At 42.0% G+C, this 60,948-nt stretch overlaps 1 protein-coding gene across 8 annotated transcripts; it reads left to right on the forward strand.

The window, feature by feature from the left end:
• The first annotated feature begins 14,907 nt into the window (after positions 1-14,907).
• On the forward strand, positions 14,908-53,842 carry hsf2 (heat shock transcription factor 2). 8 transcript variants are annotated; one of them, XM_053444654.1, is made up of 12 exons: positions 14,908-15,094; positions 15,445-15,553; positions 16,190-16,317; positions 28,911-29,035; positions 29,597-29,672; positions 30,419-30,480; positions 31,195-31,273; positions 31,451-31,584; positions 40,307-40,588; positions 45,408-45,510; positions 48,478-48,544; positions 52,780-53,842. In XM_053444654.1, exons 1-12 carry the CDS (start codon positions 15,002-15,004, stop codon positions 53,121-53,123), a joined length of 1,602 nt encoding a protein of 533 aa, XP_053300629.1. In that variant the 5' UTR covers positions 14,908-15,001; the 3' UTR covers positions 53,124-53,842. The 8 variants fall into 8 exon arrangements, with proteins under 8 accessions (XP_053300629.1, XP_053300630.1, XP_053300631.1 ...); XM_053444655.1 differs by having other exon boundaries at positions 52,828-53,842; XM_053444656.1 differs by having other exon boundaries at positions 50,465-52,923.
• The last annotated feature ends 7,106 nt before the right edge of the window (positions 53,843-60,948 follow it).

The raw sequence follows: 60,948 nt of genomic DNA on the forward strand, positions 1-60,948 counted from the left end.
TATTATGCTTTAATTTGATCATTATATCAGTGGTATGAAATGGTTTCAAAATTATGACAATAATATATAATTCAACACACAAATTTCTGCAACAACATATCTCTAATTAAAATTTACCTTAATATTTTCAATAATGCACCATATTAGAAGTTTCCTTGCACAGTTTACACCTTTAGTTCTGAGCTTTAAAAAAAAAATTATATCCAAGAAAAATTGGTATTGTACAATGGAATACCTTACCTGAATTGATATTATATCAAATCGAATTGAGAATCTAATCGTTTTTGGAAAACAGTGGCAATACCCAGACCTAGTTGGACAGTATAATTATGTAAGAAACTGTTCCCCGTTGTCACACAAAATACTTTGCCCACAAGGCATAGTTTAAGGTTTGAATAGAGAAGTAAGCATATCAGAGGTGTAATCAGCACCAGCACTAAAATTCTGACTTTTCACAAATGGGCATTTTCATATTAAAAGTTTGAACTATTTGTGGACTCTATAAAAGACTGTTATTATAGTCAGTCATCTCTTTAATTGAAAGTATGATTATAATTGATATTATTATTATTGTACAACGGCTTGTTGAAATTTTCTATTGTGAAGCGTTCTTTAAAACTTGGAAAAACACTCAAATCTAAGTCCCCTGTATGAAAAGGTGCCTTCACCAAATTTCTAATGGCCACCACCTAATCTGAGCAGTCTAGTTCCGGTCCTGATGCCTTTTGAAATACACTTCAAATATTATTTGAAAGTGCAGTAAAGGCTTGGGAAAACTGGAAACTAAATACCTGCTTGACCAACTCCAAGAACTTATTTCTTCATTAGGCTTCAAGCTCCAATGGAAAATGTCTGTTCTTTCCAACCAGTCTGCGTTCCAGCTACACCGCACAGATCGGTATGCAGCGTGTTAAACACGAACACACTCACACACACATTCACACACACACGCACACACACACACACACACTTGACCTTGTATTATTGTACGGTGTCGGAATTGAAAATTTAACAGTACTTCCGCGCAATCCAGTTCTATCAGACCATAATTTAATAACCTTTGATTTTTCAATAACTGAATATATGCCACTAATAAAAAATTCATTTTCTAGATGTCTACCTGATAGTGCTGTAGCTAAATTTAAGGAAATAATCCCAATTACATTTAAACCCGTATTAGCAGTAGATATAAACAACAAATTCTTTAAAACCCTGAGCTCCATTGAGATCGACCACCTCGTCGATAGCTCTGCAGACTCATTACGATTAACATTAGACTCAATAGCGCCTCTAAAAAAGAAAAATGTCAAACATAGTAAATTAGCTCCGTGGTATAATTCCCAGACAAATGAGTTAAAACAATTATCAAGAAAACTAGAAAGGAAGTGGCGCTCCAGCAACCATGTTGAAAACCTAATAGACTGGAAGAATAGTGTTAAAGAATATAAAAAGGCTCTCCACAAAGCAAGAGCCGCCTACTATTCAAAACTAATAGAAGAGAATAAAAACAACCCCAGGTTTCTCTTCAGCACTGTAGCCAGGCTGACAGAGAGTCACACCTCCACCGAACCCAGTATTCCTCGATCCCTAAATAGCAATATCTTTATGACCTTTTTTAATGATAAAATTCAAACTATTAGAAATAAAATCAACCATCTCCTGCCCTCAATTGGCACTAATACCCTCCCAACAACAGAGATCTCAGAAACGGCTGAGAATCCTACCCATTACTTAGACAGCTTCTCTCTGATCACCCGTGATCAGTTTACCAAATTAATCTCAGGTTCTAAACCAACAACCTGTATCTTAGATCCCATTCCTACCAAATTACTTAATGAAATTCTGCCCCTAATTGATAGTTCGTTACTTAACATCATCAATCTGTCATTATCATCAGGTTATGTACCACAGTCTTTTAAAATAGCTGTCATCAAACCCCTACTCAAAAAACCCACCCTAGACCCAGAGGTTTTAGCCAATTACAGACCAATATCTAATCTCCCCTTCGTCTCTAAAATCTTAGAAAAAGTTGTTGCCAATCAGCTGTGTGAGTTTCTCCGGGAAAATAATATATATGAAGACTTTCAATCGGGGTTTAGAGCCAATCACAGTACAGAGACAGCCTTGGCAAAAGTCACTAATGACCTTTTAATAGCCTCAGATCAGGGACTTGTGTCTGTCCTCGTTCTGTTAGATCTCAGTGCAGCATTCGACACAATTGACCATCAAATTTTATTACAAAGACTCAAACAGTTAATTAACATTAATGGAACCGCCCTTAACTGGTTTAAATCGTATTTTTCTGATCGCTCCCAATTTGTGCAAATTAATGATGAGTCATCTGTGCGCACCAAAGTTAACCATGGTGTTCCACAGGGCTCTGTGCTCGGCCCAATTTTATTCTCATTATATATGCTTCCACTAGGAAACATTATCAGGACACACTCGGTATATGACACCCAGTTATATTTGTCAATAAAACCTGAACAAAGTAATCAATTAACTAAACTTCGAACATGTCTCAAGGACATAAAAACCTGGATGACCCGCAATTTTCTCTTATTAAACTCAGACAAAACAGAGGTTATAATACTTGGCCCCAAACACCTTAGAGATGCATTATCTAATGATATAGCTGCGCTAGACGACATTGCCCTTGCTTCCAATGAAACAGTCAGGAACTTGGGAGTGATCTTTGATCCTGATTTATCCTTTAATTCTCACTTAAAACAAATTTCTAGGACCGCTTTTTTCCACTTACGTAATATTTCCAAAATTAGACATGTCCTTTCCCAAAAAGATGCAGAAAAACTAGTCCACGCCTTTGTTACATCGAGACTGGACTATTGTAATTCATTATTATCAGGCTCCAGCAGTAAGTCGTTAAAGACTCTACAGCTTGTCCAAAATGCCGCAGCACGTGTCCTGACGAGAACAAAGAGAAGAGAGCACATTTCTCCAGTACTAGCGTCGCTACACTGGCTTCCAGTTAAATCTAGAATAGAATTTAAAATTCTCCTCCTCACCTTCAAGGCCCTTAATAATATGGCGCCTTTTTACCTTAAAGAGCTGTTAGTACCTTATAAACCCGCTAGAGCACTCCGCTCCCAGAATTCAAGCCTACTTGTCGTCCCTAAATTGTCTAAAAAAAGAGTAGGAGCCAGAGCTTTTAGCCATCAAGCCCCTCGGCTGTGGAATAATCTACCACTTTCAGTTCGGGAGGCAGATACCATCTTTTCATTTAAGAGTAGACTCAAAACCTTCCTTTTTGATAAAGCTTATAGTTAGAGCTAATTAGTGCGGCAGAACGTTACTTGTTCTATTTTATGACACATGACACACGGAGCTTCTCTTTCCAGCTTCTCCTTCCTCTTCTCCATCCCTATCCCCCTTCCCCGGAATCCCTTTGCTTTATCACCCGCAGATCCAGGGCCTCTGTGGCCGCACCATGGATTCCGGTTTGTGGATCGTACACCGGGGGTCGCGGTGGTGGATCTATTGTGGCGGATACTGGGCTGATCGTGGTGCTGGTGGCGGACCCTGTGTCGCGTTGGCATTGGGCACGGGCGGTGGACCAGGACCGCGGTGGTGGCTTGTGATGGGTCCTGGTGGGCGGCGGTGGACGGTGACTGAGGACTGGAGTGGCGTCTGGTCTGGATGGTGGATCGTGGTCTAGATGGTTGCTGAGCATGGACTGTGCTTGCAGCGGGACTGCTTGGCATGTCATGTTGGGGTTGTCCTTCGGGATGTCTACCCTCATCAAATGCTGCTAGAGACTTTGATTATTGATGATGTTTTCCTGCACGTGGCATCTATTGCACTTCTGTCCGTCCTGGGAGAGGGATCCCTCACACGTGGCTCTCTCTGAGGTTTCTACATATTTTTACCCTGTTAAAAGGGTTTTTAGTAGTTTTTCCTTACTCTTGCTGAGGGTTAAGGACAGAGGATGCCACACCCTGTTAAAGCCCTATGAGATGAATTGTAATTTGTGAATATGGGCTATACAAATAAAATTTGATTGATTGATTGACACACATACGCATACACACACAGACACACACATGCCAGGGCTGGATATTCTTCAGAAATGCTTTGGTTAAAATAATTCCATGGACGTAATTGTTTTACATATGCCATTGAATTCACAGAAAACCAGGATTAAAATCTGTGGTGGTCAGTCAGACAGTCAGTTATGAGTTTATCCACTTTAGAATAGATTTTGATTTCCCTATTCCCCTATGTTATTGTTCTGTTTTCTGGTTTGTTGAAGGAGAACATTATTGCTCAGATCCCAGTCCTTGCACATGCTGTGATATTGGTTGTGAGGGGAAACTCTTGCTCCTTGACCATTGACCTATTCCAATGGATGGGTTATTATTATTTTATTATTATTATTATTGCTGTTGATGATAATAATAATAATAAATAATAATAATAATAAGCATAACGTTTATTGTTCAAACAATGTCATGTGAAGAGGTAGAGGAGGAAAGAGAAGCTTTGTGTGTCATGTCTTACAAGACAGCAGCAATTACTTAAAGCATCACTGTGAACTAGGTCTACGTTGTAGCACTTGCGGGCCCGAGCAACCGCACATTGAAGCCTGTTGCGGTCGGTGGAGAGAGCGATCAATGACCAAGGCACGTCTCCGCGTTGCATGCATTTTGCGCACTGCAGCAAGGATAAACGCTTCACTTCCTGCGTCAGTCACGCGATGTCTATCCTTGCCTGCTAATTGCTCATTACGGTCCACGCTATCAATTGCACCTCAAACTGTGAACATTTTATGTAAATCGAGTGATATTTGTAAAACAAAACTTACTTCCTGTTGCCAGTAGGTGGCGCCATCACTACTATTACACACAGACATATAGATCTGTTAAAGTAGGCGTTTAGCGTGAGCAATTTTGTGTCAATTGGACAATGTTAACACAATTTAATTTTCTTATCAGTTGGGCAATATGCCCAAACTGGCCCCTAAATCCAAAATGGCGGGCTTCCTATTGCGTTTTTCATAATGCACTGAGAGACTTTTTTCTGCATCTGGTCATGATATACAACTGTTCTCATTTTGGTGAGGATCGGTAAATGCCAAATGAGGGGCTTTTCCGTAGGTGGCGCTGTTGAGCTATTTTGCCGCGCCCATTTCCAAATACTCCAGAATAAGTACATTTTCATACATTTCTAATTTACTGCAAACTTTAGAAACTTTTTGAGCAGGTTAAAGCCCTCAAAAAGCCAAGCTTATCAATGTCTTGAGACCCATTTTACAAAGTTTGACATGGTCGCGCAAAGTGGATGAGGAGAAATACATCAAAGTGTAAGACGTACCAAAAACAAGACATTTCCTGTTGCCACCAGGGGGCGCTGTGATTTCAAGTCACGATTTCTGTGTCGATGTCTTCAAGTCGCGACACCAAGATACAGAAGCTTGTGTTTGGATGGCGTGCGATTAAACTTTGCCGCCACGCCATGGTCACACGGTATGAGGAAAAGTTAAAATTTTTATAACTTTAGATCTCCATCTTGTTTTGAAGACACTCATCTAAATTTTTATTTGATCCGATGAAAGCTGTACGACAAGTGTGTCAAAGTAAAAATGTGTAATATGGGCAAAATGGCCACTAAATCCAAAATGGCGGGCTTCCTGTTTGTTCTAGAATATCTATCCAAGAGACTTATTTCATTGTCATGAAAAGACTTATTTCATTGTCATGAAAAGACACATGTCCCTATTGATTTTTGTAGATGTCGGCCAATCGTAGTGCCGGGGCTGCCCTTTAGGGGGCGCTAGTCAGTTATTTTGCCACGCCCCTTCCTAAAATCATCTGAATATCTTCAGGGGGGGGGGGCTGTTGATACACAATGTAGTTTGAGGGAGATGGACCCATGATCACGGAAGTTACAGCGATTTCGTGTGTAATGGCGAACTGATGAACTTTGATGCCAAGATTAATAATCCGCATGATGAAAAGTCACAGTAATCTTATGCCTACATTATCAATGTCTTGAGACCCATTTGACACAGTTTGACATGGTTTTGCATAGTGGATGAGGAGAAATACATCCAAGTGTAAGACGTACCAAAAACAAGACATTTTCTGCTGCCACCAGGGGGCGCTGTGATTTTAAGTCACGATTTTAGTATAGATGTCTTCAGGTCGTGTCTCTTGTCTTACATGTCTTGTTTGGACTCGATTGGACCAAATATGTCCAAGATACAGAAGATGGCGTTTCATCAAACTTTGACGCCACGCCACGGTCACACGGTATGACAAAAAGCGATCTTTCAACAACTTTAGATCTCCATTTTGTTGTGATGACACTCGTCTAAATTTTAAGTTGATCTGATGAAAGCTCTACGACAAGTACATCAAAGTAAAAATATGGAATATGACCAAAATGGCCACTAAATCCAAAATGGTGGGCTTCCTGTTGCGTTTTTCATAATGCTCCATGAGGCTTTTTGTGCATCTGGTCATGATACACAACTATCCTCATTTTCGTGAGGATCAGTGAATGCTAAGGGAGGGGCTTTTCCGTAGGTGGCGCTGTTGAGCCATTTTGCCATGCCCATTTCCAAATACTCCAGAATACGTGAATTTGCACCACTTTCTAATTTACCGCAAACTTTTAAAACTTTTTGAGCACGTTGAAAAACGCTCTGAATAATCCTTTCAATTTCAATAGGGCCTCCCACCGGAGGTGCTCGGGCCCTAATAAGAACAATCCATACAATTTCAATAGGGCCTCTCACCATTCGGTGCTCGGGCCCTAATAACCCTTACAATTTCAATAGGGCCTCTCACCATTTTTTGCTTGGGCCCTAAAAAGCATTAAAATATTCCAGCCCAGATTTAACATCCTGATAATACAAGGGAGAGCTCACTTCTGTCAATGAAAAAGAAAAGTGGACTTTTGAATATAAAATGAAAATATGGGAAGAAAAAGCAGGCACTAAAAATTGTAAAGATGTACTTACATTTGCTGCTCTCTATTAGCTTTCACTGCTCTTTGGATCTTACTGCTCTCTGTGAGGTTTCAATGTTTTTTCCCCTGCTAAATAATTTTTTGTTTGGTAGTTCCTCCTTACATGTGTATTTACACATGTGGACTGTTTGTACCCTTCTGTCAAAGAAAGAAACACCCACAATGGTCACTGAAATAACTTGAAACTGACAAAAGTAATAATCAATAAAAATGTACGGAAAATTAACTAATGAAAATCAGACATTGTTTTTGAATTGTGGTTCACAGAATCATTTAAAAAAACAAACTAATGAAAATGGCCTGGACAAAAGTGATGGTACCCTTAACTTAATATTTTGTTGCCCAACCTTTTGTGGCAATCACTGCAATAAAGCGATTTCTGTTACTCTCAATGAGACTTCTTCACCTGTCAACAGGTACACCAAGACATCCTGTGCCAGATGCAGCAAAGCAGCCCCAGAACATAACCGAGTTCTTAACAGAGTTAAGAATGTACTGTATTTATTTGTATTTATAATTTGTATTTGTGAATTTTATTTTGTTATTATTTTATTTTGTCGTATATATAAGTACATTGTGCTGTTTTTTTTTAGTGTTTATATGTTTTGTAAATGCTGTAAATTAACATCATTAAAACGTCCACGGAGATGTATTTTATGTTATGCAGCCGCCATTTTGTTTTCGCGCCAATTATTTTGGCAGCCTTTAATGTAAATTTATTCTATTTTGTAGACTTTTGAATGGAGCAAAAAGGTTTCTGTTGGTTTCTGCAGGTAAGTGGGTTTACTTTTTGATTTAATAACTGTTTGCCCAACAATGTGTTACTGGTGTGTGTAGTTTTTATGTAATAGATAAGGGTGTGTATGATGTATTTCATATACTAGAAGAAAAGTATGAGTGCAATTTTGTTGGTTTCTGCAGGTGTTTGCAGCTAAATAAAGAACCCAATACCAAGTCCTGAATCTCGTGTTTACATCCGTTACATAGGCATAGCGCTCTTTTCTTTGTATGCTTCATTTTTGCATCTGTGAACATAGAGCTGATTTGACTTGCCAAAAAGCTCCAGTTTTGTCTCATCTGTCCAAAGTAGGTTCTCCCAGAAGCTTTGTGGCTTGTTGTTACGGCTCCAGGATGTTAGCTTGCTACGTCTAGGGGGGGAGTAGGGGAACCATAACACATGTTACTGTTAGGCTGACTCGGAGAACAACAAAACAGGGCACAACAGCAAACTGGATAAGTAAGTGGGTTTTATTTAGCCAGCGATCCGCCAAGGGGAATAGGGAACTATAAGCGGAGCCAAAGCAAAGAAAACAAGATAAAGTGACAACTAACTAGTGCACACATACAACCTAGCTAATACATACAGAGGGTGGCCCCGCTCCTAACCTGATGTGATAACAGAGTATGGTCTACGTGATGGCAGTGTAAACCCAAGGGTGTCTTACCTATTCACCTAAACCCCGGTGGCATCTCACAAACAAAAGGCAACAGCCCCACACAGCCCACACACAGGCAGACAATGGCCTCCTTCAATGGAGACAAAACAGGTGCAAGTTATCAAGGCCTGACGACACTGATTGGCCAACAGACAGCTCCCAGATTGGACAGGGGGTTGGACGATGGTGGAGGAACAGCCAATGGTGTGAGACCTACAGAGAATGAGAGGGGAGACACAGGAAAACAACCACACACGTAACACTTGTCAATATGCATTTTGGAAATTTCCAGTCTCGTTTTTTGTAATTTGTTTTCAACAGTAGTGTCCTCCTTGGTTGTCTTCCATGAAGTCCACTTTGGCTCAAACAGCGACGGATGGTGCGATCTGACACTGACCTTGGAGTTCACCTCTAATCTCTTTGAAAGTTGTTCTGGGCTCTTTGGTTACCATTCGTATTATCCATCTCTTCATTTTGTCATCAATTTTCCTCTTGCGGCCACGTCCAGGGAGGTTGGCTACAGTAGACCTTTAACTTCTGAATAATATGAGCAACTGTAGTCACATGAACATCAAGCTGCTTGGAGATGGTCTTATAGCCTTTACCCTTAACATGCTTTTCTATGATTTTCTCTCTAATCTCCTGAGACAACTCTGTCTTTAGCTTTCTGTGGTCCATGTTCAGTGTGGTACACACCATGATACCAAACAACAGAGTGACTACTTTTCACCCTTTAAATAGGCAGACTGACTGATTACAGGTTTGAAGACACCTGCGGTGCTAATTAGAGCACACACCTTAGTTCAACATTTCCCTATGGTTAAATTATTTTCAATCTTTTCCAGGGGTACCATCATTTCTGTCCAGGCCATTTTCATTCTTTTTTTTTTTTTTTTTAAGATTCTGTTGAACCACAATTCAAAAGCAATGTCTGATTTTGATTAGTTAATTTTCAATAAAAAAAATGTTATTATTACTTTTGTCGGTTTCAAGTTATTTCAGTTGTGGGTTTTTCTTTCTTTAACGAAAGGGTACCAACAATATTGTCCACGTGTGTATCCCAGTCAAGGGGGCTGCGTGCACACGGTGTTTAAACATGTGTCTCATGAACTCAAACAAACACAAAGTAAACGTCAGTCCTGTACGTGTCCTAATAACTTGTGATCAGTGATGTTGTTTATTGTTAAAGTGTAAAGTGAGCGTAGGTCAGATGGGAAGTGAGGCAGAAACAGACTCCGACACATAAAGGACGACCAGACTTTTAATGAGCATCTGTTCTGATCCTGGAGCGCTGGTTATAATTATGCAGCGGCAGCACATCGCTAAGACAATGAATGTAGCAGAAAACATGAATCTCTTATGTTATGTCTCTGTATCGATGCATAGTCGCCCACTTCCGCGAGACAGGCGGCTGTCCTGACCGCAGACTCTTAACAACGGCTTCCCTGCTCTGTTGCGCCCCGCCCAGAGCATAATAATGAGATACTAAGTCATAATTATGAGATACAGGATTTTTATTTTCTTCATCACAGTGGCGGAAATGGGCTTCCATACAAAGCACACTCAAAGATGAACAAAAGCTAATAGAAAACTTGTAAAGACAGTAAAACGGCCTGTTGTTTGTGTTTCTTTAGTTAAAAAGTACAAAAGAAAAAAGGCCCACCCTTCAGTATACATGAAACATTTAATAAATAATAAAATACCTCTCAATAGTAAAGAGTGCAGGGTTAGGGTTAGGGAAAAGAGAAAATGGCTGTCTCTCTTTAATTAAAAAAACTGCTGAGTGATGGCCTCTCCAGTAGGATGGTACAGGGGGAATGGGATCCACAACATCAGGGGGTTGTTGGGTCACAGGAGGAATCCTCTCCTGCCATGTAAAGCTGCCCAACAGTCCAAAAGTTATTTCTATACTGACCCTGGTTTTACCAAGGTCCACAATGAAATTATTCTCCTTATCACTCCACTGAACACTCCCAAATATAAAAAGGATAATTACAATAATCAGTGTCACAAACATGCCACATGCTCCAATCCGTGGATTGCAGACTCCCTCAAGGTCCAGGAATCATGGACTGACCCAGCCCACTTTGCCTCAATGTTGGTGACCATGCAGAGTTGTTAACAAGTCATCTGCAAAAGAATTTGGGTTTTCAATATAACACAAGATAATGGAATTAAAATCAATGCAGCATCAATGTGCATTTGAAAGGACAATTAATGGATGAGTAAGAATATTTCCATTCCTATAAGAGAGATTGATCATTACTGTTGTATTCCAAGCTACTGCATTTTTTTAATAGAAATAAGAGGAGTAAGCATTTCAGATATGCCTACATAAAAATAGAAAAAGTACCTCACAAAAAAAAAAAACGTTTTGTGTGTGAAGTATAATTCAAAGATTTGAATGTAGGAAAAGATACTTGTCATGCCCACTGCCCAGCTTGCAGTCTCTTTCAGTGTGTGCGTGTGTGTATGTGTGTGTGGGGAGCGGGGACATCTAGAAAACACTCAGTCCTACCACACTCACCTTGCCAGATCATAGTGCCTGATCATTCCTTCCACTCCACTCTGGACATAGTTCTCCATCCATCACACTGCCCTTCCTGCTCTGCAGCCTTCTTCCCATCTGTTTTCCAGTTAACTGCTTTGCTCAACAAGCCACCACCATCAGAAACACTGGGCCACTCTCCACTTGCCTCCAGCCTCCACCAGCTTGGCTCAACAAGCCACTAGCTAAGTTGCACAATGCCGAGGTCACCTCTGCTCATATTCATTTAAGATCTTTATAAATAAATCGATATTGATTCCAAATCCTGTCTCCTACCTCTCCATGCCTAGCTCTTGAGTTCGCCAACATAGCTATACCATTTCTGCTATTAACGTGCAATTGGAATGTAAACTTGGCATTGCCTTTTTTTTATTGCATGATTTACCTGAACATTGAAGCTGTGAAATGACTTCCCATTGAAATGATCAGCTTTATTCTCACCTAGACGTGAGCAGCTTGAAATGTAGGTGAAACACATGGCCCAATCACTCCAGGAAACAATATTAAAGGAGCCGCAATATACAATCTACATGAATAATTCTTGACACCTTAGCATGCAGCCGATAAAATACCTTTTTGCTGAGTTTTGCTGAGGTTCTCTGTATCAGCCACAAATTACAGAAATTTCCAACACGCACAAAAATCGCAGGGCAATACCATACAGCCTTGTCCGCTCTTGTTCTGCTTTTGAGTTTCATGACAGCTTGATTATTTATTTCCTTATTTGCTCCTCTTTGAAAACACAAATGATCCCACGGTGCGAATTGCGTGTTTAGGGTGACGCAGAAAATGTGAATGCGTTTGGTGTGAATGTGGCATTACAATTGCAGCTTTAACCTGAACGTAATCAACACCTTCAAAAGACAGAAAGGGAGAAGATATGGCTGAGATAGCTTTTGAATGTTCTACTTTACTCTTGCATCAGTTAGTTGTTTTAAACATGATTATTTCAATACAAGTGAACAGGGACTTCATTCTACAAAAAGGAAAGTAGCCTTCCCTTGCCCTCTTACACTTTCTACACTGTATAGGAGTAGACTTCTTCCCCGGAGGCCCTTTGACTCATCGTCCGCAGATTCCGGGCCGCAGCTGTGGCCACATCATGGATTACGATCTGTCGATCGCGTATCGGAGATTGTGATGGTGGGTCCAGTATGGCGGATTCTGTATCGTGCTGGTTGATCGTGATAATAATGGCGGATCCTTTATCGTGTTGGCATCTGATGATGTTGGTGGACCACGATCGAGGTGGCAGCTGATGATGGACCCTAATGGCGGCAGTGGACAATGACTGTGGTCTATAGTGGCATCCGATCTTGATGGTGGATCATGATCTTGCTGGCTGCTGACCATAGACTATGATGCAGTAGGACTGCTTGAACATAGTATTTCTCCTCGGATCCCTACCCTTATCAATGCTGCTGAAACCTTTATCTTGATGATTTTCTTCTTTACATGTGACATCTATTGCACTTCTCTCTGTCCTGGGAGAGGGATCCCTCACATGTGGCTCTCTCTGAGGTTTCTACGTTCTTTTTACCCTGTTAAAAGTTTTTTTTACTAGTTTTTCCTTACTTTTGTTGAGGGTTAAGGGCAGAGGATGTCACCATGTTAAAGCCCTATGAGACAAATTGTGATTTATGAATATGGGCTATACAAATAAAATTTGATTGATTGATTGATAGCAGCCCAGCTATATTGTTTAGGTTGAAAAGAAAGCTCCTTGTATGTGTAATGTGGGTGGCTGTAATGCGCTCTGATTTCTGCTCCTCCATAATCGACCCTGTGTCTAAGTTAAAGAATGTCCCAATTACAGCCATTTTGAGTGGAGCGGGTGACGTCTTTTGATGTAATATTACCATCCGATCCAATTAGCCCAACACATGTCAACCTCACCCAGCAGTAACGGCTAATATTCTGAAAATCAGACTGATCGAACCCTCTCTGTTCAAGTTTTGTATAGACGTAAATGAGTTTTCCTGAAAAGGCTTGTGTAACTGTTTTCTTCCTAGCAATTTCTTACTGCACACAGACAAACAGTCAACAGACCTTTGCTGCGTGATTTCTTTGTCAGTGGGAAAGCAAGAGTGCTCATTACCATGAGATTACCTGAAAATACAGACTAGAGGGGGCCAGACATGTAAAGCATTTTACAGTTAGCAGACTGACTGTTTAAAATAGTAAACAGATTGAATGCATTAGTGCTGGCAGCATACAGGTTTAGTTGCCTGCAGGGAGGATTTTTTGTGAATGAAGACTACCATCTAGTGGAGAAAAGACGATATACATTTTGAGAAATGTTCTTAGATAATTAAAAACCTCGGAAAGGGACCTTCTTAAACAACATACCTTATCTGAAGGCAGAAGTAAACAAAGAGAGTGTTGTGACTGTATTTTTTGACATCGGGAAGGCAGATGACATGATGTGGAAAAAAGGCCTAATAATAAGATTACTCAGAGATCAGAGATTGATTTACATGAGAGTAGGTAAAGGTTATTAGATTATTCAGTGGAAAATGTATAATAGATCAGTTTTATTTTTCAATTATGATATATGAAATATTTAGTAAGGGACACATGAATTGGGTTTTACTATTAGTGGATGGTGGAGCTATAATAGCTAAAAGTATGCAATAAGCTGTTGATAGATGGAAATGTGGGCACAGGAATGGGGTTTTAGATTTTGAGTGAGAAAAAAAAATCAATGGTCAAATCAATCTTAAGTTGTATGGAGAAAAATTTGAAAGAGTGCAGTGTTTCAAGTATCTCTGGGTGTGGTTTGATAAGTGCTTCCATGGAACTATCATATCAGGAAAATAGAGAAATGTAAAAAGGTCCTAAGCATTATTAGGTGTCAGAGGGGCAGAGAGTTGGGAGCAAATAGGAATGCTCTGAAAATATTTATATTGCACTAGTTATATCAGCTCTTGATTATGGATTTGTCCTTTATGAATCAGCACCTAAGACCATGATAAAAAGGTTGGACACTATTCAGCACCAGCCTCTGAGGTTATGTTGTGGGGCCAAAAAGACTCCTCCAGTGTCAGCCTTACAGGTGGAAATGGGAGAAATGCCTCTTTAAATGAGAAGATCACAACTAAAATTCACTTACTGGGCAAACTTGAGGGGGCATAACAATACTCTGCCAGTTAAGATCATACTGGAACATGTCAGGAAAAGGAGAGAAGGAAGTAAAGTGCTTTGGCTGGACAATTGAGAAAAGGACGAAGGAATTAAGTCCCACTGTGCCACTTTCTGCAACCCCACTCAGACACAAGACAAGACATAATTTTAGAGATAGCTCATACTGTATTATTAATAAAGAGAATAGGGATTGAAATTAAGTTTATATGGATTCCTGCATACATCTGGGTGGATGGAAATATAAATATGCAAAAGGATCAACAACGAAAAGTGATGTAGATATGTTAGTACATTATAGCAAGGAAAAGGAAACAGAAATGGCAGGGAAAATGGGACAGAGGAAATAAGGGCAGATACTTGCATAGTTCTCAAAAGAAAGAAGGTGAACTGAGCCAAAAAGACACCAAGGAAGTTGTTATAGTATCAAGAATGAGGTTTGGTCATACAGGTCTAAACATTACCTTTAAGATAATGAACAGGCAGATGTTACAGTTTAAATCAGCTGGAAAAAGTGGAGAATATATATTTGATCTGTCTATAATACCAGAGACAGATGCTTAAAAAGTAACTCCAAAGAAAAAGTTAACAAAAAGTCTAATATTTATAGGATAAAGGATTGTATTCAGGTTTCTAAAAAACACTGGAATCTTTTATATCATTAAATACAGGCTATGACTCCAACAATGAGGTTAGGTATGGTATATATCCATTCTGGCTCACACTCCTTTCCAGACGGTGGCGGTAAATTGCAGATAAGTTGCTTGTCACACGCCATTAATCATCATCATCATCAGAAGAAGAACAACAACAACAAGAGGAAGAAGTACAGCAAGAACAACAAGAACTCTCTGCGTGGTTTCATTTCAGTTGTTTCATTTGGAAGATGAGGCACAACTCGAACGTCCCGGCATTCCTCGCCAAGCTGTGGACGCTGGTCGAGGATGCGGACACCGATGAATTAATCTGCTGGAGTCAGGTGATGCTAAAGCAGTGCCGTTATCCCATTAGGATGCTAACCCCAAGTACACAACTAGACAGCCTTGATTTGACAAACAGTTCATCGGCCCTACATCTTCGTGCCACCCAACTAGTCGTGTCAGCATACGGAACAATTAGTATACGTCAACTGTCAGCTCTGTCTGCCAGCAAGTTTCCTAAATCCTAAATCTGCTGTTTGGTTACCCACTATCTGCGTCATGCCAGCATCACTGCTTTATTGAGATTTTGATACCGAGTCACCGAAAAGCTCACTCTCCCCATGTGGAGTGTATACAACTAAAATAAATCCTTTAGCCCGTTTTGACCGACATTGCTGATTGTTTGCAGGAGGGCAACAGCTTCCGAGTGTTGGACGAGCAGCGCTTTGCTAAGGAGATTCTCCCCAAGTTCTTCAAGCACAACAACATGGCCAGTTTCATCAGGCAGCTCAACATGTGTAAGAATGCATTATTTCCCTTGTTCACGCGTTCTGACATAAGTTGGTTCTTTGCAGTAGTTGTAGAGTGACCAAGAGTGTCTGCTGGCTGGAACTGTTTGATTCAGGCTATATTTATCCCAGTTGTAACCTGTACTTTTAGAATTAGTTTCAATGCAACTGAACTGTGATGAGCAGCCAGTTAGGCCTGGTTAGGTAATTGTTCTAGTATTGATTCCCCCCCAGAAGCTGCTTAGACTATTGACAAATCTGGTGATATTTTCCCAATCAGTGTTTGTCCACAAACAGAGAAAATAAAAAAATAGATAGCTTGTTTGATTCACAAAAACAGTCCAAACCCTAAATGTGTTCAGTTCCCTATCATATAGGACTTTGGAAAGTGTCAAATCCCGACATTGTAGCAGCTGCTACTAACAAATCTTTGGCAGAACCAGGATCGATTGCAGCGTTTTCTCTACATTTACGCACTCTGTGACTTAAATAGCCGCACTCCGGAGCCCTGTGCACTCACAGACACATCTTTAAACTCAGACTGGGTAAAAATATACATATATGCATATACTGTATACATTTAGTAGGGTGTGTTATTTGATGTTTTTTTTGCTTTTTTATACCTGTGTGTTTATGTGCATGCAGATGGATTCCGTAAGGTTATACACATTGACACAGGCATTGTAAAACAGGAGAGAGACGGTCCAGTGGCATTTCAGCACCCGTACTTCAAACATGGACAGGACGACCTGCTGGAGAACATCAAGAGGAAGGTAGAGGCATCTTTTGATATTTCTCTGTTCATCAGTCAGCAGAATAATGCCAATGACATTAAGACTTAAATAGGCTCCAGTAGTGCTCGACAAGCAGATACACCACAAAATCTGTACGGTGGCAAAAAAATTTGTGAAACATTTATTTTTTATTTTACTTAATCCCTTATAACACAAATCAAAGCATTGTTCTCATTTGATTTAGGTTGGAAAAGGCATGTGATCCCTTCAGCTAATGAAAAAAATGGAGTCAGGAGATAGTAAACCTTGAATCTAGTTTATCATGCCAGACAAGAGGTGTGTTTTATAGCTACTGAATATTTTCTATTAAAAACATTCTGAACTTTCCCCCCCAACAGAGTCAGAATCCCTCTAAGTGCTTCTGGCATTGAGTAATAGCGTTGGAACACAGTGAAGTAGAGGTCTTTATTTCCGCCTGAATATTTTTGATAAACAGAGGCCTGCAGATGACTCTAGCTGGGACTCATGAGCTGGAAAACACAATGGGACCCTAGCATGAAGCCTTGAATAGCCCAAGTTCAAATTTGATAACAATACCACAGTAAATTAAAATTTTACAGATTTTTTCTAAGGGCATGTCTAGGCGTTTTCCACAAAGGCCATTTGGAGAGTCCAAAGGACCCTTTGTAACCATGGTAATGAACTAGGCTAGCCTGGATGCCAGACGAACTTAGCCCCGCCCACAACAGATTTGGTCGTGCAGTTCGGTCTGGAGTCGCTCCATTGGGAAAAAATTATGGCCCGACCGGGCCAATCAGATTGTCAGGGCGGGCTTTATACGATGATTGACAGATGATCAACGGTAAAGTAATCAGCCACGTCATCACAGTGCCCTCGGGTTGAATTCGTTTTCAACAAACATGCCTGCCGCTGGCGAGCTGAGATGTGTAGATGCTGCCATTGAGTCTGTTTTAGAAGATATCGACAGCGCATTCATTTTGAAAGAGGAACACAGAACGTGGAGGCGACGCCAAAGCGCCGCGCTAATCCCTATCGCCCCGGCGCTTGGCTGTTCACAACGGACGCTGAAGCGACGCTAAACCGCCGGGCAGCGCTAATAATATCACCCGTTGATCCAGTAGATCGCTGCACGGCTTTGTGCCAGTCACACCGGAGGCTGAAGCACCGCGCTGCGCCAAGGCTGCCTCGCGGTGCTTCAGCCTCTGGTGTGACCGGCACAAAGTTTTAACATGGGAGTGGATGGGAGCCAGCTGTTATTTAAGGCTTGGCGCTGCGCTGAAGCGTCCGGTGTGAACCCGGCGTTAGTAAATAACTCACAATGCGTTGCTTGGCATACGTCACATACTACGTTGCTCTGATTGGTTGTAGGTCTATCCAATTGAGCGAAGAGGAATTTTACTTCCTGGTCAGTTGAAACACGCCCCATAATTTTTTCCCAATGGAGCGACTCCAGACCGAACTGCCCGACCAAAAATGTTGTGGGCGGGGCTAAGTTCGTCTGGCATCCAGGCTAGAACTAGGCTAAAAAGGCTACTTTTACACTTAAAATCATACTTTTATATAAAGGAGACAAAACCGGTCATATGGTTTAAAATGTATTCAAATAAACATCTTTTAAGCAGCATGCCAGCCATTGTAGCAGTCACGACCGGGGATGAAACAAGGACGCACGATGCTCTGGGACCAGTTGGACACTGTTGCGCAGTGACTTGCTTGGTGTCTCCTTATATTTATCCTGTAAAGCAGCACATTTGCATGTGGGTATTTCATTGGCTAAACGATACGCCAGTCATCAGAACAATCGGTTGCAATGGGCTCAGTCTTTACACAACAGAAGAGGGGCTGGGTTATTGCCAATGATTTCCCAAATCAATTCAATTCCAGCTCCCAAGGTCTCGATTTGATTTTCAATTAGATTCTATATCGATTCAGTTAAGGATATTTCATGGTACAATATCAATTTTACTCGCATATGAAATCAATTCTCAGAGAATTGAAGCTGTAAACTGAACAAGTAAACCTCTAACTTGGTGCATTCTTCAAAATATTAAGGTAGGCCTGTCAAACTACCAAATTTAATTGGATGATAAATTGTCCCAAAAATCATTGCGATAAATTATATTATTGCTATCATTGTGAATCATTTTAAACCACTGAATAATGCAAGTACTGCCTGTCGAAGGGCAATGAACATCCATCTCCGTCTTGGTTTTATTGGTTATTACCACCACTGTTATTCAATTTGTCGTACACAAAGTACTGTCAAATAACTGTCTTTGGATATGTTACTACGGTGATACGATGATTGAAATGATGATTTCCATACAGCCGAAGAGGGTTAAACAGTCATTAGACCAAAGGCGAGGGGGCCCTGTCAAACCTCTGTTTTCAAATTCTCTATTCTCTTCTTCTTATCTTCTTCAGACAATGATTAAATGATTAAGCAGGTAAAATTGATTCACAATCACTTGTGCTTCGTAAATGGACAGATTCATAGTTGAAGTTTGAATTGACTTGGGCCCAATCCCTCTCCCACCTTGGCCCTACCCCTTAGTCCGTCCCTTCATTTTGCGTATCCTCATGGAGGGGTAGGCTGTTCTATATAATACCTGTTGGGACGGAGGGGTAGGTCCAAGCGGTAGGACTTTATAGCCCTGGAAACTGAGATTTTTCTGCCCATCACTTCAAACCTAGGAGTAGCCAGAATACCTTGCGAATCAACGTCAAGCTGGGAGAGAGACCCACAAATATAGTATTTTCTCCATTAATAAGGATTTAAAAATTACGATAATGATTGTAATGTCTTATGTATAGAGAAATCCAACATTTCCCAGAATGAGCAAACATTTGGTGGGAGAAAAAACTCCCACCATTAACTGGAAGAAACCTCTAGCAGAACAAGACTCAATGTGGGCGGCCATCTCGACTGGCTGGGATGAGCAGGGAGAAATGGGTGGAAAAGAGGGGAGAAAAGAGTTCAAGTTTCAAGAGTTTATTATCAAATGCACAACAATAACATTAAGCAGTCGCTGGCAATGAAATGCTTGGGTCACAGGCTCTCTTCTAGCAATCTCAGAGTATTACAAGTACAACATTTTTTTTTGAATAAAATAATATAAAATAGAATATAAAAAATTTAAAATAGAAAATAGGATATATACATCTAAATATATATGCAGCCAGTCAGGATGCTCTCTATGGTTCACCTGTAGAAATTGCAGAGAATCCTGTCATCCATGTGGAGCCTCCGCAGCCTACAGAGGAAGAAGAGCTGCTGTCTGGCCGTCTTCCTGATGGAGTCTGTTTGGTGTGTCCAGGTCAGGTCATCACTGATGTGGACCCTGAGGAACCTGAAGCTGCTGACTCGCTCCACCGCAGTCCTGTTGATGGAGAGGGGGGCGTGTTCTTCTCCTTGTCTCTTCCTGTAGTCCCCGATCAGCTCCTTTGTTTTGCTGACGTTGAGATGGAGGTTGTTGTCCTGGCACCAAGATGTCAGGGCTCTGACCTCCTCTCTGTAGGCCTTCTAATCGTCGCCATCGATCAAGCCTATGACAGTGGTGTCATCAGCAAACTTAACAATGGTGTTGGAGCTGTGAGTGGCCACGCAGTCATTCCGGAACAGGGAGTACAGGAGAGGACTGAGTATGCAGCCCTGGGGGGCACCGGTGTTGAGTCAGGGTGGAGGATGTGGTGCTGCCTATCCGCACCGCCTGTGGTCTGCCCGTCAGGAAGTTCAAAATTCACTCACAGTGGGCGATGTTGAGCCCAAGGTCTCTGAGCTTGGTGACGAGCTTCAGGGGCACAATGGTGTTGAATGCTGAACTGTAGTCAATAAACAGCATTCTCACATGTGTCCCTCTGGTCCAGGTGGGAGAGGGCAGTGTGGAGGATGAGGGAGATGGCATCTGCAGTCGACCTATTTGGCCTGTGGGCAAACTGAAGAGGGTCCAGGGGTGATGAAGGGTTTGACTAGCCGCTCAAAACATTTCATGATGGTGGAGGTGAGTGCTACTGGGTGGTAGTCGTTCAGGCAGAGGATTTAAGTTCTTTTGGGAACAGGGATCCAGGGCCGCAGCTGTGGCCACATCATCATGGATTGCGATTTGTGGATCATGAGTCGGAGGTCGCGGTGGTGGATCCAGTGTGGTGGTTTCTGTGTCGGGCCGGTTGATCATAGTGGGAATGGCGGATCCTTTGTCGCATTTCGCGTCAGATAATGATGGTGGACCCCGACCGAGGTGGCAGCTGATGATGGATCCTAACTGGCGGCAGTGGACAATGATTGTGGACTCCTTCAAAATGTTTACCCTCATCATTGCTGCCAAAACCTTTATCCTGATGATGTTTTCCTACACTTGACATCTATTGCACTTCTGTCCGTCCTGGGAGAGGGAACCCTCATGTGGCTCTCTCTGAGGTTTCTACGTATTTTTACCCTGTTAAAGGGGTTTTTAGTAGTTTTTCCTTACTCCTGTTGAGGGTTAAGGACAGAGGATGTCACACCATGTTAAAGCCCTATGAGACAAATTGTGATTTGTGAATATTGGTCATACAAATAAAATTTGATTGATTGATTGATGGTCTTCTTGAAACAAGCGGGGACTACAAACTGGAGCAGTGACATGTTGAAAAGGTCTGTGAACACATCTGCCAGCTGATATGCACACACCTTGAGAGCTCGGCCAGGGATGCCAGGTCCAGGTGCCTAGTGCCTGTTAATCCGGTTGAGACATCTCCACACGTCTGCCCTGGATAATACATGGGGGCAGCGGTCCTCCTGGGTCTCTTCGATCTCCACAGCCGGGGAGTTGTGTCGTTGCGTGGTCGTTTATCCTAAATATGAGAAGAGCCGAACTCGGTTTGGTTCAATCAAGTATTTATTAAGAAGCAATGAAAAAGTATGAAAAGTTCTCAGCAAAACAGTTGCTCTCAAAGCATGCATAAAAGGTGTTCAGATCCTCTGGGAGAGATGCAGACACTACATCAGCACTGCTGGTCTTTCCTTTATAGTCTGAGATGGTTCTGAGTCCAGCCCACATGTTCATAGTGTCGGAGCCCTTGTAGTGGGACTCCACTTTGTAAAGTCTCTTGGCAATGCTTATAGCATTTCAGAGTGCACACCAGGCCTTCCTGTACTCCTCAATGTCACCTGAGATGTAGTCATCAGTCCGTGCTTTGAGTTTGGCATGGACGTCACCATTAATCCACGGCTTCTGGTTTGGAAATGTTCGTACAGTAATCCTGGGTATGACGTCATCGATGCATTTGCTGATGTAGCAGATGACCGTGTTGATGTTGTCATCCTGGAACACGCACCACTCCGTCATGTTGAAGCAGTCCCGTAGTGCTGAATCGAATTGGTCGGTTCACCGCTGAATGATCGTATTCAGCGGTCTGTCACGTTTGAGTTTCTGCCTATAGGAAGGCATTAGCAGAACTGAGATGTGACCGATTTGCCGAATGGGGGTCGAGGTAGGGGCTTATACACATCCCGGAAGGGAGTGTAAACATGGTTGAGTGTGTTTGCGCCGCGCGTAGGACAGCTGATGTGTTGATAGTATCTCGGCAGGACTTTGCTCATCTTGGCGAGACCAGGAACACTTGTGCAGCACCAGGTATCAGCTCTGAAAAGTTATAATTAAAACAATAACAGTGTACAGTTGCTTTTGATTATTAATGATAGCAGCAACAGTTCATATAGTAATAAATAATAATAGGTAGTTTGTTATTAATAGTAATAATAATTAATAATTGTTGTTATAATGCGGCTCTGGAGTCCGAGATATCTGCAAAGAGAGAGACAGAGATAGACAATGAGACGAAGAAAACACATAAGTATTGACATTTATTTAACTAAATAAATGAATGTGGGGACAGAGAGAAGTTCCCAACAGTCTAGACCTACAGACGTGGACAACATTTTTGGTATCCTTCCGTCAAAGAAAGAAAAACCCACAATAGCCACTGAAATATATTGAAACTGACAAAAGTAATAATAAATAAAAATTTACTGAAAATTAACTAATGAAAATCAGACATTGCTTATGAATCATGTTTCAACAGAATATAAAAAAAAAAAAAATGAATGAAAATGGCCTGGACAAAAATGATGGTACCCCTAGAAAAGATGCAAATAATTTGACCATAGGGACATTTTAAACTAAGGTGTGTCCTCTAATTAGCATTGCAGGTGTCTTCGAACTTGTAATCAGTCAGTCTGCCTATTTAAAGGGTGAAAAGTTGTCACTGTGCTGTTGGTATCATGGTGTGTACCACACTGAACATGGACCACAGAAAGCTAAGGAGAGAATCAGAATCAGAATTATTTTTATTGCCACGTATATTTGCATATATTGGAAATTGCCATGGTGTAGTTTGTGCACTGTACATAAACAAAACAATATATACAGTAAGACAATATAAACATTAAGAAACAATAGGTGAGGGAGATAAATTATGTGCGGGGGGGGGGGGGGCAGCAGAGTCAGTGTGATAAAGGGAGCTTGTTTTTGAGCCCCACTGCCATTGGGAAAAAACTGTTCAGGTGGCGCAAGGTTTTAGTCCTGATGGCCCGGAACCTTTTTCCGGATGGAAGTCTCTGAAAAAGGTGGTGACCGGGATGGGTAGGATCAGCAATGATCTTGCCTGCTCTCTTACTGGTCCTGGAGTGGAACAGGTCTAGGAGAGCCGGCAGGTCACAGCCGATGACCTTCTCAGCTGACCGAATAATCCGCTGCAGTCTGCCCTTGTCCCTGGCAGTGGAGGCAGCAAACCAGACGGTAATTGATATTGAATTTTAAGATCCACGGGACTGTAGTCAACCTCCCTGGAAGTGGCCGCATGAGGAAAATTTATGATAAAATGAAGAGACGGATAATACGAATGGTAACCAAAGAGCCCAGAACAACTTCCAAAAGCTAAGAGGTGGACTCCATGGAAGACGACCGAGGAGGACACCACTGTTGAAAGCAAATAATAAAAAACGAGACGCAAAAATTAAGCATTCAAAGAAAAGAACACTGTACCTACTGTGAAACATGGAGGAGGCTGGGTTATGTTCTGGGGCTGCTTTGCTGCATCTGGCACAGGGTGTCATGAATCTGTGCAGGGTACTATGAAATCTCAAGAATATCAAGGCATTCTGGAGCTAAATGTGCTGCCCAGTGTCAGAAAGCTTGGTCTCAGTCGCAGGTCATGGGTCCTCCAACAGGATAAGGACCAAAAACACCCAAGAATTACTAAGAGCAAAACATTGGACTATTCTGAAGTGGCCTTCTATGAGTCCTGATCTAAATCTTATTGAACATCTGTGGAAGGAGCTGAAACATGCAGTCTGGAGAGGACATCCTTCAAACCTGAGACAGCTGGAGCAGTTTGCTCACGAGTTGTGGGCCAAAATACCTGTTGACAGGTGCAGAAGTCTCATTGAAAGTTAAAGAAATCACTTGATTGCAATGATTGCTTGGGAAAGTTGTGCAACAAAATATTAGGTTAAGGCAGGGGTTCTCAAACTTTTGCAAGCTGGGCCCCCCCCAAAGCTGGTTAGGGGTATCTGAATTATAGAGGAAACAAGAGCAATCGCACAAATTCTGCAGGGTGTTGTCTCAGTGAGGGTGAGTGCTGACCATGCCTGCAGTTACTTTTATACTCTGAAGCGTACGTGCAATTCACGTTCAAATGAAGTGTGTGCATTTTAAACCTCGGGGCTATCATACTCCTGGACTTCTTTGATCCAGGCAAAGTATATTTTTTGGAGGAATTAGACGCCCTCCTGTCAAACTTCCCAGAAAATTGCCCTGCACTTATCCTTCTGGGTGACTTTAACATCCAGACAGACAAATCATCTGACCTTTTACCTTGGCTGTCTTCTTTTGCTCTCTCACTCAGTCCTTCCCCTCCTACTCACAAAGCCGGTAACCACCTGGACTATATCTTCACCAGAAACTGCTCAACATCTAACCTCACTGTAACCCCACTTCATGTCTCCGACCACTTCTTTATCTCTTACTCTCTCCCACTATCTCAAACCGACAATCCTACCACATCCACAGTCTGTACCTGTCCATCGCAACATTCGTTCCCTCTCTCCTGCCTCTCTAGCCTCCTCTGTTTTATCAGCCCTCCCTTCCACTGACTCTTACTCACTCATGCACCCTAACTCTGCCACAGACATTCTCCTTTCTACTCTGTCCTCCTCTCTTGACTCTCTCTGTCCTCTTACGTCACGACAGGTCCGCAAGTCCTCCCCAGCTCCTTGGTTGTCTGACTCGGTGCGTGCCGACAGAGCCACTATGCAAGCATCAGAAAGGAAATGGCGGAAATCTAAACACCTGGACGACCTGCTCGCTTATCAGCCGTTTCTCTCCTCTTTTTTCCGCCTCTATTTCCACAGCCAAAAGCACTTTCTACCAAACTGCAATTCAATCCTCATTTTCAAACCCCAAAAAACTCGTATCCATCTTTTCCAACCTCCTCGACCCCCCCAGTCACCCTCCTCCTTCTTCCCTTCTACCAAGCCACTTTGTCAACTACTTTACAAAAAAGATAGATGACATACGCTCTTAATTTTTCGGATCCTCCTTCTATAACCACACTTCCATCAACTTCATCTTCATCACCTTCGCTTTCCTCGACCCCATCCCTTCTCACCTTCTCCAGTCTATTGCTCCTGACCTTCTTCCTGTTCTTACCCATCTTATCTACACTTCCCTGTCAACTGGCTGTTTCCCTAATTTACATTACATTACATGTCATTTAGGTGACGCTTTTGTCCAAAGTGACTTACATTTTTAGTACACTCAACATTTATGAGGGGCCATTTTAGGGGTTCAGTATCTTGCCAAGGACACTTAGGCATGCAGATGGAGGCAAGAGTAAATCCTCTCCTAAAGAAACCCAACCTCGACCCGTCTGAAGTAAATAACTACAGACCTGTCTCTCTTCTTCCCTTTGTTTCAAAAACTCTTGAGCGCGCTATCTTTAATCAACTCTCCTCCTATCTTAACCACAATAATCTTCTTGACCCTCACCAGTCTGGTTTCAAGGCAGGTCACTCAACTGAGACTGCCCTCCTTGCTGTCTCTGAGCAGCTTCACGCTGCTAGAGCAGCTTCTCTCTCCTCTGTCCTTATCCTTCTTGACCTCTCTGCTGCATTTGACACAGTGAACCACCAGATCCTTATTTCCTTCCTTCAGGACCTGGGTGTCTCAGGCTCTGCTCTTTCCCTGCTCTCTTCATACCTCAATGGCCGCACTTATAGGGTAACTTGGAGAGGATCTGTGTCTGAATCTTGTCCTCTCACTACTGGGGTCCCTCAAGTTTCTGTCCTGGGTCATCTCCTCTTCTCTTTGTACACCAACTCTCTCGGCTCTGTCATTCACTCACATGGGTTTTCCTACCATAGCTATGCCGATGACACCCAACTAATCCTGTCTTTTCCCCGATCTGAAACACAGGTAGCAGCACAAATCTCTGCCTGTCTGACCGACATCTCTCAGTGGATGTCTGCACACCACCTGAAGATTAACCTTGACAAGACTGAACTACTTTTCCTTCCAGGGAAAGACTGTCCCATCCATGACCTGACTATAACCTTGACAACTCCGTGTTAACCCCCACTCAGACTGCTAGGAACCTGGGTGTGACACTCGATAGCCAACTCTCCCTTACTGCCAACATTACTGCAACAACACGATCCTGTAGATTCATGTTGTACAACATCAGGAGAATACGCCCCCTTCTCAGTCAGACGGCGGTGCAGGTCCTTGTCCAGGCTCTGGTCATCTCACACCTAGACTACTGTAACTCCCTCCTGGCAGGTCTACCTGCTACTGCCATCCGACCTTTGCAGCTCATCCAGAAAATTCAATCACACTACTCCGCTCCTCCGCTCCCTTCACTGGTTACCAGAGGTTGCCTGCATCCGGTTCAAAACACTAGTACTTGCGTACCATTCTGTGAATGGATCAGGTCCAGTCTACATCCAGAACATGGTCAAACGTTACACCCCAGCTCGTTCACTCCGCTCTGCTTCGGCTAATCGACTCGTTGCTCCCTCACTGCAAGCTAAACACTCATCAAAATCACGACTGTTTGCTGTCCTTGCTCCTAAATGGTGGAATGAGCTCCCCATTGACATATGGACATCAGAAAGTTTACACATCTTCCGCCGAAAACTAAAAACTCACCTCTTCCGACTATACCTTGAATGAAAAAAAAAAAATATATATACTAACAACTTTTGAAACTAACACTTTTAGTAGCACTTAAATGGCACTTACTTATAGCACTTTGTAGTTTTGCTTTATTTTGACAAAATTGTACTTTCTTGATTCTTGTTGTTCGGGAACTGTACCCTCGGGGTTGAATGCACTTATTGTAAGTCGCTTTGGATAAAAGCGTCAGCTAAATGAAATGTAATGTAATGTAAAAATGATAACACTCCTCTTTTTTTTTGATTGGTGGATCAGGAAAAAAACAGTATTTGATTTGTTTGTGTCAGTCCAGCCCCTTGCATTTCGTCACTGAGGGAGCTTTCACTAACCAATGACAGGATGTCTGTGACATTGCGCCCCCCCTGGAGTGTGTCAGTTTTTTTAAATTATTCTTTTGAACCACAATTAAAAAGCAATGTTTGATTTTCATTAGTTAATTTTCAGTAAATTTGTATTTATTATTACTTTTGTTAGTTATTTCAGTGACCATTGTGTTTTCTTTTTTCTTTATCGGAAGGGTACCAACATGTACAAGAAATACTCAAAAAAAAAAAAAAACTTCTAAATCAAATTGACAGGAAAAACTCTTGTCCCATGCTCTCCTGAGCTCTGACTTTACCTTCTCTGTAACTGCATTCAGACTCCCCCTCAAGGGCTTTGAGCTGCCCTTTTAAACCTTTAACCCCACCCACCGGGCTTAATTACCAATTCAGACACATTTATCTGTAAAACCAGTGCTTAAAACAAAAATTAAGAGTATACAATGACCTCTTTACATGTCACCAAATAAATCATCTTTAAACAAATCACATGACTTTTATAAACAAAACGGTATCAACTATAAACAGTACAACTCTTATTAATTATCTTTAGAAAAAAACAACACAGAAGCTATTTAACCAAACAGCACAATTGGCGTGCTGAATGCGCCGCGTCCCTAAGTGTGTGTGTGTGTGTGTGTGTGTGTGTGTGTGTGTGTGTGTGTGTGTGTGTGTGTGTGTGTGTGTGTGTGTGTGTGTGTGTGTGTGTGTGTGTGTGTGTGTGTGTGTGTGTGTGTGTGTGTGTGTGTGTGTGTGTGTGTGTGTGTGTACCGCTGGCGGTCAGTGACGGAGCGGCTACACACACGGTAAACTTTTTAAGTTTACCATAAATTTAGAGATGGTGTCAAACTCCCGAACCCAGAGTGGGAGCTGGTTTCAAGGGAGAGGAGCCTATTGGCTGAAGGCTCTATCTCTCATTCTACTCTTACTGTTTGTTGGAAAAACAAGAGAGCCTGTGTATTGTGTTCGAAGTGATCTATTTGGAAAAAATGGGGTTATGAGCTCTTTGATATATGAAGGAGCTTTATTAAGGGCTTTATATGTGGATGTCATTATTTTTTTTCAGTTTGTCTGAAGAACAGGTTTGGTTTGTTTTATAGTTGTGCATGACTTATAAAGTCAGATAAGAGAGAAATTGTTCAAATAAAAAAATATTAAACATAATTTTGTGACATGTAACTCTGTACTGGCCTGTTAATAATTCATTTTCAAAAGCAGAACTCAGTATTTTAGTTTTGTGGTTTGGATATAAAGCACCTAATAATATGTCTGAGCAGCTTTGTTGGAGGAAAGGTCTTAAACGCTCTCTGATCTCTGCTCTGATCCTGGTTTGAGGTTATTTCTGCCAAAGGAGCTCTGACCAATTCTTAGATCCAGGCGATCACCGACTTTTTTGCCAGCGCTGTGAATGTTTAATTTGTGTGTACACAAAAGACTTCACACGTTTGTGTAATAAAAGTTGAAATGTTTCTTTTTACTTGGATTGAAATCAGATAACATCTATTCAACAATTAAATCCTTGTTATTCGTTAGGGTTTACCTAATTTCTCTAACCACAATATGCTAATTTTCAATTACATTAAACATTTTCCACAAAAAGTAAAGTGATGAGTCAGCAGTTCTGTGATATTGATATTTATTTAGAAAATTCCGTCATGAAAAGGTTCACCCTTCCACATTCAGGGTAAGGCTATATACAGTCTTGACACATGGTCAATCCAACTGACAGACCGGTCATGGGTTTTTTGGGGCAGAGAATCCATTACACAGCTCCACAATGAAGCAACGACCCAAAACACTCATAACACTAATGTTATGATAAGCGTAAAAAAAGGACAAAGTCGTGCTATGGAGGGTTACTGCAAATTATGTAATCAATGTCGATTTTTTTTTTTCTTTCTAAGTTTTAAGAGTAAGGACAAAGAAAGTAATTTTAACGAATTGCTCGACAAGATAGATCCCATCAACCCCTCTCCCTTTCAGTTGCATGTTTTGTGCAGAACTCATTATATAAAATCACAATCAAGTTGTATGCTACTATTGTTGAAATAAACCTAAGACCTGATTGTATTTTTAGGTTTCTAATGCTCGGCCGGAGGACAATAAGATACGACAGGAAGACCTGACAAAAATCTTGGCCAGTGTTCACAGTGTTCACAGCAAACAAGAGAACATTGATGCCAGGCTGTCAACACTCAAGAGGTATGTGTAAAGCTATGTGCAAAAACAATATATAATGATAACAACCAAAACATAGCATTTAGAGAATTCCATAATTTTAGATCGAACTTAAGGACGATTTATGGGTTTGGTGGCTGTGAGGGTCCGCCTGTTATATACTGTATTGAATTGTTTCCCCAATATCAAGTCCATCTGTATATCTTTGCAGATGGTCAGCACTACAAACCTGCTGGATGTGACTGTGCATTACTATATTCTAGGTGCTATTCCTGTTAAGATTTTTTTTTCTCTTCTTTGTTTCTTTTTCAGCGTGTTGAAAAAAACATCCTGTTTGCATGCATGTGTGGAACATCAGTGTTTACTGCTATGTATTGCTGCAAAATTATAGCGATAGATCACCAAAAAAAAGTATTTAAATAATATGTCCTGGTCACACACAGTCTAAATGTCTATCTGTTGAAATGTCAGAAACAACTTCCCACATTATCACATTGTATGTAAAGAAAAATTTGTAGGAAGACACAGGAGAAAGGTTGGTTGTTCAGTAGATTATCTGTAAGTGAAACTTGTTTTGTTGTTTAGGGAGAATGAAGCTCTCTGGAGGGAGATCTCAGATCTGAGACAGAAACATGCCCACCAACAACAGCTCATTAAAAAGGTGAGCACTATACGGGACCATCAGTTTACACTAGCTGAAGCTGTTTTCACATACAATACATGCCTTCTGTGAGCTCTATCACATTAATTTGCACAACTGCATATTTCTGAGGACAATTTGATTGCAGTTAATAGTACATTAGTTAATCATTCATCCATTCAAGAGTATATGTATCTAAACAGATATCAGTTTTTATTAGTACTGTTCATATTCTGCACATGCTAGCTTGAGTCATCATCAGCAGTCCTGTGAGTGGTGCATCTTTACCAGGAGAATCATCTTTGAATATGTGCTGTAATTATTTCAGTGGGATAAACGGAATCAAATGTTTTTGTTAAGTATCCTAACTACTCTTATGTACTGATAAACCCTCTATTTACATATTATTGGCAGTCAAGCTATTAAAACAGTTGGTTGAGTAAATTTGTAATTTATTATAAGCTTGAATGAAATAGCCTTGTAGCTAATTATTTTTTTATGTTATCTTCCTGTGGCAAAAAGCAAATATGGTATGTCCAAAATTGATTGCAATCTTTTCAATTTCAATATTGGGACATTTGAGACTGAAAAATACTGGAAAGGAGGAGTTTTGCAACACATCGGAGATCAAATGGGTTGCACTCGGAATGAATATCTTTCTGGTCCACGTATGGACACAGAGCTAAGTGGAACTGAGGCCCTAGTGTCTGTGCTATAAATCTATCAGCCTTTTCTGTTGTATCTCATGATATATATTTTTTTTTCAGCTGATACATTTCATCGTCACATTAGTACAGAACAACCACATCCTGAATTTAAAGCGTAAGAGGTGAGTTCATCCTTCAACTGGTATCATAGTTAGAGCACTGATCCTACAAACAGGGTCCCTGCAGCTGTTAAAGTGGCACAGATGACCTGATAAGTGAGTCGTGAATGACCCACTGAATGAGGTGCCTCATGAATGAAATATGTTTCTATAAAATGAATGTGAACTTGTGTATAATTTCTTACAATGTGGTTAGAGCGTTGTTGCCTATATTATCAGACTGTCTTGTGGTGATCGAACATGTCATGGTTACATTTGGAATAACTGCTGATTTCACTCCCACTACCTACCCCACTTTTGATGGGTTGTTTTTACAATGCTCATTTTCAGATACACTTTTGCTCTACACAGTGAAAATGGGATATCATCTGTTTCATAACTTTTCCCAGCCAGTGGTGTAACTGTTTATGGGATCTCAGAATGTGAATTTATTTAATTTCTTCAAATTGTTATGTTAATATAGTGATTTTCTTTTTTCAGTCAACCTGTAATGATCAGTGTTTTAACTGATCATGCATGATAAAGATACAATGAAACCCAATCTCTATGTTAAAAGATTAATCAGTAGAAAATTACATTTTTTGTTTGAATAACATGCATGATTTTTTTAAATTTAAATTACCATGATATCTTTCTCAATAACACACGTAAATCAACTAACCATTTCAGCACTCTCATAATGTGAACTTTGATAATGTTTCACGGTCTTGTCAACAGGCCAATTCTTATTAACAGCAATGGAAAGAAGCCCAAATACATTCATCAGATCTATGATGACAAAGTGTGTGTTGAACAGGTCAGTAAATAAAATAACTTGTGATACAACATGGTAGGTATTGCTTATAATGAAAACTTATGAATCAATGTTTTTTAATATCGATCATTTATAAAATAAGATATTTTCAAGCCTTTGTGGCTATTTTTGTTTATTAATACATCTTGTTGAATGATGTGATCTTTGTGTCCCGTAAAGCCATCTGTCAACAGTCTGAATGGTGTGAAGGGCTCTGAGATATTGGATGATGTTATCATCTGTGACTTGACTGAGAATGATGCAGAAGTGATGGCGGAGATCACAGAGGGGTCACATACAGACTATGAGGAAGGGTAAGACAAGTCACATTTTACTTAAGTGAACTTCACATTATTCTACTGCTTTGAAAAATGCTTTCTCATAGATGATGTGGTAACTGATAACAGCTGTTAAACAAATAGTGTCTGATATGCAGCAGTGCAAATCATCAATCAAATTGTATTTGTATAGCCCATATTCACAAATCACAATTTGTCTCATAGGCCTTTAACATTGGTGTGACATCCTCTGTCCTTGACCCTCAGCAAGAATAAGGAAAAACTACTAAAAACCCTTTTAACAGGGTAAAAATACGTAGAAACCTCAGAGAGAGCCACATGTGAGGGATCACTCTCCCAGGACGGACAGAAGTGCAATAGATGTCAGGTGTTGGAAAACATCATCAAGCATAAAGTTTTTAGCAGCATTGATGAGGGTAAACATTTTGAAGGATAACTTCAATACTATATGTCAAGCAGTCCTGCTGCAATCATAGTCTATGGTCAGCAGCCAGCAAGATCATGATCCGCCATCCAGATCGGATGCCACTATAGTCCACAGTCATTGTCCACTGCCGCTTATTAGGATCCATCATCAGCCGCCGCCTCGGTCGTGGTCCAACACCATTTTATGATGCCAACCCGACCCGGAATCCGCCATTACAACTACGATTAGCAAATGCTGACAACACACTGAATATGTCATGATGTATTTTACTGCAAACTGCCTGCATAGTGACAGAAGATGAATTTCCACAAATATATGCAACTGAGCCTCGTAAAAATACTGAGGATTTTACAAACATTTGTAAACAGTAAATACGGTTTTAATTTTTGCACAAACTCATCATTGATTTATGGCACAATTTGAACCAGGCTCCATCACATCTGAAACTAGCGGCACTCCCTGAATAGTTTTACAACCATGGTTCAACATTGTTATGAAAAATACTACAAGCAGCATACATCAAATGATAGTACAGTGAAACAAAGAAAATAGCAGTCTGTCTCCTCGAGGTTTAAACTCATAAAGATGATGATGTATCTACAGTGCTGTGAAAAAGTATTTGCCCCCTGATGATTTCATTTATTAAGGGAAAAAAGCTATCCAAACCTACTTGGCCTACTTGAAAAAGTAATTGCCCCCTAAACCTAATAAATCGTTGTGCCAGTCTTGGCAGCAGCAACTGCAATCAGCGTTTGCGATAACTGGCAATGAGTCTTTCACTTCGCTGTGGAGGAATTTTGGCCCACTCTTCTTTGCAGAGTTGTTTAAATTCAGCCACATTAGATGGTTTTCGAGCATGAACGGCTTGTTTGAGGTCATGCCACAGCATTTTCAATCGAGTTTTAAGTCCGGACTTTGACTAGGCCACTCCAAAACCTTCATTTTGCTTTTATGGAGCCATTCAGAGGTGGACTTGCTGGTGTGTTTCGGATCATTGTCCTGCTTCATAACCCAAGTGCGCTTGAGCTTGAGGTCACAAACTGATGGCCGGACATTCTCCTTCAGGATTTTCTGGTAGAGAGCAGAATTCATGGTTCCATCAATTATGGCAAGTCGTCCAGATCCTGAAGCTGCAAGCAGCCCCAGACCATCACACTACCACCATCATGTTTGACTGTTGGTATGATGTTGTTTTTCTGAAATGCTGTGTTAGTTTTACGCCAGATGTAACGGGACCCACACCTTCCAAAAAGTTCAACTTTTGTTTCGTCAGTCCACAGGATATTTGCCCAAAAGTCTTGGGGATCATCAAGATGTTTTTTGGCAAATGTGAGACGAGCCTTAGTGTTCTTTATGGTCAGCAGTGGCTTTCGCCTTGGAACTCTCCCATGGATGCCAGTTTTGCCCAGTGGCTTTCTTATCGTTGAATCATGAACACTGATCTAAACTGAGGCAAGTGAGGTCTGCAGTTCCTTAGATGTTGTTCTGGGTTTTTTTATGACCTCCTGGATGAGTTGTCGATGCGCTCTTGGAGTAATTTTGGTAGGCCGGCCACTCCTGGGAAGGTTCACCACTGTTCCAAGTCTTCTCCATTTGTGGATAATGGCTCTCATCGTGGTTCGCTGAAGTCCCGATGGCTTTGTAACCCTTTCCAGACTGATATATGTCAATTACTTTTTTTTTCATCTGTCCTTGAATTTCCTTAGCTCGCGGCATGATGTGTTGTTTTTGGAGATCTTTTAGCCTACTTCACTTTGTCAGACAGGTTCTATTTAAGGGATTTCTTGATTCAACAGGTCTGGCAGTAATCAGGCCTGGATGTGGCTAGTGAAATTGAATTCAGCTTTCCAAAGAATGTGGTTAGGTTTGGATAGCTTTTTTCCCTTAATAAATGAAATTACCATTTAAAAACTGCATTTAAGTGTGACAAATATGCCAAAAAATAAGAAACCAGGAAGGGGGCAAACACTTTTTTTCATAGCATTGTATTTATACTGTTGATCAGTCTTTAGTATGTGAGCCATTTGTTTTCCTTTTCTGTATTTAACAAAAGTCTCATATGCATTATTCTATGCCCTCATGCAAATACATTGTGCGTTTTATTTTTGAATAATTTCAAAGGAAAAAATATAATATCATGCAGGTGGAGGAGCTTAGTATATTGACTCACCATGTTAATCCGTGTTTTTTTTACATAGTTAAACAAATGTATATTTGAGGTTAATTTGAGAGATTAAGGTATTATAAATAATCAAATAAAACTAAATATTTGCCTTTTGATTGAAAATGTCGAGGTTGGATGCCCCAACATTCATTACTATCTCTAATGCCAAAAATTTGATTCATGTGGAAATGATAGAACATTGTATCGTATATTCTATGTAGCCGAGAGGTCGATGTTGTTGTAGAAGTTGTTGATGATGAAGGAAGGACTCAGAGGACCTAGTAGTTTCAGTATAACAAGGTTTATTACAAGAAGTTACAGGTCGGGACGGGCATCTAGATACCCGGAGACATCACACAGCCAAATGGTGAAAATCTGATGTGCGGGACTCTTACATACACTTATATAGGGACACTTGTTCCTCCCATGACTAACTAAATAAGGGCACGTTTTTGTGTCCGAACATGAAAACACAATAGTCAAAAACATTCCTTCGGAACCCATCCACCAGCTGGTAAAAGACAACACCCTAGGTCAAAGGTCGTCCACAAAGGGTAGAGAGGACTCTCTGTGAATGTCTGAGAGTCCAGAAGAAAAGCATCATAAATGTTAACCTGTCATTATGTGTTTTAAGCACATACCAACATGTTTTACTCTAACGAATACACAACAATTGTTACAGATCATTTTGGAGGAACATTTAGTTTGCTCTTGATTGCTGAAGTGAGTGGTAACACCATGGTAAGATTCAAAGAGCTATCTGAGGTCTGTAGACTCTTCATGCATATGACTCTGGGTAGTGATATAAATAGTTTTAAAATAATTTCAAATGAGCCATCCCACTGCCTGGGAAGTTATTACAAGTGGATAACATTTAAAGCAGGTTAGGCCATCCGTGAAAATTCAGCCAAAGAGTAAGAAGTTTCCAACAGAAATCCTTAAATGTCATCAGAGGACCGACAAGAAGCTTCTGTCACAGGCGTCAAATTACATAATCAGCGACGGCGCAAGTTTGATTTTCATAAGTCACTTTCCTACACGTGGCATCTATTGCACTTCTGTCCGTCCTGGGAGAGGGATCCCTCACATGTGGCTCTCTCTGAGGTTTCTACGTATTTTTACCGTTTTTAGTAGTTTTTCCTTACTCTTGCTGAGGGTTAAGGACAGAGGATGTCACACCCTGTTAAAGCCCTATGAGATGAATTGTAATTTGTGAATACGGGCTATACAAATAAAATTTGATTGATTGATTGATTGATTTCCATGCAGAAGTTGGGATCTATAAAAACAAACTTGCTGGGAGAATATGTGCAACTGAAAGCGAACTCTGGCTCATGCACACAAACATTTTTTAGAAGATAAATAGGCAACACAGACATGGGGTAGTGAATTAAAACCATATTATAAATCGACTTTAAGAGAAGTTTTATGCCAACTCAAATTACACCAGGAACCATTAATTGGCAATGTAGAGTTACACAACTGAGCGTTTAATAGTTTTTAATAATATATAACACTGTGTGCATCTACAACTTTTTGATTTTTGTATAAATTCACTGCAGTGAACACGACTGCTATCAGGTGCACAGAATGCAGAATGGAGACCACATAAATAAATGCAATTCTCAAAAAAATGAAGGGAACACTTAATCATCACAGTATAAAACCAAGTCAGTTAAACTTCAGGGACATCGATCTGTCCATTTAGGACGCACAAGTGATTGAATCCATTTCACCTTCTTTGGTCCAAGGGAATAGTTTTACATGTGGTGGCCACAGACCGCTGCGCTCTCCTTGTCCTTCCTGACTTATTATTCTCTATTTTTGTGATCTGCTAGTGTCCTTGTCACTACTGTTAGCATGGGGCGGTATCTGCAGACCAATCAGGTTGCACAGGTAGCCCAGCTGTTCCAGGATGGCACATCCATTCTTCCATTCACAAGAAGGTTTGCTGTGTCTGCAGCACAGTCTCAATAGCATAGAGGAGATATAAGGAGACAGGCTGTTACATAAGAAAAGCTGGACGGGGCCGTAGAAGGGCATCAACTCAGCAACAGGACCGGCATCTGCTCCTTTGTGTGAGGAGGAACAGGAGGAGCACTGCCAGAGCCCTACAAAATAACCTCCAGCAGGCTACTGGTTTGCATGTTTCTGACCAAACTGTCCAGAAACAGACTCCATGAGGGTGGCCTGAGGGCCCGACGTCTTCTAGTGGGACCTGTGCTCACAGCCGAGCACCGTGCAGCTCGATTGGCATTCGCCAGAGAACGCCAGAATTGGACTGTCCGCCACTTGGGCCCCATTCTCTTCAAAGATGAGAGAAGGTTAGCACTGAGCACATGTGACAGGCGTAAAATAGTCTGGACACACCGTGGTGAACGTTATGCTGCCTGTAACATTATCCAGTAGGACCAGTTCAGCGGTGGGTCATTCATGATCTGGGGAGGCATATCCTTGGAGGGTCGCACAGACCTCCATGTCGTAGCCATCAGCCTGACTGCTGTTAGGTACTGGAATGAAATCCTCAGTGTGATTGTCAAACCTTATGCTTGTGCAGTGGGCCCTGGGTTCCTCCTGGTGCAGGACAATGCCCAGCCTCATGTGGCCAGAGTGTGTAGGCAGTTCCTGGATGATGAAGGCATTGATGCCATTGACTGGCCCTCACATTCCCCTGTCCTAAATCCAATTGAGCACCTATGGGACGTTATGTATCGTGTACCAAACGCTGCCAAATTCCGCCACAGACTGTCCAGGAGCTCAATGGTGCCCTGATCCAGGTCAGGACACCATCTGCCATCTCATCAGGAGCATGCCCAGGAATTGTTGGGAGTGCATAATGACAAGCAGAGGCCATACACACTACTGAGTTGCCATGATGCAATTTTTTACTCCGATTTTCGGTGTGGTTTGAATGATTTTGGTTGACTTTGACCATTGTTGTACATTTGCACCAGGAAAGATTTTCAACTTTCAATAATTTGTTCATCAAGGTCTGAGGTGTGATTTAGGTGTTCTTTAATATTTTTGTAGAGTGTATATTGTATTCACCTATAATATTTCCATTTCCAAATAATAATTTAGAAGCTTTAGGTTTTAAATATTTTTCTTTATATATTGCTTTTTTAATTCATGCACTGTCCTCTCTGTCCCCCTCACTGCATAGTATCAGCTGCAACGCCTTGCAACTTGTTGCATTTTCATTTGTAAGTGTAAGTGTAACCAAACAATGTGTCGCTCATGAGCTACTCGATTCAGGTGCCAGAAAGTCGTCTCCTTGTATGATTCCACCATTTGCCATCAAAATTATAGATCAGCAGGGTCATTACTATCATTCAGCATTCACAAGGTACTTTTCATTGAGTATTTATGCTTGAATGTGGGCATGTAGAGTGGGATATGAGGCAGATTCACATTTGCATGTTTCCAGGTGTTACGGCCACATCCTCAAAGATGTTGTTTGGCTCAACCTAGTGACCGCAACATACAAGAGTCACAGTTAAAACAAATCAGATAAGTTATAAAATAAAGAAACAAATGTTAAAATAATCTTTGGGAGTGTGGAAGCCTGGCCAAAAAGAACAGAGAAATTTGAAGATCTTGTCCAACAACACATTGGGCCATCTAACCCAGATAGTGAAAGTGAACCATGCAACATGACATGACCCAAAACATTCCAGTAACTCTGGTAAAATTCTGGTATGGCCAAGTGGTAACTCAGAGCTTAGTCCTATTGCAGCCATTGGCCGATTTGAAAGGGGATGTTCATACAAGAAATCAATAAAACATTACACAGCTGAAAAAGTTCTAGAGCTGGGTAAAATATGATGTCAGAGACAAGTAGACAGTTATTGGAAAATTGTGATTATTACAGACAAAAGGGGAAATACTAGCTATTAGGGATGTCCCGATACAACTTTTTCACTTCCGATACGATACCGATATTGTAGCCTTGAGTATTGGCCGATACCGATATCAATACGATACGATATAGGCGCAAATCATACATATATTTATTCCTTATTTTGTTGTGTGGAATGTTAGAAAAGGCTTGATAAAGTGATGTTACTGTTACTGATGTTGTAGTGATATAACAGAAAACAATAGTCAGCAACAGTAGGTATAGGAAAAACTGACCCATGTATTATTAACCAATTGGTTACATAAATTTTAACCTTCAACATAAGAGTATTACCTCAACAAATCCAATGAAAACAAAATGTTAAAATTAAAGTGCAAAATAACCACTGGTTACCAACATCATTATACAATTGAATAGAATAAATTAAATTTTAAAGTGCAAACAATTCAAGTTCACTTCAGTTATTTTTCTACTGTCAGCATATGTTGGAAACAACTGTGGGCAGGGACAAAAACAACAAAAACTATAGGAATAATGTAGCGAGGTTCGAGGTGCTCCATTAAGCGTTTAAACCCGACATTACTCACCACCGACAGGGGCTGGTCATCAAGCACAATAAACTGGGCTATCTTTTCTGTTATGGCCATTGCCTTTTTGCTGTCCCGTGGTAGTTTGTCATAGCCTGGATGCCAGACGAATTTAGCCCCGCCCACAACAGATTTGGTCGGGCAGTTCGGTCTGGGGTCGCTCCATTGGGAAAAAATTATGGCCGGACTGGGCCAATCAGATTGTCAGGGCGGGCTTTATACGATGATTGACAGATGATCAACGGTGACGTAATCAACCACGTCACCAAAGTGCCCTCGGGTTGAATTCGTTTTCAACAAACATGCCTGCCTCTGGCGAGCTGAGATGTGTAGATGCTGCCATTGAGTCTGTTTTAGAAGACATCGACAGCGCATTCATTTTGAAAGAGGAACACAGAACGTGGAGGCGACGCCAAAGCACCGCGCTAATCCCTATCGCCCCGGCGCTTGGCTGTTCACAACGGACACTGAAGCGACGCTGAACCGCCGGGCAGCGCTGATAATATCACCCGTTGATCCAGTAGATCGCTGCACGGCTTTGTGCCGGTCACACCGGAGGCTGAAGCACCGCGCTGCGCCAAGGCTGCCTCGCGGTGCTTCAGCCTCCGGTGTGACCGGCACAAAGTTTTAACATGGGAGTGGATGGGAGCCAGCTGTTATTTAAGGCTTGGCGCTGCGCTGAAGCGTCCGGTGTGAACCCGGGTTAGTAAATAACTCACAATGCGTTGCTTAGCATACGTCACATACTATGTTGCTCTGATTGGTTGTAGGTCTATCCAATTGAGCGAAGAGGAATTTTACTTCCTGGTCAGTTGAAACACGCCCCATAATTTTTTCCCAATGGAGCGACTCCAGACCGAACTGCCCGACCAAAATGTTGTGGGCGGGGCTAAGTTCGTCTGGCATCCAGGCTAAGTTTGTCACGTCTTGCAAAGCTTTCGGCCAGCGTGGGTTGCTGAAGCGAGCCAGAGGCTTGTTGCTTCACCTTGCTGCTCTCGCGAAAATCCTCATGTTCTTTTTTGTGGTGTTTTTTCAAATGTGCGATGAGGTTGCTTGTATTGAACCTTCCCGGTTCTGTCCCTCCACGGGACACTTGCGCCTGACAAATGTTGCATTTAGCTGCAACGTCTTTGTCCGAGTTTACGGTAAAATACTTCCACACAGCCGACATCACTACACCTTGGACCTGCAGGCACACACGTTGTCGTTGTTGTGATCACGTGGGCTGTGCATGCTGGATCAGAGACGCTCTTCTTCCGCGGCCGGCACCAACGTTAATTAAGGGGCATTACCACCTACTGTGTTGGAGTGTGATCAAACCAGAGTCACCTATTATAGAAGTCCTGGAGCGGTAAATGGACAGCTTATATCGGAGCGCTTATATCGGAGTTTTTAGATTCAGTCCGATAAAATCCGATATTCACTTTTTTGGCTGATATCGGACTGATTTCCGATATCAATATCGGATCGGGACATCCCTACTAGCTATTAGGGCATAGTGTTAAGGATGGTGTCAGTAAGAAAGTGAATTTGTTGTTACATCTTTGTCTATAGATATAATTTGAAAAACATAAATATTCACATTGATATTTCTTAATATATAACTGAATCTTTAATTGGGTATCCTAATTTTGTCACATGACAGTACTTGTCAGGATTGTCTTGGTTAATGACATGCTGTTTGAAACTACCCTCCCCAGTGATGTAGAAATCGTGGAAGTAGAGCTGAACAACTGTGCAGTCTTGCCAGCGGAGACGGAGGTCAGCACCACCTGCACAGATAACAAACAGACAGAGGCTGGTGTGCCAGCATCATCAGAAGATGCCCAGAGGAGCAGCATTTTAGACAGCAGTTGCCCGACCAGCAGCGCCCTGCAGCTCAATAAAGCCTCAGGCCTCAGTCTGGAGGACCCCTTCAAGATGATGGACTCCATATTGAACGAAAACGGAGCTATATCACAGAACATCAACCTGCTTGGCAAGTACGTGGCAACCTGCTCTTTATATATATATACTACCGTTCAAAAGTTTGGGGTCACGTTGAAATTTCCTTATTATTCAAAGAAAAGCACTTTTTTTCAATGAAAATAACATTAAATTAATCAGAAATACACTCTTTACATTGTTGATGTGGTTAATGACTATTCTATGTGGAAACATCTGGTTTTTAATGAAATAGGGGGCCCATTTCCAGCAACTATCACTCCAGTGTTCTTATGGTACATTGTGTTTGCTAATCACCTTAGAAGACTAATTGATGATTAGAAAACCCTTGAAAAACCCTTGTGCAATGATGTTAGCACAGCTGAAAACTGTTTAGCTGATGAGAGAAGCTATAAAACTGGCCTTCCTTTGAGCTAGTTGAGTATCTGGAGCATCACATTTGTGGGTTCGATTATACTCTCAAAATGGCCAGAAAATGAGAACTTTCATGTGAAACTCGCCAGTCTATTCTTGTTCTTAGAAATTAATGGCTATTCCATGCGAGAAATTGCGAAGAAACTGAAAATTTTCTACAACGGTGTGTACTACTCCCTTCAGAGAACAGCACAAACGGGCTCTAATCAGAGTAGAAAGAGAAGTGGGAGGCCCCGGTGCACAACTCAGCAAGAATACAAGTATATTAGAGTCTCTAGTTTGAGAAATTGACACCTCAAAGGTCCTCAACTGGCAGCTTCTTTAAATGGTACCCGCAAAACGCCAGTGTCAACGTCTACAGTGAAGAGGAGACCACGGGATGCTGGCCTTCTAGGCAGAGTGGCAAAGAATAAGCCATATCTGAGACTGGCCAATAAAAATAAAAGATTGATATGGTCAAGGAACACAAACATAGACAGAGGAAGATTGGAAAAAATTGTTATGGACAGAAGAATCAAAGTTTGAGGTGTTTGGATCACACAGAAGAACATTTGTAAGACGCAGAACAGGTGAAAAGATGCTGGAAGAGTGCCTGACACCATCTGTCAAGCATGGTGGAGGTAATGTGATGGTCAGGGGCGGCTTTGGTGCTGGTAAAGTGGGAGATTTGTACAAGGTAAAGCGGATTTTAAATAAGGAAGGCTATCACTCCATTTTGCAACGCCATGCCATACCCTGTGGACAGCGCTTGATTGGAGCCAATTTCCTCCTACAACAGGACAATGACCCAAAGCACACCTCCAAATTATGCAAGAACTATTTAGGGAAGAAGCAGGCAGCTGGTAAGCTGTCTGTAATGGAGTGGCCAGCGCAGTCACCAGATCTCAACCCCCTTGAGCTGTTGTGGGAGCAGCTTGACCGTATGGTACGCAAGAAATGCCCATCAAGCCAATTGAACTTGTGGGAGGTGCTTCAGGAAGCGTGGAAAGCGTGAAATTTCGACAGATTACCTCAACAAATGAACAGCTAGAGTGCCAAAGGTCTGCAATGCTGTAATTGATGCAAATGGAGTATTCTTTGACGAAAGCAAAGTTTGAAGAACAAAATTTATATTTCAAATAAAAATCCTTATTTCTAACCTTGTTAATGTCTTGACTATATTTTCTATTCATTTTGCAACTCATTTGATAAATAAAAGTGTGAGTTTTCATGGAAAACACGAAATTGTCTGGGTGACCCCAAACTTTTCAACGGTAGTGTAAGTGAATAATTTCTTCCTTTTTTTCAAGAGCTGCTTATTCCATATCAGGGCCATTCAAATTCAGTAGCAATTGAGCCACAGGATAACAGAATATTGGACAACTAATAGCTACAAATAACTAATTAATAGATTTTTTTTTTTGCTAAAAAATGTTGGCCCTCCATTTTATATTTTTTTCTGTTGTCTAGTTTAATCATGCAAGTTTTCCCCACTCCAGCTCAGTAGTTGGCAGTAAGGCACTGAAAAGTTTCCAACTGCAATAACAAACCTGAAGAATCATGCGAGTTTCTGTTATATTCCAAGTCTCTGGATTCCCCACTGTGAAATTGTTTCCTACAAATCGCAAGTGTGTGGTCTTAAGTTGTGGCCAAATCGTCTTGTGTTGTGCTCTGGTGATTATAAGATTAAAAATAGGGTAAATCTGTCATTAAGTCTGTGGCCTCCCAATAATTGGTTAAGAGTTGAAAATCCTTTCTTGCACCAGGTTTAAGTGGGTCATGTTAACATGGTAGGGATGTTCCAGAAATCTGTAAGGCTGTTGTTTGATCTGCACACCCTCTGTAGGGAAAGAAAGCCGTTCACCAATTTAGGCTATTAGCCAATCTGTAAGGAATATTCCCTGGGTTAATTCATTCAGGCCCACTTTTTGAGGATTTTTTTTAATACTTTAATATTATGTGCTGGCTAATCCAAACATAGACATCAAAGGGGGCTTGAGCTTAAATTTGATTTATATTCCTGTTTGCACTCAGAAAAGGAAGGAGAAGGAGTGCCAGGAAACAGCCTAGATTAGCAAATCTCTAAATGAATGGTTAAAAACAAGTACCTGCAGCAACACCAGAAGAGATAACAGATGATTCAGATGTAGAAAATGTTACACCTAAGGGAGCAGTAGAGATCTCACAAGTAACAACTGAGAGACGGAAGGAGGCTTGTAAGGCAACACCTCACAAAGAGACCAAAGATGATCAGGAAATCACTGTCAGCATTGAAGAGAAAGAGGTCCCAGGAGTGGAAATGGTGGATAATGTTGAGTTTGAGGAAGTCATAGAAGAAGGTGGGCTTGAGGAAACAGAAACTGTTGAAGAAAAATTGCATCCTTAAAGAATCCAACAGATCCCACCCACAACCAACCTTTTGATTTCAAGGGTGATCTATGTGAAAATGTGTGTTGATAGAGGACCATGCCAACCTGTCTTCAGATTTCCCCAAAATACTGAAGGCCGATCATTTAAAAAGAAGTGGAATGAAAATAAGCCATGGTTGGAGTATTTTCCCGACATGGACAGTATGTGCTGCTTCAGTTGTCGGCTTTTTCTTAATGAATAAAGGTACAGCAACAGTGCTTGGAGAGTTGCTTTGGTAAACGACTGGTAAAAGGGACTTGAAAAATGCAAGAGCATGCAGACTCAGAGGCCCTCTTAACAAGCATGGTGCGATGGAACACATACAAAAAGAATGCTTTACAAGCAGCTTTTAAAGTATCAGGTGGTCAAGGCGAGGCAATTAGAGAGCGAAAAAAAACAAGAAACAGACATTTTGAGCTGATTAAGTGACATAATTTTATATGTTGCATGACAGGGGAAGGCTTTCAGTGGTGATGCCTCAAGCTCAAGCAAGGGCAACTTTCTTGAACTTGTTCAAATGTTTAGCCAGTACGACAGTGTACTCAGGCTACATTTGGATAATGACCAGAAAAAGGGTAAGAAGAGGTTTCACTCCTCTTAACAGAACACAAAAATATTTCATACAAGCTCTGGCCCCGTTCACAAAAAGAGATATAAGGAAAGAAATAAAGGTGGCCAATATATTTTCAGTACTCTTACGCTGGGTTCACACCGGATGCGGAAGCGACGCCAAAGCGTGGCGTAAGTGCAGCGTCAAGCCTCTGGCTCCCATCCACTCCCATGTTAAACCTTTGTGCCGGTCACACCGGACGCTGAAGCGCTGTGAAGCGATCGTTTCGGCGTCGAGTCTATTTTTTCCGCTTGACGCGGCAGGAAACACACTGAAAAATGATTTTAAACTATATTTTATATGATATAAATGATCAAATATGCATCCCATACTTTGTATTCACCTTCTGTTGTCTTGGAGTTTTAATTTTACCACTTTTACCAAACACATTATTAAATGTCCCCCTCTGCCTATCCACTACAGCCACACAAGCAGTCATACAGATAAAAAGAGAGAGGGGGGCTACGTATTCTCCACATAGGCTTGAGTGGAGAATAGGTTATTTACCCTTGACACCCGACATTTAACGGAGGAAACAGCGGAGAAGTTCTTCAACATGGATGACATTAAATTAATCATTGAAGTGGAGAAGTACAGTGAGTTGTATGATCCTCGGAACATGTTGTATAAAGACAACACTAAAAAAGACACATGTTGGGACGCTGTTGCTTAATGTTGGAGCAACAAGTAAGTATATGCTTGAAAAAAATGATTAAATGCCGTTTTTACTGCAGGCTGATAACAGCAGAAGTATGTGATATTATTAGTAAGGGATTAGCGTTTACGCCACGCTTTGGCGTCGGTTCCGCGTCCGGTGTGAACCCGGCGTTAGATGAAACCACTGATGTATCTCAATGCAAGCAGGTCTCTCATTTGTCGTGCGTTATGTGTTTGAAATGGAAGTCAAGGAGGGCTTCCTCCATGTCTTCAATGTCTAAAAAAACAAAAACAGATGAAGAGATGGAGAAAAAACGTATTGACTGTGGCTGAGGGGTAGAGCGGTCGACCTCCAACCTGAAGGTTGGCAGTTCGATCCTAAGTCTTCCACATCTGCATGCCGAAGTGTCCTTGGGCAAGATGCTGAACCCCGAATTGCCATCATAGAACAACAAAGTGCACTGTGTGTGTGAATGGGTGAATGTTAAATTGTACTATAAAGAGCTTTGAGTGGTCATCAAGACTAGAAAAGCGCTATATAAATACAAAACCATTTACTTGCTAAAGAGCAATGGCCTACAGATCCAAATGACAAGGCTCTGTATGTGCATTGCCAAGCTCACTGCTTAGATTTGGTATTGGCAAAATCAATAAATAATTATAAGAGGTTCCCTTATTGTCACTTGAGCCCCTGCCCTGCAAAATGTCTGTGCATGTCCCTGATTATGTGTTAGTAATGGAGCATTGTTTGTGTGTGCGTGTGTCTGTATGTCTGTGTGTGTTGTCAGGGTGGAGCTGATGGACTATCTGGAAAGTATTGACTGCAGTCTGGAGGATTTCCAGTCCATGCTATATGGAAAGCAATTTGGAATTGATTTTGATGCCATAGAGGTAAAAATGAAATCCCATTCACACAAAAACATTAAGATGATCAATACCTCCTTATATAATTGTTTTGACAATTTTCACAAATTTACTGCTCTAAAGATAGCACTGTTGTAGAACGCATGTGCCACCCGATCTTCTAGACCAGGGGTGTCCAACCTTTTGTCCCGAGGGCCACATACAGAAAATAATTTGGAAGGACTGGGCCATTCATGCCGCCATGCCCCCCTGCCCTGGAGCGGACTGTTGACAGTGCGACTCATACGCTTCGCTCAGGGTGGGCGGGGCGTGGCAGCGTGGCGGCGTTCTGAGGGACAGCTGGCAAGTCTGGGCTGAGAAGTGCAATACAGTGGGCCATAGTCCATTATATTACATTACATTTCATTTAGCTGATGCTTTTATCCAAAGCGACTTACATTAAAGGCCGGCGCATGGTTCTGCAACTGCGGATGCAACTTTTCATGAAGTTGTGTCGATAGACTTGTTTTAATTTATGGTTCTCCAAGGGTTGCGCGTGTTGCAAAGCAATTCACCGCCAGAACACTAGGTGGAGTAAAGTTTTTTTGTCGAAGACGACCTTAGAGACGCCTTCTTTGTGTGTGGCAGTCATTGTCGACTGTTTATTACTTTTTCTGGAGGACAAATTTGTCCCTGATCTTTCTCCACAGCTTCATACCTTCGTCGACTTGCAAACCGACGTTAGCTGAGATGTCCTTCCAGGGATTGCAGGCCATCTGCGTGTCCTTGTATTCCGTCAATGACGGGTTATACAAGTGGTCATACTTTCGGACCTCTTCTGCCAAACGCTCTTCTGTTTGGTCCATATTCGTTCTTCTGAATCTTCCGTGGTTTCTGCCGGTATTATGAGGCATGAAACTGGAAATGTGACTCCGGAAAGGATGTAATTAGCGGACCAATCACAGCCTTGCGGGCTTCTGTATAGTTACAAAAATTGGGCAACACACGCAAGGGGCACGCAAGGGGCTCTTGAGCGTACCCCTTCTTGCATGTCTCTGAAAACGCAGAAGCATGCGCCGGCCTTAAGTGCATCAACCCCGAGGGTACAAACCCAGAACAACAAGAATCAAGAAAGTAAAATTTCTTCAAAAATAAAGCAAAACAAAGTGCTATAAGTAGGTGCCATTTAAGTGCTACTACATTTTTATTTAAAAAAAAAGTACTTTTTTTAAAAATATATTATATTTTAAGACATGGATGGCGGGCCGCAGTTGGCCCGCGGGCCGTAGTTTGGACACCCCTGTTCTAGACCTATAGCAGCATAACTAAGAGCAGGTCTAAGACAAGCCTGGACCAGCTCTAACTATAAGCTTTATCAAAAAGGAAGGTTTTAAGCCTACTTTGATAAAATGTATGATGTGGAGAAGCATATTGTCACTGTATTTATTTTATGAAATTATGGTTAGGAGAATCTGACCATCTGTCTCATGTCACTCCTGTAGATACTGTATTAAGTTATGAGTCAGAATCAGTCCTTCCTCCTGTTCTCTGTCCTTTTTCCTCGCTGTCTTCAGCTGCCCAGAGTTTCCAATTAATTGTCAAGGATGTGGCACCCGCCATATTCAGATTTGTCCCGTAACAGTTTCAAAACAAACCAAAACATTTTATACACTTCTCATGATAACATGAGATCTCTAAAATTGGTGCTGCCACACAACCAAATGTCCAAGCTATCGCCTGCCCGTGATGTGGTCCATTATGTTTTTACCATCAACAGCCATACATTTTAAAAATCCAAAGTCAATTATGTGTTGTACCTCATTACTATGCTTGAAAAATACACAAGCATTACATTGATATATATTGGTCTTGTGATATATTGCTATTGTTATTACTGGCAAATGGTTATAATTATTTATTGTTTTATTGCCCAGCCCCACTTGAGATTGAAGGGTTTTTGTTTTAGCCTCTCTGTAACAATTAGCTATTAGCTTAATCACTGCACTGGGATTTTGTTACACAGGTAAACTATTGCTTTTTTACATGTTTGTTGAACAGTTGGTTTGATTAAGTTCTTGTTCTGCTTTTTACTTTTTTGCACAGCAACTAATCAGTATACTTGTAAGTGTGTATGTGTGTACAGCCCTGCCTCAGGAGTAGAGGACAAGGAATCAGACCGTGCAAGTGCGCATGTGGCTTTTAGAGATTATATTTAGATATCTCTTAATAATATGTTATTACAAAAGTGAAAAAAATATATGGTTCATTATAAAACTTTGAAGGGACAAATTGATACTGGGCAGGCTTTGGTCTTTACTGTTAAAAGTGTAAAATGAGCACTGGCTGAGTGGAAAGGGAGGTAACTCTACCACACACATGGTAAAATGTGACCGGGCCAAATGTGCTTTTGCCCTGACCCAGAAACTGTGGGGTACTTTTTTTCCTGTGGCTGCCACGCTATCCCCATCTGGTTTCGACACTTTACTTATCTCTACAAGCTATTATATGCTACTTTTGACGTTTTAATTGATCAGTTTGGCTGCTCATTTGGACAATCTAGAGATTTGGGTCCAGATTTTTTCCAGTTTTCCTTTCACACATGCAGGAGGTTCACTGCTCAGTCATGTTGACAACAGAAAAAAAAATTCTCCAGGGGTGTATTTTAAGTGTGTTGCCTTTTGTAATGGTTGAGGTTTTACAAAGGAAAGAAACTTCAATGGAACAATACAAAAGTCTACTCATCAGAATATGCACATCATTTACACATATTTAGAGCAGGAGTCCAGGGGAGCATATGTACTCCAAGTATTACAAGTAAGAAAGATTTTTGTAGAAAAACACTTCTCTCATTGTATTTATAGTGGAGCTGCCTGAGAATAATACAGACTGCACTTGTAGACATTTCACTATTGTTGTGTCTATAACAGACAAAAAAATGTAAACCTGTCATTTATATCTACATGTTTGAAAAGTCTTTTATTTTGGGGGGTTTTGAAGCTTTTATGTGTTTTATAGGAGAGTGTGCCCTCCAAAGAGAACACTGCACAGCTGAACAGAGACAGGACAGAAGAAGAAAACATTGGTAAGTTCAGAATACTTGCACACTCACAGCCTAACCTCCATTGACATACAGTGGAATTAGAAAGTATTCACTCCTTGCATACTTCATTGTGCTGTAGGTTTTCATTTTCAATGAAGAAAATCTACACTAAATAATCCATAGTGATACTTTTACAGACAGCCAATGCAGAGAAGCTAAGGCTGGAGTATTGGCTCTCTTCTTCTAGTTCCTGTCAGCACTCATGCTGCAGCATTTTGGACCAGCTAGAGGCTTTTCACAGACTTACTAGGACATATCGATAATAAAGAATTACAATAATGCTGTTTAGAGGTAACAAAAGCATTGACCAGTATCTCAGCATCCAGGTGAAAGAAGGCTGTCCTAGAGACTTGTTTTATGTCTGAGTCAATTGACACACTCAAAACATAACTCAAAATAATGTTTCTTTGAAGTTCATTGACTTCAGTTTTGTCTGAATTTAGATGTAAAATGTTATGAGTCATCCAGGCTTTAATGTCTTAAAGACATTCCTGAAGTTTAAACTGTGATTCAGGCCTCACAGATAATTCCAGCTGGGTGTGATCTGCGAAATAATGGAAATGTTGCAGTGTCATGGCAATTATTTGAGTACATAGCACTACTTTTATTAGAGGAAATACACTAGTCATACTTGAACACATAGCAGGCACGCTCTCTGTGTGAGCAACAGATGCCAGTGAGACACAGCAGTGCAGCAACCCAGTTGTCATGTGCTGCACAGGCAGCCAGATGTTACCCTACTGTAGCCCAATAGTCCAGAATGTTGGCCCAGATGCATAACAGATACATTCATAAATTACATTAGGCACCAGTTTATTGTACTTTTTACATCAGTGAAAGATTTTAAAGGGGACATTTTATGAAAATTCCAATTGTGTAGTGCTTCTACACATTAATTTGGGTATCTGGCATGTCTACCGTCCAAAAAACTCTGGAAAAAAACAACTCTCGTGATTTGTTGTGGGTCGTCTATTTCAGAAACGATGCGCCAGAGTGCGTCGAATGGGATTACGACCGAAATAAACGTCATAGTCACACCATGCCCATGTAGGGAGCTACATGGCTTGGACGAGCGAGCTAACGCTAGCCGGGCTCAACCGGCCCGGTTAGCTCGCGAGCTAACGCTCCCCTAGTTCCCTAGGGGCTCCCCCCGGCTCGCGAGCTAACCGGGCCGGTGGAGCCCGGCTAGCGTTAGCTTGCGAGCTAACGCTAGCTTTAGCTCGCTGCTGCTACCCGTCAGACATTTAAGTGGCCGCATACTTGCAAACTCCTCAGTAAGGAGAGTAGCTATTGGCTGTCCTAAAAGTCGCTAGATGTCGCTAAATGACGTCATCGCCTAATTCATGAAATAGGCCATCACTTTTCAAAACAACTTCATGACTTTAATGCTGTATCTAGACCAACATACAGTGCCTTGCATAAGTATTCACCCCCCTTGGACTTTTTCCCATTATGTACTGTTACTAACTGGAATTCAAATAGACTTAAATAAACTTTTTCCCGTTTGATCAACAAAACATGCATAGTACTTTGGAGGTGCAAAATAATTTTTATTGTGACACAAACAATAATGAGAACAAAAAAGTTGACATCTGTTGGGTGCATAACTATTCACCCCCCTGTGTAAATACTTGGTAGAACCCCCTTTCGCTGCAATTACAGCTGCAAGTCTTTTGGGGTATGTCTCTACCAGCTTTGCACATCTAGAGATGGAAAGGTTTGTCCATTCTTCTTGGCAAAAAAGATGAAGCTCAGTCAGATTGGATGGAGACCGTCTGTGAACCGCAATCTTCAAGTCTTGCCATAGATTCTCTATTGGATTGAGGTCTGGGCTTTGACCAGACCTCAAATTTGGCCATTTTAAGACATTAACATTCTTTAATCCAAACCATTCCTTTGTAGCTCTGGCTGTATGTTTAGGGTCATTGTCCTGCTGGAAGATGAACCTCCGCCCCAGTCTCAAGTCTTTTGCAGACTGCATCAGATTTTCTTCAAGGATTTCCCTGTATTTGGCTCCATCCATCTTTCCCTCTATTCTGACCAGTTTCCCTGCACCTGCTGAAGAGAAGCATCCCCACAGCATGATGCTACCACCACCATGTTTCACTGTTGGGATGGTGTGCTCAGGGTGATGGGCAGTGTTGGGTTTTCGCCACACATAGCGTTTTGCATTGAGGCCAAAAAGTTCCATTTTGGTCTCATCTGACCAGAGCACCTTCTTCCACATGTTTGCTGTGTCTCCCACATGGCTTCTGGCAAACTCCAAACGGGATTTTTTATGGATCCCTTTCAACAATGGCTTTCTTCTTGCCACTCTTCCATAAAGGCCCGATTTGTGCAGTAGACGACTAATAGTTGTCCTGTGGACAGATTCTCCCACCTCAGCTGTGGATCTCTGCAACTCCTCCAGAGTAACCATGGGCCTCCTGGTTGCTTCTCTGATTCATTTTCTCCTTGTCCGACTCTTCAGTTTGGGTGGACGGCCTCCTCTTGGTAGGTTTGCGGTTGTGCCATATTCTTCCATTTTCTTATGATGGATTTTATGGTGCTCAGAGAGATGTTCAAAGCTCTGGATATTTTTTTATAACCTAACCCTGCTTCATATTTCTCCACAACTTTATCCCTGACCTGTTTGGTGAGCTCCTTGGTCTTCATGATGCTGTTTGTTCAGTAATGATCTCCAACAAACTCTGAGTCTGTCACAGAACAGGTGTATTTATACTGAGATTAAATTGCAGACAGGTGGACCCTATTTACAAATTATGTGACTTGCAAATGTGACTTGTGAATGCAATTGGTCGCTCCAGATCTTTGTTAGGGGTTTCACAGTAAAGGGGGTGAATACATATGCACTCAACACTTTTCAGATTTTTATTTGTAAATAATTGTGAAATCCATGTAATATTTCCCCCCACTTCCAAATGATGCACTATTTTGTGTTGGTCCATTACATAAACTCACGATGAAATAAATTGTAATCTGTGGTTATACCATGACAAAATGTAGAAAAGTCCAAAGGGGGTTAATACTTATGCAAGGCACTGTACATAAATCAATTTTGTCCTGTATTGTTAAATGTTAGAATATCAAATTTAATCAAAAGGCCGTTATGTGGGGTGGAACTGCTAGCTCTACGTCCAGCCCTCCTCCTTTATCCGTTTTTTTTTTTTTCTTCTTAAGTCTGGTTTAGTTTTCAGGGCCCTGAAAGGGTTCAGTTTCACCACGTTCCACACGAGAGATGTGGGAATGTGTCGATTCTTAGATGCATCACGATGTGGACTCTGCATCAATGAAGAGACTGAACTCAATGACTCGTTTTTTCCAGTGACAGTGAAGATACATTGACACTTATATCCCGCTCTGTAAGCCAGGGCAGGATCAGCGGTGGCGTTGCGCACGCGCAATTCATTTGCAGTTCTGGAGGACGCGGAGCGTGGGTCTCCTCTCTGCTCGGACTGCAGCTGGGAGACTGACCGCCTGTGAGTGCGTTGGGATGGCGGAGGGGCTCACGGCAGCACCCGCTGCTCGTTGAGGACAGTAACTGCAGAACGATACGTGCTTTCACGTCAGTCTCCAAAAAAACAGAAAGTCTCCAATATCACCAGAAAAAGTCGCTAGATTTTTCGCTAGTAGCTTTTGACAAAAAAAGTCGCCATGAGGGATTGGAAAGTCCCCAGATTTAGCGACAAAGTCGCTAAGTTGGCAACACTGGGCGGGGCAATCAAAACAGGTCAATATGAGGAGGGTTTTTTTAGACCGGGTAAGTGGGTGCAGTTTTAAATGATCCTTGTGGTATTTTGACCAAAATATGTTACAGACATTTCATTAAGACCCCAAGGAACCCTATCAACTGTGGAAAAATGGGCATAATATGTCCCCTTTAAGAAGACAATATGTGTGTTAGTTACTGTTCCACCATGATCCCTCACTTCATTGTGTTAGTTTGAGTTGAGGTGTGGAGACAGTGAGGATACATCAATTTAATCCTCATCAGAGCTTTCAGTGAGCCTTGTAAACTGAATGGAAGCAGCATGTGTCCACACATTTATTCCGCTGTGTCCATCAGTTGGTTGGCCGTCCGCAGTGTTACATCAGCACAAAGTGTAATTAGTAGTTCTCTTTACAACACATATGGTGTCATTTTTTGCATGATAACAGTCAGGCAAATGGTGATTATCGATTATGTTTTCGTTTTTTGACCATTTGTTTTTGTTCAGATAAGCAGTTAATCCAGTACACCTCCTGCCCCCTGCTGGCCATCCTAGATGGCTGTACCCCTTCTCCAGAGTTGGACCCAGGCACCAGTGGCAGCAGCAGCAGCTCCTCTGATTTCGCCATCATCCACCTTCAGCCCTCCTCCAGCTCCAGTGCTTCTGTGGAGACTGATTCCCCCTCAGAGCTGCTGGACACCAGCCTGGAGTCAAAACAACCAGTCCGCAACTCTTTTGTCCGCCTGGAGCCTCTGACAGAAGCGGAGGCCAGCAAGGACACACTCTTTTACTTGTGTGAACTGAGTCCTGTTGGATTGGAAGTCGACTCCACCCAGCTGGAAAGAGTGTGAGCAGACACTGATGCCAGTCACACTGATATTGGTTCACTGACTGTCTCTCATCTCATCTCTCTCATCGTCATCCGCTTATCCGGGGTCGGGTCGCGGGGGGAGCAGCTCAAGCTCCCTGTTCACTGACTGTGCCCCTTCCATCTTCCAGATCATGCTGACATTGTGTGATAATCTTCCTCACCTCTCTGGCATGTGTGTTTTGGTTGAGAAGCAGCAACCAAAGGGAAGGCAACACTAGATAAAGATAAGATAAAGATAAAGTAGCTTTATTGTCAATTTCTTAACATGTTCAGAACATACAAGGAATCGATACGACGTTGGGCTAGTGTAAGAACAACTGCAATTTGTACCATGTTCCACATTTTTACATGCAAGGCTAGAGTTCGAGAGAAATTTTCACATACAATAATAGTTTAAGAACCGCTAGAAATGTATACTTTTACAGATATGATTTTATCACTCGATCAAAACAGAAGACATGTATGAAGGACAAATATGTATTAATTTCTTAAAAGACATGGTGATAAAAGGTCTCCTAATATCCTTAGGTCAACATTTTGACTTATGTGTCAGCAATATTCCAGCTAATTGTTGTCTGCAAATCCATGGTAACATCTGGACCCATTGAAAGTACTATAGATTAAATGATATCACCCATCAAGCATGATGGGAATTATAGAAACCTTGAATCTTAAATTAAAACCATTACAAAACCGTAACTTCGTTCTATGTAGTTATTACAATGGTATATGGTTTCAGAACAGCCACACTGGAAGGTGGAGTGAGAAGCCAGCCATCATTGTAAGGAGGGGGGGTGATACGGTTTAAATAAGGGGTTCATGGTGAACATTTCAGTTTCCAGGAAGTCATTCATACTGTTAGTTGGTAGTACACATGAATCTACCACAAACTAATGAAAAATGTCTTGCCTCTGTGTCCTCTCACATTAGAAAGACGTCACACTAAAGTTATAGCGTGAATCTGGGGTGAATGCTTAAGAAGGTTACTGAACTGGTTGGACACAGACCTCCTTAATCCAACATCTTAAGAGGGCTTCCAACAAGCCTTTTAGAAGCAGAGTAAACTATGCTCAAGGTTCAGAACATTCTATTTATCAGTTTCTTGCATCCCTGGAACCCACTCACTCTTCGGAAACAGCCATTTGTGTAAACCTGTGCACATACAGGCAAGAAGTATAAATTGTCATATAAACTGCCCTGAACAATATATACTTTTACTGACATTCAAATCAAATAGATCTTTGAGATGCCCTTCATATATTGAGAATAACTTCCGTATATCAACATGTTGAGCAACTGTTACAGTTCCTGAAATAGATCGGGATCTGGGCAGAAACAGAATAATCTGAAGAGAAATTAACTTTCCTGTCTGGAAATGAAACCTGCTTCTTTTTTATGGTTCCAGTACTTTATTTTTACAACTACGAATGTTAAGGTCTCAGATGTAAAATGAACTAGGGCTACGTTGTAGCACTAACAGGCCCGATTTCAAGCCTGTTGCGGTTGGTGAAGACAGAGCGATCAATGACCAAGCTCACATCTTTGCGTTGCATTCATTTTGCGCTCTGCGGCAAGGATAAACGCTTCACTTCCTGTAGCCAGCAGGTGGCGCTGTGATTTTAAGTCATGATTTCTTTGTTAGTGTCATCAGTTCGCGAGTCTTGTCTTGCATTTCTAGTTTGGACTTGATTGGACCAAATATGTCAGAGATACAGAAGCTTGTGTTTTGATGGCGTGTAATCAAACTTTGATGCCAGGCCATGGTCACATCGGTGATGAAATCAAATATACCCAGTCAGTTTATATCTCCTCTTGTTTAGGTGACATTCCCAGAAGTTGAAGTCTATCTGATGAAAGCCCAAGGACAAGTTCATCCGATTAAAATTGTAGAAAGTGGCCAAAATGTCCAACAAATCCAAAATGGTCGGCTTCCTGTTTGGTCTAGCATATCTATCCAACAGAATTATTTCTTTGTAATGTGAAGACACATGTCCCTATCGATTTTTCCAGATGTAGGCCAATCGAAGTGCCTGTGCTGCCTTTTTCGGGGGCGCTAGTCAGTTATTTTGCCACGCCCATTCCTAAAAATCCTCTGAATGTCTTCGGGGGGGGGGGCTCAAGCTACACAAATGTAGTTTGAAGGAGATAGACCCTTAAACACGGAAGTTACAGCAATTTCTAGTTTCAAAGTGAGTTGATGAACTTTAATGCCACGCCATTAATAAAGCGCATTATGAAAAGTCCCAGTAATCTTATTCCTACATTATCAAGTTCGTGAGACCTATTTGACACAGTTTGACATGATTTCGCAAAGTTGATGAGGAGGAATACGTTCCAAAAATGAGACATTTCCTGTTGCCAGCAGGGGGCGCTGTGATTTTCAGTCACGATTTCTGTGTAGATGTCATCAGGTCGCGACTCATGTCTTACATGTCTAGTTTGGACTTAGTTGGACCAAATATGTCTGAGATACAGAAGCTCATGTTTTGATGGCATGTAATCAAAATTTGACGACACGCCACGGTCACACGGCATGACGAAAAGTTACAATTCGAGTAAGTTTTGATCTCCATCTTGTTGTGATGACACTCATCTAAATTTTAAAGGGGACATATTATGAAAATTCCATTTTTGTAGTGCTTCTACACGTTAATTTGGGTATCTTGCATGTCTACCGTCCAAAAAACTCTGGAAAAAAACAACTCCCGCGATTTGTTGTGGTTCCTCTATTTCAGAAACGATACGCTAGAGTGCGTCGAATGGGATTACGACCGAAATAAACGTCATAGTCACACCATGCCCATGTAGGGAGTCTCGCTACATGGCCTTGGACGAGCGAGCTAACGCTGGCGTTTTTTGTCTGACTACATTTCTTGTAGCACTGCAAAACATCACCAAGTCACGTGACCTTAAAGCATCCAGTGACCCGGCTGCAGTCGGACCGTGCAGTTGACCTTCTCCAGCTACAGCTCCTAGGGGCTACCTCTATGATGTCACAACTCTGCTTGGATTGATTACCTCCATAATTATCTCTTATTCTTTTCATTTTAACTAGTCAGAGCTGAAACCTGATGGTAAACAACTGTTCCTGGTCTACCTCTCCTTGTATTGAAACTCTAGGTTATCTATTGTCACAGAACATAAAACCTGCTTGAGGCACCACATCTTCTCAAAATCTTTTACATTATTTGACAAAATAAAGAAAGAAAAATCAGTTTTCAGCCTAGCCTTTAACATTCGTTTAAAGATGCAAATAACATCTACATCCACTGAGTCTTCAAGTTTTTTCCTCCTGGAGAGATAGATCGCCATCTTTGCTTGACCCAAAAAAAAGTTGAAGAGTTGACATTTTATTTTGTTTTTACTGTTGTACTTGTAACCCAGGATGAACATTTGATCTGTGAAAACTTCTTCAAATAAAGCAAACAGGTGAGTCAGAAACAGTGAGGAGAGTCGAACACACTTCAGAAAACAATGAAGAACTGTCTCCCTCTGTGGACAGAAGGGACACGTAGCAGCAACTTCAGAGTTAATCACCGAAACAAAAGCGTTTACAGGAACAGCTCCGTGTAGAACCCTCCACTGTAAGTCCCCACCCCTCTTAGTCAGCGGTGGTTTGTACAGGGCTCTCCACTCCGGCCTCTGAGCCTCCGTCAGATCCAGATGAGTCCTCCATGGAGAGTCACTCCGGGCTTCTAGTCTGTTCTGGTTCAGAAACTTCACTAGTAAATAATACATTGTTTTCCCTGTCATGGTGCTTAGTGTATTACCAGAGGCAGTTTTTAATTTCAACAACAAACCTTCACATTTTATCATAGGAACAATTGTTAACTCAGGAAGAGGATCACTGGTGTCCGGCTGAATGAGTCCATCCCGGTAATCAGTGATCAACTGAAGTTCAGGGTGAGTCAGCTGCTGTTTCCAGCCTCTCAGCAGGAAGCTGACCACCCTGACTGACCTGATCCCCAAACGTGAGGCCAGACCTGCAGCGTTGTCCAGGTGAGGGCCACACACCTCCACCACATGGTCCAGTGTGAGGACCCGGGCCTCGCACAGTTTTTGATTCAGGCCTGGTTCTGCAGCACACCGGAGCCGATTCCCGTGAACCACTGGCTCTTTGAGGAGCCAGAGCAGAGAGTCAGAGTCTTTCAGTCTGTCCTTCTGGAACATTCCCCACACTCGGAGCAGTCCTTTGTAAAAAAGTGGAAGGTTGTTCAACTTACATGCATTCACATCCATTAGAAACCACGACTCAGCCAGGCCTAACCCACCACACCGCTCGAGTATGGCACGGGCTACTGGTCTCCAGACCAGGTCCAAAGGACCAGTAAGGAGTCTCTGGACAAACTGGAGTCTGAAAGCGGCCCCCCTACTCGCCAAGTGGACAAGGCCATGTCCCCCCTCCTCCGTAGGTAGAAAGAGGACACTCTGTGGGACCCAGTGCAGACGGTCCCAGAAGAAGTCCACCATCACGGCCTGTATCCTGGCCAGCAGACGTGCTGGGGGGTCCACATATGCCAGTCGGTGCCACAGCATGGAGGACACCAGGTTGTTTATAATGAGGGTGCGGCCTTTAAACGACATGTGTGGACGAAGCCACTTCCATTTTTTAAGGCGTCCCTCTACCTTCTCTAAAACATTATCCCAATTTTTGCTTATGAAGGTTGCATCCCCAAGATAAATACCTAGATATCTAAGACCCTCTTTTTTCCAGGTCAACCCCCCCGGTAATACAAGTTCTCTCCTCAGCTCAGTTCCCATTGCTAAAGCTTCACTTTTTCCCCAGTTAACTTTAGCAGATGATATTTTACTGAAAAGATCGACATTTTCAACCAATTTATCGATGTCCTCTTGTTTTTGAACAAAGACCATGACGTCATCCGCATAAGCAGATACTTTTACAGTTTGTGGACACCCTGGGAGATTTGCACCTGACAGCTGTACCCTCAGTCTGTGCAGGAGCGGCTCTATGGCTAGAGAGTACAGCATGCCAGAGAGGGAGCAGCCCTGTCTGATTCCCCTCTGGACTTTAAAAGGAGAGCTTAATCCACCATTAATCTTTAAAACACTCTCAATGTCACTGTACAAAGTCCGGATCATGGCTATGAGACCAGGGCTGAACCCAAACACCTGCAGCACCTGCCACAAGTATCCGTGTTCAACCCGATCAAAAGCCTTTTCTTGATCTATAGAAATAAGACCAAGTTCACAGCCCGATGAACCAGAGAGGTCCAAAACATCACGAATCAGAGTAATATTGTCAGATATCAGCCTGCTGGGCACACAGTAGGTCTGGTCTACATGAATGACCTGCTCCATCACTTTTCTCAGCCTCGTTGCCAACACTTTGGACAAAAGTTTATAGTCCGTGCAGAGCAGAGCCACTGGTCGCCAGTTCTTTATTTCTTTAAGATCTCCTTTTTTGGGGAGAAGGGTGAGGACCGCTCTCCTGCAGCTCAAAGGTAGCTGTCCTTTGTTGAAACTGTCTCTGAGGACCAACAGCAGATCTCCTCCAATCACAGGCCAGAAAACCTTGTAGAAGTCAGCAGGCAGTCCGTCGATACCCGGAGCCTTGCCGTTCTTTAACCTCTGCAGAGCAGCATGTAGTTCTACTGCAGAGAGCTGTGTGTGTAGCTCTGCACTGACCTCTGCAGGCACCTTGGGTAGACCCTCAAAGAACGGCTGTGCCACCTCTGGTCTCTCTTGGAACTCCATCGCGAAGAGGTCCTCATAGAAACCAACAGCATATCTGCGAATCTCTGCAGACTCCTGCAACAGCTGCCCCGTGTTGGAGCACAGGGAGGTCATGAGTCTTTTTTGCCCGTTCTTACGTTCGAGGCCAAAGAAGAAGTGAGAGGGAGCATCCATCTTGGCAACATGCTGGAACCGGGAGCGAACCAGAGCACCTTGAGCAGAAAAACCCAACAGGTCTGACAGAGCTGACTTTTTGTTTTTGAGAACTTTAAAATGTTCTCCGTCTCCTGTGGATTCTGCTAAAACTTGCAGATCCACTATTTCTCTCTCCAGAGCTTTCATAGACCTGGTCATGTCTCTCGTGACATTGAGAGTGTACTGTAGGCACAGATTCTTAATTTGACCCTTTCCTATATCCCACCACTGCTGTAAAGAGGTGTAGTCAGATTTAGTTTTTGAAAAATTGTTCCAAAACAAAACGAAAGCATTTTTGAAAACATTATCTGACAGCAGGGCTACATTGAAATGCCAGTAACTACTGCTGCACTTAATATTTTTAATGGAAACTGAAACCTGAACCAGTGAATGGTCTGAAAAGCCAACTGGGTGTATGGAGCAACTCTGAAGAGCATTGGCCTGATGTTTGAAACAATAAAATCTGTCCAGCCGAGCCATAGATAGAGTATTGTCTCTAGTATGAACCCAAGTGTACTGACGCTGAGTGTGATGAAGAGACCTCCAGGTGTCACACAGATCATTCTGTTCAATCAGTTTGACAAGACACCTCCTGGAGGCTCCATGAGGTTCTGCATGGTTTCTGTCCAGAGCTGCATCAGCCGTGCAGTTAAAGTCACCACCCAGGAACATGTGACCTTCACCACTACACGAGTTAACAGCAGAGTTCAGAGTGTTTAGCAGAGTTACTCTGTGCCTACAGTCGGAGCATAAACATTTATGAAGGTTAGTTTTACATTTTCAAAAACAGCTTGTATTTTTAACAGGCGACCTTCTACAATATCCTCTGTTGCAGAGGAAACAGGTAGAAAGTCCCTGGAAAATAAAATGGCCACTCCAGCACTGTTACTGCTCTTATGGCTGAAGAACACCTGCCCATCCCACTCCTTCCTCCACGAAGCTTCACTCTCAGCTGTGCTGTGTGTTTCCTGGAGAAAAACAACATTTAACTTCCTGATTCTACACAGGCTGAACAGAGCAGCTCTCTTCACATCTCCTCTGGCACCATTCATATTTAAAGATCCCAGCTTTATGTCACACATGTTGAGGATAAGAGAGGTTAAAACAAACAGAGGAAACAGACAGGGTTTTCAACATCAAATGGCTATTTGGGCTCGGACTTTCGATGCTAGTTTTTTAAGACGATAAGTTTCCTGATCAGTGAAGGTCGGTTGGTCTGGACCTTCAGAATTCCCCATGTGATACTTCAATGACTTGAGGAAAAGTCCTAAATCTGGGTAGAAGTCCTCTACTCTAACCAGTCTTGTGCCCTTAGTGTTTTGTAAAAACTTCCTGATACTGGTGAAGGTGTAAAGCCTTTCTACATCCTCCTTCATGTTCTCCGGTGTTTCTGTCGAAATGTCCTCTGACTGAGAGGAAGAACACGGTGGGTTTATCTTAGATACTTTTTTTGCCTGGTCACTATTTGTCTTGTTTTCAGGGTTTTTTCTTTTGGCTGACAGTTTTAGGAAATCTTCCTCCATCAAAAAATCCTCCTCATCAGAGAGCACTGACTCTGCTACTCTAGTGGATGTGTGAGTATATCTCACCTTGTTCTCTTGATGGACGTCCTCACTGTCCTCCCCCCGTGAACCTGGTGTGTCCCCCTGTGGCTCCATCGGGACAGTGGCCCCAGCACCACCCGAGACAGGCGGGGGCCCCGATGCAGGAGCAGAGGAACCAACCCCGGCCAAGGCAGGCGGAGGCCCCGACGCAGGAGCAGAGGAACCACCCCCGACCAAGGCAGGCGGAGGCCCCGGCGCAGGAGCATCCGAGCCACCACCCGCCAAGGCAGGCGGGGGCCCCGACGCAGGAGCAGAGGAACCACCCCCGGCCAAGGCAGGCGGAGGCCCCGATGCAGGAGCAGAGGAACCACC

The sequence above is a fragment of the Pleuronectes platessa genome, chromosome 17, assembly GCF_947347685.1.
Source record: "Pleuronectes platessa chromosome 17, fPlePla1.1, whole genome shotgun sequence".
Classification (NCBI taxonomy): Eukaryota; Metazoa; Chordata; class Actinopteri; order Pleuronectiformes; family Pleuronectidae; genus Pleuronectes; species Pleuronectes platessa.

Coding starts and splice junctions, on each gene's coding strand:
- hsf2 (XM_053444654.1), top strand. CDS start 15,002: ATGAGGCACAACTCGAACGTCCCGGCATTCCTCGCCAAGCTGTGGACG. Junction 15,095..15,444: donor AATTAATCTGCTGGAGTCAG/GTGATGCTAAAG, acceptor GATTGTTTGCAG/GAGGGCAACAGCTTCCGAGT. Junction 48,545..52,779: donor GACAGAAGAAGAAAACATTG/GTAAGTTCAGAA, acceptor GTTTTTGTTCAG/ATAAGCAGTTAATCCAGTAC.